The sequence below is a fragment of the Coffea eugenioides genome, chromosome 7 (assembly GCF_003713205.1).
Source record: "Coffea eugenioides isolate CCC68of chromosome 7, Ceug_1.0, whole genome shotgun sequence".
In the NCBI taxonomy this organism is placed as follows: Eukaryota; Viridiplantae; Streptophyta; class Magnoliopsida; order Gentianales; family Rubiaceae; genus Coffea; species Coffea eugenioides.
The window spans coordinates 1,522,581-1,591,381 of record NC_040041.1 but is presented as its reverse complement, the minus strand read 5'-3'; the positions used below and the strand labels follow the sequence as shown (position 1 = coordinate 1,591,381).

At 38.4% G+C, this 68,801-nt stretch overlaps 10 protein-coding genes across 17 annotated transcripts in view; 5 read left to right on the top strand and 5 right to left on the bottom strand.

The window, feature by feature from the left end:
• LOC113778318 (LEAF RUST 10 DISEASE-RESISTANCE LOCUS RECEPTOR-LIKE PROTEIN KINASE-like 1.4) overlaps window positions 1-9,516 on the bottom strand; it is a 9,915-nt gene extending 399 nt beyond the window's left edge. The window contains exons 1-4 of one of the 3 annotated variants that reach the window (XM_027323684.1): window positions 8,669-9,516; window positions 1,311-1,340; window positions 874-1,218; window positions 1-778 (exon numbers count right to left, since the gene is read on the bottom strand). The exon at window positions 1-778 is cut by the window's left edge and continues 399 nt beyond it. In XM_027323684.1, the coding sequence (XP_027179485.1) occupies window positions 1-778; window positions 874-1,218; window positions 1,311-1,340; window positions 8,669-9,482 (1,967 nt within the window). In that variant the 5' untranslated portion in view covers window positions 9,483-9,516. Of the gene's footprint in view, window positions 779-873; window positions 1,219-1,310; window positions 1,341-3,813; window positions 4,805-5,828; window positions 6,633-8,668 lie in introns of those variants that run through there. The other 2 variants (XM_027323686.1, XM_027323685.1) reach the window with 2 other exon arrangements.
• A 2,946-nt stretch (window positions 9,517-12,462) lies between these two features.
• Window positions 12,463-14,344, bottom strand: LOC113778320 (putative glutamine amidotransferase GAT1_2.1). The gene is made up of 4 exons (XM_027323688.1): window positions 14,220-14,344; window positions 13,261-13,991; window positions 12,931-13,137; window positions 12,463-12,820 (listed from the first exon to the last, which is right to left on the bottom strand). Exons 1-4 carry the CDS (start codon window positions 14,305-14,307, stop codon window positions 12,569-12,571), a joined length of 1,278 nt encoding a protein of 425 aa, XP_027179489.1. The 5' UTR covers window positions 14,308-14,344; the 3' UTR covers window positions 12,463-12,568.
• An 8,764-nt stretch (window positions 14,345-23,108) lies between these two features.
• On the bottom strand, window positions 23,109-23,639 carry LOC113777842 (non-specific lipid-transfer protein 2-like). Its single transcript, XM_027323057.1, has one exon. It carries the CDS (start codon window positions 23,579-23,581, stop codon window positions 23,294-23,296), a length of 288 nt encoding a protein of 95 aa, XP_027178858.1. The 5' UTR covers window positions 23,582-23,639; the 3' UTR covers window positions 23,109-23,293.
• Window positions 23,640-31,574: 7,935 nt separating this feature from the next.
• On the bottom strand, window positions 31,575-40,066 carry LOC113778349 (RAB11-binding protein RELCH homolog). The gene is made up of 20 exons (XM_027323735.1): window positions 39,715-40,066; window positions 38,750-38,902; window positions 38,110-38,276; window positions 37,396-37,503; window positions 36,635-36,805; window positions 36,001-36,552; window positions 35,843-35,917; window positions 35,590-35,718; window positions 35,440-35,514; window positions 35,138-35,347; window positions 34,797-34,949; window positions 34,509-34,723; window positions 34,263-34,380; window positions 34,040-34,172; window positions 33,748-33,943; window positions 33,560-33,665; window positions 33,337-33,477; window positions 33,132-33,255; window positions 32,875-32,991; window positions 31,575-32,184 (listed from the first exon to the last, which is right to left on the bottom strand). The coding sequence occupies exons 1-20, from the start codon at window positions 39,911-39,913 to the stop codon at window positions 31,808-31,810; spliced, it is 3,519 nt and encodes a 1,172-aa protein (XP_027179536.1). The 5' UTR covers window positions 39,914-40,066; the 3' UTR covers window positions 31,575-31,807.
• Window positions 40,067-43,271: 3,205 nt separating this feature from the next.
• Window positions 43,272-44,713, top strand: LOC113778873. Its single transcript, XM_027324396.1, has 3 exons — window positions 43,272-43,859; window positions 44,050-44,238; window positions 44,464-44,713. Exons 1-3 carry the CDS (start codon window positions 43,602-43,604, stop codon window positions 44,692-44,694), a joined length of 678 nt encoding a protein of 225 aa, XP_027180197.1. The 5' UTR covers window positions 43,272-43,601; the 3' UTR covers window positions 44,695-44,713.
• A 932-nt stretch (window positions 44,714-45,645) lies between these two features.
• Window positions 45,646-48,256, top strand: LOC113778550 (protein PLASTID MOVEMENT IMPAIRED 2-like). Of its 2 annotated transcripts, XM_027323988.1 has the most exons (3): window positions 45,646-45,847; window positions 45,939-46,072; window positions 46,212-48,256. In XM_027323988.1, the coding sequence occupies exons 2-3, from the start codon at window positions 45,950-45,952 to the stop codon at window positions 48,003-48,005; spliced, it is 1,917 nt and encodes a 638-aa protein (XP_027179789.1). In that variant the 5' UTR covers window positions 45,646-45,847; window positions 45,939-45,949; the 3' UTR covers window positions 48,006-48,256. The 2 variants fall into 2 exon arrangements, with proteins under 2 accessions (XP_027179789.1, XP_027179791.1); XM_027323990.1 differs by lacking the exon at window positions 45,646-45,847 and having other exon boundaries at window positions 46,051-46,126.
• A 1,096-nt stretch (window positions 48,257-49,352) lies between these two features.
• On the bottom strand, window positions 49,353-52,138 carry LOC113776689. Of its 2 annotated transcripts, XM_027321742.1 has the most exons (3): window positions 51,295-52,138; window positions 49,897-50,468; window positions 49,685-49,777 (listed from the first exon to the last, which is right to left on the bottom strand). In XM_027321742.1, exons 1-3 carry the CDS (start codon window positions 52,080-52,082, stop codon window positions 49,770-49,772), a joined length of 1,368 nt encoding a protein of 455 aa, XP_027177543.1. In that variant the 5' UTR covers window positions 52,083-52,138; the 3' UTR covers window positions 49,685-49,769. The 2 variants fall into 2 exon arrangements, with proteins under 2 accessions (XP_027177542.1, XP_027177543.1); XM_027321741.1 differs by having other exon boundaries at window positions 49,353-50,468.
• A 3,729-nt stretch (window positions 52,139-55,867) lies between these two features.
• On the top strand, window positions 55,868-60,851 carry LOC113778193 (lipid phosphate phosphatase 2-like). 4 transcript variants are annotated; one of them, XM_027323508.1, is made up of 9 exons: window positions 55,868-55,967; window positions 57,779-57,871; window positions 58,891-59,115; window positions 59,222-59,309; window positions 59,411-59,520; window positions 59,639-59,729; window positions 59,993-60,181; window positions 60,259-60,318; window positions 60,527-60,851. In XM_027323508.1, the coding sequence occupies exons 3-9, from the start codon at window positions 58,900-58,902 to the stop codon at window positions 60,718-60,720; spliced, it is 948 nt and encodes a 315-aa protein (XP_027179309.1). In that variant the 5' UTR covers window positions 55,868-55,967; window positions 57,779-57,871; window positions 58,891-58,899; the 3' UTR covers window positions 60,721-60,851. The 4 variants fall into 4 exon arrangements, with proteins under 4 accessions (XP_027179309.1, XP_027179306.1, XP_027179308.1 ...); XM_027323505.1 differs by lacking the exon at window positions 55,868-55,967 and having other exon boundaries at window positions 57,795-57,871; window positions 58,894-59,115; XM_027323506.1 differs by lacking the exon at window positions 55,868-55,967 and having other exon boundaries at window positions 57,800-57,871; window positions 58,863-59,115.
• A 755-nt stretch (window positions 60,852-61,606) lies between these two features.
• On the top strand, window positions 61,607-62,349 carry LOC113777848 (60S ribosomal protein L26-1-like). Its single transcript, XM_027323064.1, has one exon. It carries the CDS (start codon window positions 61,708-61,710, stop codon window positions 62,161-62,163), a length of 456 nt encoding a protein of 151 aa, XP_027178865.1. The 5' UTR covers window positions 61,607-61,707; the 3' UTR covers window positions 62,164-62,349.
• Window positions 62,350-68,341: 5,992 nt separating this feature from the next.
• Window positions 68,342-68,743, top strand: LOC113777934. The gene has a single exon (XM_027323169.1). It carries the CDS (start codon window positions 68,342-68,344, stop codon window positions 68,741-68,743), a length of 402 nt encoding a protein of 133 aa, XP_027178970.1.
• Window positions 68,744-68,801: the final 58 nt, after the last annotated feature.

The following is a 68,801-nucleotide window of genomic DNA, read 5'->3' as shown; positions in this document are numbered from 1 at the left end:
TGAATTCCTCGAAGAGCATCCACTACTTCTTGCATTGAAGGCCTCATATCTCTCTCCTGCTGCAGACACCGAAAAGCTAGCTCAGCCACTAATGTTGTCATCCTCCTCATAGGGCTATTTGTCCCAAACTCCAGACTTGAATCTACCAATTCATGTAATGTATGGTTTTGGATTTTGTTGACGGCCATATTTGCCAAATTTATATCATGACGGTGCCTGTTAGTATCAACAGCTTGCAGCGATGAAATTAGTTCAATCAATACCACCCCAAAGCTGTAAACATCACTCTTTTCAGTGAGCTGGTAGCATTGATAATACTCAGGATCAACGTATCCGGGTGTCCCCTGGGGAGCTGTAGATACATGCGTAACATCGTTGGGAAACAACCTTGATAACCCAAAATCGGCGACTTTTACATGGAAGTCATTGTCTAGAAGGATGTTGTTGGTTTTGACATCACGATGTATGATATCTGATTTATGAAGATAAGCCAATGCATCAGCTGTCTCAATGGCAATGTTCAGTCGGACAGGCCAAGATAGCAAACCAGAACTGGCACGTTTCCCATGTAGATGATCGGCCACAGTTCCATTTGGTATATATTCATACACGAGCAACAGCTCACGGCTTCTTTTGGATGTGCATCCAAATAGTGTCACAAGGTTTGGATGCCGTAAACGGGTCAAGATCTCAACTTCATTGATAAACTGCTCAACACGCTTAAAATTATTTTCATATAACCGCTTGACTGCAACAACGCGGCCATCAGTAAGAACACCTAATTCAAGTTCAAAAAACAAATTCCCTGGAGTCAATGCTTTGGTTGTTGCTACTAGCTCATTAAAAATGAAGGATGAGGTTTTGCGTTCATACCATAATATACAGCGCCAAAGCCACCATCTCCAAGTTCTCTAGATTGAGAAAAACCATCTGTGGCTTCCTCAAGTTCGCCATAGCTAAAGACCTGGACACCAAAATAGGAGCTATCTTTTCCAAATTCAGTTTTTGAGGAAGGATAAGAAGGGATGCTTTTGGTGAAAACAGTTGAAGGCACAGAAGTAGGGGCTTTGCTAGCAGGAGTAGTTGAATTATCCTTGCTCTGAGTTTGGTAACTCTCTGCAGCTTTAGCAGCAGCAAGCCGTCTCCTCCGTTGCCTACACCAGAAAATCAACCAACCAAGACCCACACCAGCAAGGACTGCACCTACTATAGCAAGAACTGAGAACACAACAAGAATGTTAAGATTTTGCTCTGAGACAATAACCACAGATGCATAAGTTGAGTTTGTTATAGTTAGAATGAGGCAGTACCTACGGGAGTGCCGGGACCACTTTTACTGCCTACAAGAATCAAAACACCAAGAAGCATTAGCACTGAGACATATGATAGACAAAACCACATAATGATGGTGGATGCTAAGTGATAAACCAGTCTTATAGGGGACATATGAACAAAAGAAAGTTCAGGCACAGTAGCAGAGCACTAATATGTGCAGATGCTATAAAATGGATAACCACATGATAAACGTAAAGAGGGAGGGGTGGTTGTAGCGGATGATCATAAAACCATCAACAATCAGGGATTAGTGAAACCATCAGCTTAATTTTCTCATGACACGTACGAACTAATGCAAGCGCTTTCAAGCATCATAAATCATTCAAGATCAACATAAACAAATCAAAATAATGACATCCAAAATTCAAGTGTCAGCCAACGCTAATAAGCTTACCGTTTTTAAATTTCTACACATTCAAAAACCGAGTCTTGGAACCAGGCAGTCAAATAATTTACCAAAACTACTACCTTGTAATGCTGCAGAAGCATTTTGACCATCCTCCGAAAGAGGGGGAGGTGCCAATGCACAGAACCTATCCCCACAAACGCAGACGGGCTGACCCAAATCCGAATCAAACCCGCATTGCCCACCGACCCGGGTACACTCGGAGCAATTATTCTCATACGGGTCGCTATAATTTACGCTAAAACCCTGCATTAAAGCCTCAAAAAGACTTATCTCACTACTCGTGAGCCTCGCCCCAGCATTCCTCAGTATTGGGACCGTAACACTGACGCTGCAATTAATGAATCTCAAAATGGGTCACTGGGAATCGGCCCGACTATGTAATAAGCATCCGTAAAGTTCACTCTGGGAATACTACAACTGAATAAATTCTGGGGCTTAATAGACATAGCCGAGGAATTGCATCCGTAGATTATACTCAAAGCATCGTCGTCCTGGCCGCCGTAGGAGAAGAAGGTCGAATTGAGGCTGGAATTGGTGAAATGGGATGGGCAGGGGTTGTTGTAGAGGTCCGAGCGGGAAAGGGTCAATCTTTTGAGGGTCTGATCGAGTTGGAGGACTCCGTAAGCGACGGAGTTGTGAGTCAACTCGGGACATTGTTGGGCTGCTGGCAGGTGAGTCTGAACTCGGGGAGTCCACAGTGGTCGGGGCGGTCTCCCCCGGTGAAGGGGAAGGTGACGTTGGTGATGGAGCCGCAGTTGAAGGTTTTATCGCAGTTAATGAAAGTGGGGCCAGTGGGGGCGACGCCATCGCAAAACGACAACGTAAACAAGGCGAAGCAGATAATTGGTGCGACGAGGAGAGATTGAATGAGAATGAGAGTGAGAGTGAAAGGCATTTGGGAACTGGGAGAGTGGGAATGCAAGTGAGAAGGGGGGGGACGAGATGGCATTTTGGTAAAAGGGTGCGGCCCGTGCGGGGGGCTGCTTTTGTTTTACCCAAGGGCCAAGAGTTGTTTTTACTTTTTAGACTGGTTGATTGATGGGTTCAAGAAGGAGGAAGGTGGAAGGCGGGGAGGAGCTGTCTTTGTTTGACCGACGTGGTGCATGAGCGGTGCAATGAATGTTTTGTGGGGAAGAGAAAAGGACAACTTTCTCTCTATTTCTTAATGCAAATCATGGATGAGAATTAGTCTCGTGGGGTCAAAAAATTGTTTATTGGAGGAGGGAAGACGACGAAGAAAATTCTACTATTACGAACGATAGCTAACTGAAATCGTTATTGATTTATCGAAAAAAAGAGTCAGCTGTAGTCCAATGATTTTTTTAAAAGATTAATCGCCCACACATTTTGACATTCCTTTTATCTGTACTACTAATATATTTTATCAAAAGTTGCACTCTTTTTATTAGAAAAAATCAGATCAAACGCAGCAAACTACCAAGAACTATTTTTTTCTTTTCTTTTCTTTTTTTTTTGGCTGGAATTTTGATGATGTAAAGAATGCACGAGATTGAAGGATAGCACCAAAGCTTTTCTCCTGATGAAATCTGAATATAGGAAAATATTCAGATCAAACGCAGAAGAAAGGCTATAACGCCTATCTAAGAGCAAATTATCTTTTGAACTTCATCCACCCAACATCTGCTAAAAACCAAGATCGGACCATTTCGTTTACGAGGACTAACCATTTCTATTCCAAGAACCAGAAACAACCAAAAAAAGAATGCATAGTATAGAAATCCTACAACAAATGGTCATATGCATAAAACTTCATATTTCTCGATTTATGTCAAAATAATGGAAAAGTATCTGCAAATGTGATGGATGAGTACGCCATGTCATATAGAATACCACAAACTAACTAACAAGTCTAGAATACCTAACCGAGCTCTCAGGAAATGAGAACAACCCCTGATGCCATATAGAAGGACAGATCTATAACTAACAGCCTAGTCCGATGCCTAGCAGAATGAAGAGAAAGACCGATCAATTAGCAATGAGATTAAAAGAACAAACAGGACCACTACACAAGCTAACTGACACTAAAGATTTGGATGACGAGGGCGTACCATTTTTATTGTTGGGATAGCAGGTAAATGAGTTGGAACGAGTATCATACCCGCACTGGCCACCTGTGTTAGAGCAATTATTGCAGGCTGTATTATTTGCTTCATATAGCAAAGGAAAGCCTTTAGTAAGTGCGGCTCGAAGATCCGTAATATTGAATATGGCCGTAGTAGTGAAGAGACTCGGAAATGCGGCGCGATTAATAGGAACCCTGATGTTATCGGTACAAGCACTCCAAAACGGCAGCTGGCTTGTGTTGCTGTTGGCTGCACTACTTGTCTGGAAAAAATTGGTAGTTGGTGCGGTAGTATTGACGGTGCAATTAAACTGATTTGGCTGTTGAAAGATGTTGAAAGGAAGCTGGGTGCAATTATAGAACAGAGTGATGTTATCGACGGTGTTGGGGTAACTGAAGATGTTGAAATTCAAGGTGGTGTTATAGAGATATTGAGGACAATTATCATCCCACAGATCGTCTCTGGCAACAGTAAGAGTATGAGATGAGGTATCTACAGAGGAGAGGATCCGGTATGCAACGAGGCCAACTGTAAACCGAGGGACGTTCCCTTGGCAGCTTAGATTGAAACCTGGATAGCCACAACTCTCCGGGCGATCCCCACCCCAGAATGGATAAGTAAAGTCAATATTTCCACACCGAAACGGCTCACTGCAGGTTTCAAATTGTTGTTGATCCTGGCTGAAAGATTTCGGGATGTGAAGTAAAGTGAAGCTGGTGATCATCAGAAGGAAAGAAAGGGTTGGAAGGCGATCCTCGGAATGCATCGTTGGACAGAGAGAAGAGAAGGGTAGGAACTAGGAAGAGTTTGCAGGTTGGAAATGTTCCTCCCAGTTCGTTTGGTGGGAATAGATCACGAAAGATATTTCATAGAAGTCGTTTTAGCTTGAAGAACTTGACCATTGGGGCTTTTGACTAAGATGAGCCAGTCTTTTTTTGGTTAAGTTTTTGAAATGAATGGAAGCTTCCGTTGGAATGAAAAAGTGGCTGACTCGGTCTAAACTAATCCAAGAACCTGTAGCTACACAGGGTGGTGTTAACTCCGCGGAATATTAATTGATAGCCTAAACAACTAGACAAAAGATGTGGCATCTTTGAAGAAACATACAAATGTGGAATTTTTTGCACTTGGGTTACGGTCAACAAGTTTTGGTAAGTCAAGACTTTTACCGGTCCTTGGACGATATCAATGAGAACAGCAGCTTCAGCAATTAGAATAGTGATAGCTGCAACAGACGCGCAGAAACCGTGTCCTTTTTTCTTTCTTTCTTTCTTTTTTGGCTTTTTTCTCGGAAGATCAAAGTCAATGGGAAATATGAAATCCCAGAAAAAGGGCCTTGGGAGAGTTCCACGACGTTATTTTCCTAACTTTAGTCTATTAAAGAATAGACAATTGTCGAGACATTGCAAATCCAGGAAGGATTGGAGAAAAATAAAACTCCTTTCCTTCGGAAAAAGTTGAATCGTAGAAGGAAACAAGGTGGGAATGGAAGATGTTTTCTGAGGAATTGGGAGTCGAAACGGCTGGGAGGGGTAAACCTGTTAAGATTGCTCATTATTTGAAAAAAGACGACAAAAATGTTGCCTACTAGAAGAAGCTTTTTTGTGTCTTTTGCTCTATAGTTCTATTTTGCTGCATTATTAGTCAATAACGTGGCCAAAGGTAGCCCAGTCTTCGCTTCCTATTAGGTCAAATAAAGCTAATAAGCAAATGGTCACCGCGCAAGCCAGACACTAACCATCTGAAAAAATGCCTAACGTTATTTGGTAAAACTCAAAAGGGCAAAGTATCGGCAAGCCTAACAATATTGGTAAACCATGACAAGAGCGCAGACGAGACGATCACCTAAAAAAAGAACCTATTCCACTAGAAAACTCATCCATGCAAATTAGGAGAAGATGGGTTTTCTCTCGTGATCACGGCAAATCAAGATATGATCAGGACTAAACAGTTAAAAAGCAAATACCACTACTTCTATTACTACTTGCTTGCTTGCGTACCTCTAGAAGGTGAAGGTGGTGGTGATGAATTTGATGAGCAAGCAACAGATTGGACATAGGACTGATTTGGGCAGAAACAAGTAGTTTGATTTTGATTTGTGCCACCACCGTACCCACACCTTCCACCGGACCTGGTGCACTCATTGCATATACCAGTATCCACTATCCATCTGATGTCGAACCCTTGCCGGAGGACTTGATCCAAGCCCGTAAAATTAAAGGAGCCTCTATCACCCGTTTGAAGTGCAGGATATACCACACTGGCCTTACACAGTCCAGCACCAAGGTTTCCAGGCAAGACCGACAGACTATTGTTCCCGCATGAGAAAAGAACATTGGGTACATTGAATAGGCAGTCATAGATAAACGTGACGTTTATGTAACTCGCGGAGTAATCAAACAGGGTGTAATCCAAAGTCATGTTTACTAAATCAGTAGGACAGTTGTTCTCCATCACGTCTTCTCTAGCAACCCTCAAAGTCTGGGCGGTTGGATGGACATCCAAGACCCAAAATGTCATGTTCTTGATATTGAGTCTTGTAACATTACTGCTCTGATCGCATCTTAGCTCTAGCCCGGGATAGCCACAGTGTGCGGGATCTTTGGATCCCCGGAAAGGATATCCTATTCCGGTGATGCTGCCGCAGCTGTATTCATTCCCACAGGTCTCATAAAATTCCGCCGGATTACTTGAAACGGGATGAAGTTGAAGAAATATACAGGCGAGAAAACAGAGAAGAGTGGGGAACGACTGTAAAGGGCTGTGGGATTTCATTTATTTTCGAGGAGAAGATGTCATGAAGAGAACAAATTTATTTTGCAAATGAAATCGCTAGCCACTGATGTAGTTGTTGGAGGGGAGGCAATTTAAGAAAAGATAATGGAATTCTTTGGGGGTGATCAAGTGATGCTATTATTAGTCGACAGAACAGTGTAGCTAATTTTCAATATTGAAGAAATGAGTGCAAAGAAAGAAAGTGATGTTGAACATTCTGACATTTTGGTAGTGCGTCACAACCATCTGAATTCAACCCTGTAGTGGACGGGAGAATAAGGTGCTATAGCTCTAAATAAAAAATTAAGTATACAGAAACCTCCCCTGAGACTTTTGATCGTTCATTATAAACCTCCCTCCAAGTTTACAGAAAAGCTTATTGGTAATCATCGTTTTTAAACTATTGTTAGTATTGGTTAGTGAGTGTGAGGAGAAAAAACTTTTGGGTACGTGAGATTACTAATGGATTGATTTTTTGCGAGAAAAAAAAAAGTTAATAAGAGGAGGCAGAGTGGTAGTAGTTTCATTGATTATTGATTTACGCTACTCTTATCAGATCCCAGAACTGCTTCTTTCACTTGTTACTACAATGCAATTCTGGAATCTATATGAGGTAGTTTCCCCAAGCTAGTCGATATGAAAATGACTCCCTTAGTTTTTTGCCAGCATTTAATCGAGAAAGAGGTCCCAGCTTCCAACCTTGGCGAGTTTGCTATGACACGTGTATCCCCAACTCCAGCAAATGCACATATGGCGTCTTCCCAAATGCCACACGCCCCAACTTATTTATGAGATGCATAATTTTCTAGAGTACTTTTTAGGTTATATTGGGCCAAGGCCCAATCAGTTGTTGAAGTTTTATACAGAGTGCATATTTGTGCGGTATTAGTGTTTTGGACATTTATTTTTTACACACACATTTTCGATAGTGTTTGTTATTGGGCTTCTACTTATGGTTCTTCTTTTTTTTTTCTTTTAAAATTTATTTTGGACGTGTGCCATCCAATAGTTTAATTGCATTCATTTAGCATCCAAAGCAGCGTTAGGCCCTATTTTCGGTTGATTATTTTTTAACTAATTTATGTTTTTGATTTTTGAATAATTAGTTTTGATGATAATTTTTAGTTATTTTTATATTTTTCATAATAAATTTTTTTAATGACAAAAAAGTTAAATTTATAATTACCTAGGGAGTAACATTTGCTAATTCTGATCGTAATAAGTTTTTGTAACCGGATTTTATAAAATCCAGACCAACTAAAAGCAAGACCATTAGCTGCTTGAATACTTCTTTTTTTTTTAGTCCTAAGCCAAGGGGGAAAAAATAATTCTGTTGAATATAGAGTTCCATTTTGATTCATAAATTTTTTTGATTCATAAATTTACACTTAAAAAAAAAAATCCATTTTGGCTAAAAGTTGAACTTTTAAAAATACTAAGTCAGGATCGAGATGGTTTCAGCCCAACCTAGCAACTTGTGGTATTCCGTTCCTGTGAGTGTCATCAATCATTTCTTGGGGTCCTATCGGGAACCACTCGTAGCATAGGAAGGCAATGCTAGTTTTTTGGTTATGAATGGACTGCTCCTCTTACGCCATGAAAGCGATGACCTTAAAACTCGAATTTATTTCGCCACGGCTCAAACAGCCCTTCTCCTACCTACCAACTAAACCCCAACTCTTCAGAAAAAGAAAAAGAAAAATAAATACCATCGTCTGTTTTAGTACACAAACAGACAAATCAAAACACATACTACTGTATAAATTTTTCAAAATCTAGTGACATGTATAGGGAACCAACACGAAGCATCAAGAAACGGGGAGAGATACGATAGAATTAAATTCAGCAATGATTCTGGGTCCTCTGTAGAAATATGATCAAAATCTAGAAAAACAGAACCCGACGTCCTTGCGCATATGAGTCCAGTTGAGACTTTCTTTGTTTGGCAACCGTACCCTTTTAAATCCGAAACTTTTAAAACTATCATCTAGTAAAATGGACTGATCATGGCATTTAATTTACTTTTTGATTCATAGTCATAATTAACATGTAAACCAATGCGTACCTGAAACAACCATGGACTCGTGCGGGCTACCATTTTCATCACTTGATGTGCTTGTGCATCCATAGTGACCAGAGGCCTGATTTCCGGGACATAGGCAAGTAAATTGATTGGATTTGAGGTCATAGCCGCACCTGCCATTCGAATTCCTGCACTCATTGCATTGCATACTATCCACTTTCCATCGCACTTCAAATCCGCTGACCATTACTTGCCCCAGAATTGACAACTCTTCAGTAATTCCTCCAAAAGCTGTGCTATGAATTGGAAAAAATATGCTCGCCCGACAAGTTCCAGGCCCTTGTGCCCCCGGAACGACGTAAACGTTCCGGTAAGTGATTCCGTTGATATTACAGGCTATTGGAGCCGGGACGGGAATATTCAGAGAGGGGCAGCCGTATTGGATCGTAAGATTGACGTATCCCGAAGCATACTCGAAAAGATTGGCATCGAGGGTGGTGTTCACCAATTTCTCTGGACAGATATCTTTGATTGCAAATTCATTTCTGGTGATTCTGAGGATTTGAGAACTGGGATTGACTTGAAGAACCCGATATTTCACGTTCATAATCTCCATGGTTGGAGTGCTATCCTCGCACATGAGCTCTAGTCCAGGATGACCGCATTCTTGAGGCCTGTTGCCACCCCAGAAAGGGTAATCAACGCCGCTGATTCCCCCGCAACTGAACAAATTGGTGCAGCTGGTGTACCATTCGGTGTTGTTGCCTAAAATGGAAGGGAATTGAATGAAGAGAGTCAGTAGTAAGATGGTGTACACGGATGGAAAGGGTGTCTCCGGGAGGAACTGGCTCTTCATAGTAGAGCAAGAGTAGAGCGCAAGAGTGAGGAAGGGAATGTAAAGAGGAGTTGATAATTGGACAATAAATATCGAACGAACTTTGGCGGCCAAAATTTAAGAATTACCCCACTGAACAGGAATCAGACCAGGACAAGTTGTTGACTTGTGATTTGTGAGGCCTCCTTCCACCATTAATATAGACTAAAGAGTTCTGGATGGATATAGGCATCAAGCGGCAGAGTCCAAGAATTAATAAGGGGAAGAAAATTTTCTAGCATGTGTTTTACAACCTTTGGACTGTCAGCAAATTGAAGGAGTAGGAAAATGATCTTGTTCCGGTTATTATTCTCGCATAGCAGTCTGAATATCGTTGGACATGGGGAAAGTAAAAGTATTACCACCCGGTTTATGACGAAAGAATACCTTTGGCTAATCAGCAGAGTGTATGTTCGTATCCTGTATACACCTCAAAAGCTTAGGAAATTTTCCGACAGGCTAGAATTTCTTGTACAATCTGAGGTGAATAATTTCCATGCCTCATCGAAATTGCTGAGATTAGATTCAAAGGTAGTTTAGCGCCAGTCAAAGGAGTTTCATGCAGTGGCGGAGCCAGAAAAAATTCTCAGTGGGGCAAAAGCAACACTAAAATTTTTTACCTATTATTTTTCTAGTTTTTTAAGTAAAAAAATATTCACCGACAAGTTGAAATGAAAAATTTATTTTAATTTACTTCAAATGGAACTTTGTAACTTGCATACCTTTTTAGAATATTAGTTCATAAACGAATTTAAAGTATCACATAATTCTTTCGCTTCCATCCTAAGAAAACTCCGGGAGCGTATTTGAAATTATATCAAAATTCTGTGGATACTATAGGAATTTAAGGGGGGCAGTGACCTTAAATCCGTCACTGTTATGAACTGACTTAAAGAATCACGTAATTCTTTCACATCATTTCTAAGAAAACTTCGGGAGCACACTTAAAATTATATCAAAATTGTATAGATATTACAGAAATTTTTTAGGGGCCCCCAGTGCCCCATCTTAAATCCGCCACTGGTTTTCATGTTATGGTTCAATAAAACCATGTGTTATTGCTATGTGACTGTATCACTAGTGAGGTACAATTATGATTGGAGAAAGGGATTATAAGCAGTGAATCTTAAATTAAAAACCTCCTTTTTTTTTAAAAAAAAAGTACTATAAGGATGTGATGATTGTAAAATAAATATACAGTCTAAAAATGTATCATAAAAATATTCTAAAAAACTTTCAACAAAAACTCTAAAGTGCGAATGGCCTCTAAGCTTTCTTATCACAAGAATTGAAAGTTATTAACGTTTACAATGAGGGGTCTAAATGAGCCGAACCAAGTCGAGATTCGAACTAATTCAATCGAGTCTCGACATAATTTTATGATATTCGAACTCGACAAATTCAAAATGTCAAACTCGAGCTTGAGTTCGACTCAAATTCTAGTCGAGCTCGAACTTAAAAAAATAATTATTTTATTTTTAAAAAATAAATAAAATAATTATTTTTCTTAATAAATAATAAAATATTAGAAATATATATGCAAATTTACTATTAAAATAAATAAATAAATATATATATATATATATAATTGAGTTCTTAGTATTTTTGAATTGGAGTTCGAACTCGAGTTCGATTTGATCAATTCGAACTCGACTCGAATTCGATGTTGACCGAACTCGAGTGGCCCTCGTATCGGAGCCGCTCGCGATCAATTAGTTTTCAGCCCTATTTACAATAACCAAAGTTAAGGGCAATTTGATATCTGCGTTTGGTCTGTTCCCACCTATGAGTAGCCGTACTCTGATGTTTCCTTTTAAGGGGTGACAAACGACGGATACTTCTAACGGCCAACTACAAGCTGTATTCATCAAAATTTAAGAGATGCTCAAAGATAACCCTCCCGACCTACCTGCGGCCTCACTTACGATGACGTTCGATTTAATTTAACAGGTTGAAGCTGCCCAACCGTAAAAGGCGACACACTAGTCAAACGGTAACAGATCACAATCTCGACGAAGTCCCGGGTGATGATCTTCTTAATTGCAGGACGAACAAATTAAACGGCGGGAGGGCCAGATTAGTATCTCAGACTCCCGAGGGTTAGATTTCACTGGAGACTTTGAGGTTACTACTGATATTTTGAATTTTTTAACAGGTGCTCTGTGAATACTCAGTAACACACTTACATTTTACTTAATTTACCATGAATATATATACATTAATAATTATTACTCTATCTTATATTTATATACTTTTTCTGATTAATTATCTTGAATTTATATGCTTTTCGTAATTCATTTTATGTTTCGAAAAATCTAAAATACTTTTTAACGAATGCCTTACATAAGGTGTCTGTCAGACAGACAGATCGTTCGAATAATTCTGGTCAATAAAAGTTTTGGGGGAAGAGGATTTAAGGTCTTGTAAACAATTTGGGCCAAAACCTGCTGGACTCCTAAATTGGAATCAGGGGGGTGGATCCATGAGAATTGATATGATTTCCATGCCTATGTGGTAAGCAATGTACAAGTAGAGTCGAAGACAAGATCGTGCATCCAAATTGGGCCACTTCAGACTTCAGATCCATCCCGTTACTAATTGTACTAAATTGCCGGAGACTAATTGGGCTGCATTTTCAGCTCTGATAACAAGATCCAGCACGATTACTGCATCTTCTTTAAAATATTATTTGGATTACAGAGTTTTGATTACCGGATTCAGCCCAGTTACTGAATGTATACTTTTATCATACTACTACTATTGTTTAGATTACGGAGCAGTCGCTGATTCACAAAAATATCTTTAGAAACCTCAAACTATAGAGCTTGGAAGTTGGAACCAGGAAGGATCATCCTTTTCTCGGTAGAAGAAGAAAAAGGTCAAGCAAGAAAGTGAAGGGCAAAAAAGGGCTAACAAAAAGCATAGGCACAAACCTGCAAATCTTAATTACACAGCATTAATGCTCACTGAGCAAATTTCTCGTGATTCTTTAACAGAGACAGGTACATGAAAAGGTTGACAATGGAGCAAATTATCACCCAACCAAATGAAAAGGCGTGCAGATAAGTTTAAGAGGCAAGATCATTGACCATGCCATGAAGTTTTTTCTCCAAGACTTCTGAACATATCTGCCCCATCATGTGGTAGAAGGACATTAGATCAGATAACTGTTCTACCGACATGTTTCCCATCACTTTCCTTGCTAATGCCTCTCTTTCTTCGTTTAACCTTAATCTAGCTAAGAAGGAAGATGAGTTCCTCACGGTTGCCCCCATTTGTTTCAATCTACTCTCCTGCTCCAAAGTCAAAGCTGTGTTCGACTGTAAGCGAACAAAACATAGCAGGACAAAAGAGTACAGTAAGTTTCAAACAATAGAGGCACAGAGCTTAGCCATTTAATACTAAACTTAAAAGAGATTAGAAACCACACCTCAAGGAATTCTGCTCCGACTTCAAGTTCAGATTCTTTTGATAGATGCATATCACGTCCCCCTTTATATATTATTCTTGCAATTGAGAAGCTTCTAACGATGGATTTTCTTTTCTTCTCCATTTCTTGATCAAGCTTTACAGGTCTCGGTACATTTGTTGCACTATTGAGCTTCTTCTGATAAGCAACAACTGCCTTCACAAACTCCTATGCAGTTCCAGCAAAAAAGAACAAAACTTTAGCATGAAGTACATAGGCGGAAAAAAGCAGTACAGCGCTGGACTTGTACAATTTGCACATGTAAATACAGAGAGTTCCCAAACATCTCACCTGATAAGCAAAAGGGCATCCAGGATAATTGAATTCATCCGAATCAGGTTGCCTCATTCTCTCGGGATGAAATTGGAGCCCCATTATGAATTTACCCTCCTCAGGATTATAAGCATCAGGATCATAAAACCCTTCAATCAAACCATCAGGAGCAAATGCCATTGGAACAAAACGCTCAGCTAACCTCTTAACTCCCTGGTGATGATAACTATTCACCCAGAGCTCCATTTTCCCTTCCTCCAAAGAGTCCTTAAACCAACGACTCAAAGGAGTATTCTCCACAACCTTCACAGCATGTCTGTGCCCATCATAATTATCATAATCCATGTGCATTACCCTCAGATCTTCAGGAACCTTATTAGTTAATTCTTTCCCCACATCTAAATAAAGGGTACCCCCACATGCAACATTCAGGACTTGTGAACCCCTGCATATTCCCAAGTAAGGAATGTTCCTCTCCAGGCAAAGTTTGGCTAGCCTCATTTCTATGTTGTCTTTTTCTTTGTCTACGGAAGTATCGCTGGCGTGCACCCTCCGGATTTCGTCCAATTCTTCTGGCGTTAAACCTGATGCTTCTTCTTCATACAGTGATGGATCAATATCTTCCCCCTCACAGAGAAGAACTCCATGAATCGGCTCAAAACTCTCTAACAGCATGTGCACCCCCGTCACCCGGGGTAAAATCACCGGTACAGCCCCATAGCTTACTATAAGATCGAGATGGTACTCTCCTGAAATTGATCAGATGCAAATACATACAAATTAGTACCTGAAGATATTTCTCACCCAAATTAGCACTGAATGTAAAGAATCTATAGATGCATAAATGAAGACATAGTCCAGTTTTCCCTGCTGTTGGATCGGATTGAAATTAAGTTCGGCGAAAGGGCCCTAATCCAATGAGATGCATGCATGTTATGTGAGGGATCAAAAACATAAACATACGATTAATATCGTACCTACGAAGTCGACGAACTTGTTCTTGCGAACCGTACGCCTGGATACGATGAGGACACGAGGCAGAATGTTTGAGAGCTCGGTGGCCATCGCAGAATTATCAGTAGACGATTAGAAGATTGAAGAAGATTTCAGGACTGGATGGAAAAGGCGAGCAACTTTTGTTCACTATTTATAGAAGGATTCTAGTGCTAGACTATGCCGGATTAATAATCCACACAGTAGTATTTACGCTAATAGTAATACTACTGTGATCAGGAAATCAAGAAAACGGTGGTGGGGTGGAGGCGTCTAGGCGCTGCATACAACTGCTAAATCTAAATATAAAAATAGGACCCCCGAAAAAAAAGCCACTAAACGTGCAAGTATTACTGTATTAGGAAAATGTGTGTTTAATGCACGTCGCTGAGATTAACACGTGGCTCGAGTCGTACTTATCTAATGGAGTCAAAGCTGAGGAGGAGCTCATGTGGCAAAATGACCAGGACCAATCTTGTTCTAGGACTAACGTTAATGTAGCCAATCTTATTTTGTTTCTTTATTTTCATTTTTTGACAAAAAGATTTTTTTTTAAACACATGATAAAAACAAAACATGCAAATGCAAAATACTAGTAACTAATCACCCAGAAAGCCAAAAAAAAACGAAAATTTACAAACAATCCTGTGCTTTGTGATCATGGGTTTTATTGTAATGAAGGCTTATCCAGTGGCGGTTCTTCTATCAGGTACAACTGGATGGATGCATGCATGCATGTTATTGGACACATAAAAGTGTGCTTGCTTGGTGGCTCTTTTGAAGCATGAAGAGACAATTTGGTAGGTCGGGGGAATGATGATTGTATCTGTATACGCAATGGCGACTAAGCACAAAGAATCCATTAATCACATCTGGTTCAGTTTCATCTGACTAATTAATGCTTTTGGTCTGTTTTATTGATAGCCAGGTGGTGCACCCTTTTTTTTTTTTTTGTTCACTGAATTTGCTTCTCCTTGGTTGTTGGATTGGATCAGGGCTTAATTTACTTCGTCATATGGGAGGAACGTTGCAAAGCGACCTGAGGTTTCCAAGATGATGCAATTGTTCTAGTTCTTGGCCATTCTTTTGAGGATCAATCTTTTTCCAGTTGTTAGTAATTAGTTTAAAACGTTGAATGCTTACTAAATGGGGTTAGAGCACGTTTCTGTTCTAATTCAAAACATTATTATATGTGGATCGCATTGCAGTTAACAGTTTCTTCTAACTTTCCCAGTAGGAGAAAGTAATTTAAGGCTTTCCAAGAGTTTTTGAAGTATTCTCAATAAGGAGTTGTGATGGAATAGAAGAAAAGACATAAAAAGTAAACAAAGTTGTAGCATTCACTTCCACTTCTAAGTTCTAATCTTTGCCAAAATAGGAATGGTTTTAATACCAATAGCGTCCAGGTTTTAAAAACACAGTAACACTAATAGTTGTAGTAATACCAATAGTTGTACTGGGTTTGATTGGATAGAATATTATTTGAAATATTATTTAAAATAATTACTGTAACATTTTTTGTGAACTGATGTATGTAAAACAAAAATGTAATTAAAAAAAAATATATATATATATGTAAGTTAAGAAATGTATTTATCACGCAAGCGAAATATTAGGTAAAAAAATTTGATATCCAAACATAGCCAGTCTGGCTTTTGTCTCTGCTCTCCCCAACTAGCAATGAGAAGGGCATCCTAGCAACCGATTGGCTGGGGCTGACCTCCCCTCGTAGCTAAAGTCAAAATTGATCTCTTCCTTTATTTCTTTTTTAATATTCTGATTTTGTTCAGATCAATATTGGCAACTCATTTATGCTTGCGACTACTTGGCGTGCATTGATCTAAATTGGGCGGTAGCCATAGACATCCCAATTATGCATGTTATCATGTTGAACAAGTGTTTGGAGCAATCAATTTTCTATTAAAAAAAATGATGGTTTAATGTAAGTCGATGTCTGTCGGCTATTTCCTTCAAGTCTAATCAGAAGTAGCTGATTATGACGAGTGCCATGAGGTCACCGCCAATGCAAAAAACTATTTAGTCATACCAAAAATAAAATAAACTAGGTACAAAAGCTATGCACTAAAGCTGAAATGCTGAAATAAACTACCCACAAAATGCTGAAATGCCGTGCATAATTTCTCTAGATTTAATGTTTACAAGAACTATACACATTACAATTAGTAGTAAAGAAGCCAATGTGGGATATTGGTGAGAATTTTTAAATTTATTTTGGCATGTTTGTAATCAATTGAGATCCTCAGCGCCATTGTCTCAGTGGCAATTCGGTACCTCTCTTAAACGTGATATTTAATTTTAACTAAAATTAATTGAACACTTGGCATCGAATGCAAGAGTGATATCAAATTGTCACTGGTTAAATGACACTGGAGATCTGATTTGTGTTTGTAACACCATTCCTTACAAATTCTTTTGCCTTCCTGCTGATTTTTCTGCTGATTTTTCTATTCTTCTTTCTCAATTCGACTTGGATTCATCAAGAATAGAAACTCAAATTCGCGACGACGGTTGGCTCTTATGTTAGTGGAGTTTCATTCTTCTCTTTGCATTTTTTGGTAAGAATGCCGTCAGAGAGAGAAACTTAGTAGCTTGTGGCTACACTCTAAGCTCACCAGCTGATGCAAAGTGCAAATTCTCACCCGATCGACCCCCATAATCATAAACGTTATCACACTTATGTGGATTATCTGGTTCCATCAGAAGACAATTGTGTAGTGTAATAATAGAATTAAATAAAGGGAAAGGAGAGATGCCGAAGCAGAAACGTGTGCTTACTTAATCCCCGCATTATAAGAACCATAACAAGTCTAATAGGCAAGATTTGATATTGGTACAACCTTTCTTACTCTTTTGCTCGTACTGTCCATAGTAGTACTAGTAGTAGGAGCAATAACATTAATGATCCAGAATTGTTGTAATGGAGTAGTATAGTTTAGCATCGGGGGGATGGCACACCACAGGAGCTTGCCTCCCTGCGACCATTAGGGGAGTTGACATATTGCCGGAGGTAGGGATCTCTGAGATAACCACAGAAGCAGGGCCTCTGCTCCCTCAGCTTACTGCAGCAAGCCCCCGACGGTGGCTGCTGCGATATGAATGCCGCAACGCAAGGACTCAGCTCCGTTGGACTACATATTATTGCCCTGCTCACTTGTACTTCACCAACAATCATCACTACCAACAGTAACACACTACACAGACCCATATGAGAAAACTTCGTTTTTTTAATTCTTTTTCTTGGTGGGTTATATGAGTATTCCAGAAGGGATATAGTTATCGAAGGAATGAAGGGTTATGGGGATTTGAGGAAGAGATGCAATCCTGCTAAGCTATTTATAGGATTATAAATATTTTGCAGTGAAGACGTGATTGAGGGAGTAGGTAAAATGTTAGTATCCCTAGCTAGCTAGTCGTGGCTGACCTATGAATCGCAGACAATGTCAAATAGGGGTTTTGAAAGGGATTAGCACGTTAGCCAGGAATAAATTAGTTCCAACTTGTGCTAGGAATTGGCTAATTGCAAGAGAAGAGAGGCATGACTGACGGATTAGTCATTGGAGACTCACGATTCATTCCAAGTCTTCGCCGGTGTCCTTACCTGTCAAACGCCAAGTCGTCCTCGTTGTCCATTTCCGTTTCTTCTTCAGAAAATGACGCCACTGCTCCGTCAGATGTCCATTTTTCTAATACCGGCCTGGCCCGGGAACAAAAAGCTTCCCCTTCGATTCAGCCGTTTCATCCATTGGTTCGAACTGAGACGCAAAAATGGCTAATGCTTTTGGCAGAGGAACTAGAAAGATTGCTAAAGTGGTGGTCGGTGTTGGGTTTTAGGGATACTACGCAGCGGAAAAATAAAAATTTTTTCCCTAAAATCATCCAGGAATCACCCTAGATTTTACGTATGATGTACTAGAAATAGGGTTTTAGGATTACCTTAATCCAAGCGGCGTCTCCCTGCAGCGTTATTTGAGGATGGTCAGCCCTTAAGCAGTCCAGTCGCCCTGCCTCTACTGATATCCACGCTAGAGCAACCCTGGATCGTCTCACGAACTATGTATTGAAGAGAAAAAGGTGCTAGCCTTCTTACTCTCTTCGAACGTATATTTTTTCTCTCTATGTATGTGACGCTCACACTCTGCAATTTTTTTATCCTTCCTATAAACCATTGGAGAAAGAGAGAGATATATGATAAGATAGAATGATGAGTCTTCTTGTCTGATTCAAAATCAAAACCATAAGACTTCTCATCACACCAGACTCTATCTATCATTATCTGATAGATAAGAGATAACCATTTACTCTTATCTGCTCAAAAAGGCCTGGGATTAATTTTCCTTTAAAATTAAACCCCGATAATTTACATAGTTTTAATCCAGGATTAAATCTCTATTGCGTGTGACCCAATAGGTCCCGAATGTATTGGTAATAATTATGGTTTAATAATTAGATAAAATAAACAACTTTATTTTATCATAACTTATAATAAATAATTAATCCATAATTATAAATCACGAGCGGTGTCTAGCAACACATCGCGATTGCCCAATTATTCGGAATTAGTCAAGGGAATTTGACCTAACCTTTCCGTGAAAAATTACCGTGTAATTATTATCCTTTCACCAAAGATATCCAATTAGTCAGGAATAAGGAATAAGTGCCAATTCCCTGATGACTAATTAAATTTTCTAGTTCCCGAAATTTACCCTTAATTAGGTTAAATTGAAGACATTCTTCAATTTACCTAATAGTCGACTTTAGGGTTAATTTCTCACTAGTGGCCATCCGGATATCAACTCCTTCTATCGGAGTGGTAAATCCTATCTCAATCACCCATTTTCTTTACATGCTTCACACTACATCCAACTTCTACACTTTAAGGCACTCACGAAGAGTAACAAGTAATTAGAGTCAAAATGTAGCGATTCACACTCAAGATACTTGGTGATCTCAAGTCGTAGGATCACTTACACAATTTTTCACTAGAGATACACCATTGGCACTAGATAGATATCCTAACGGGATCTCTAAATGGATCAATCCAATGCATTTGTACTTTCCAAATCATCTACACATTAGCCTAGGTATCATCATACCATAGTTGATGAGAACAACCACTAATTACATTAATTAGAGGCTAACTGTGTACTAGTTCTACCGTACTAAAGATGTCCTATTTCATTAGTACTATAACTAGGGAATTTTAAGAATATTACTATAAAAGCGATTGATATCTCATAGTCATCAACTCTTGTGACTACCATCACATTAGTAAACATTCTAAGGACTTTATCAGTTATATCTAATATTTAACAGATAAATAAGAAGTTATTAAAATACAAAACATATAAGGGAATTTCGCCATTTTCGTCCCTAAACTTTTACACTAAAACCAATTTTATCCTTTATGATTTTTTTTAGCCAATTTAGTCCTTCGACTGTTTTGAAGTCTCTAATGTAGGACTTTTGCGGCGGCGACACCATATTTTACATATTCCGTACAACCGGTGATGGGTATATCTGTCTTTTTAAATTAAATTCTTCAATTTAGACGGACTTTGACCATAGTTCTTCTTCTTCGATGAATTTCACTGAAAATTTCATCTGGATTTATTAGAAACTTGCCCAAACTCTCTCTCACACACTCAAATCAAAGAAACAAAATCCACGAGAAAAACATAGAAAACCAAGAACCAAAAGGAAAATTGAAACAAAATTTGAAGGAGAAATCTCTCTCATACACATTTTTAAATATACTCACCGGTAAACTCATTTTGTTTGGTTCTGATTCTTCGATCCTCCATTCATGGTTGCTAGCAAAAACACCACCAATTGTCACTACCGACCCACTTTCATCCGTCAACTCTCTCATGACTAGTCATCATTCATTTTTCACCTTGAGTTTCATATGGACTCATAAGAATCTCTCCAAAATCCTTGCAGAATCTTAGTTGTAGAGTTGTATACTCCATTTTCTTCCCAAGAAAAGAAGAAAAGAACCAAAAACAGAAAACCAACAAAAGCATTAAGGGAATCCGAGGAGCAAGGGGAGCTCGCTGCCGCCATCACCATTGCCGGAGTTGCTATCTTCTTGCTAGAACCACCACTACTTACAGATCATCATGAAGAAAGTACTGTGCAGTTTCCATAATCCTTTTTTTGTTTTAATCTCTAGGTTGAGATGATTTTTTTGGCTGTTGAAATTGCTATCTTCTTCCCGTATGCTTTGTTTTGTAGATGAATGAAATTGAACAATGATACTTGCTGCAATTTTGTTGTTTCTTTTTCACCTTTTCTGTCTGAACGAAGCTTGACAAGATATTTGTCGACTTAGCCATAGTCAAATTTCATACGAAATATTCAATTTTTGTGACGACCTTAATCTGTTTGACAAAATGCCCAAACGAAATGAGTTTGCAAGTAGACTTGAGAGTATGTTTGAGAGCCATTTCTCCTTTAAGACGTGCGGCGTGCCTCAACCCGATTCCCACCGCTATACCAAAATAATCAAGCACCCTTTGTTAAAAGATGAGACCGCCCCTGGTTTCCGGTTCCTCCGATTGTTTTTCATTTTGCCATAGTAACCCCTCTGGGCTCTGAGAACTGAGACCATCCAGCCAACCACGTATATATATATATATATATATATATACACACACACACACACACACACTTGTCCTCCCACATTCATTCACCGGTCACCACCCATTCCAAAAGAAAGGCCAAGACCTGCTCCTCAAGGCAAAAGAAATTCCCTTCCTTATCGAACCCACCAAAAAAAAAAAGAAAGAGCAAAGGTAAATATAATAATAGCTCCACGGATTGGAATTCCATCTTTTCTCCCCAACTTTCTGGAACTTTCTCATTTTTTCCTTCCGCTACTTTTTACTTGCAGCTACAACCGACATCTTAGATGTCGCCGTCCTCGTCTCACCGTCGAAAAAACATGAACTACTAAGATCGGAGCATTGGACACGTGTAAGCCACTCAGCAATGACGTCGGTTGTCTCCCCACCAATGGCGCTGTTACCATCCATCAATCTCCCATTCCTTTCAACTCTGCTGACTCCACTCTCGGACGCCACCTTGCTCGCCGTCTCGTCCAGGTCGGCGTAAATGATGTCTTCTGCTTGAGAGTATGTTTGCTTCACTTTCTTTATGGTTCTTGATTTTTTGTTTTTTTATTGTGAAATTTATTTCATGATTTGAGTGTGTTAGAGAGTTTGTGCGAATTTCTGGTGAATGGGATGAGATTTCTATCGGAGAAGAAGAACTATGGTCAAAGTCCGTCTAAATTGAAGAATTTAATTTAAAAAGACAGATATACCCATCACCGATTGTACGGAATATGTAAAATATGGTGTCGCCGCGCAAAAGTCCTACATTAGAGACTTCAAAATAGTCGAAGGACTAAATTGGCTAAAAAAAATCATAAAGGACGAAATTGGTTTTAGTGTAAAAGTTTAGGGACGAAAATGGCGAAATTCCCAACATATAATTTAGGAATGTATAAAATAAAAACAAATACATTGTTTTAGGGCATACATTCCAACAGTTGGAAGGTAATTAATGTGTTTAAAACGGATAAACATGATGCAAATCATTATGATCGGTCACGCCCCAAGCTGAGAATTAGTTTTTGCATTTTTTGGGTAATGCGTATATCTGGTACTGTGATGCCCCCAGATGTATTTCCAGTTCTCCAGGGAAATAGGATTTCAATTTATCTTTAAATTCTAACTCGAGATACTCCAAGGAAATGACAAATTCTCCAGGAAGTTATTAATTATGGAAGGAAAAAGTGAGAATGAACTGCATCCAAGAATTTTTTACTCCTTTTTTTTTTTGCTTTGTCTGTTTTGATCGTTATTTAATCCAGAATAAAGTCAACATCTATAATATATAAAGGGAGAACTAGAAGGTTTGGGATAAATATTTGCTGTCACTTTGAACTTTGCTTATGTGAAAATCACTTATTACTTCACTATTTCAACATGAATTGTTAAGATAACTAGCTGCAAAAAATTTTTTCCCCCATAACTATTTTAACGCATCTTGATAAAATAACTGCCTCTAAACATTGTAAGTACCAAAATAATCATCATTTGATAGGGAAAGAAGTTTTAAATAAAATTACTTGTAAAAAAGTATTTCTAAAATGCACACATATTGTGTGCGCAAGCCTTTAGAACTAATTTATACTATATATAAAGAAAGAACCATGAATTTGGTATAAACATTTCTCGTCACTTTTTATAGTATCAACATTATCCATATAATTATTTAATTTTACTTTTTACTGTCTAATCACATATTGCTCATTTTGTCAACCAATATAACAACAACTACCTTTGACCCTAACTATTCAAACTATAACCATCCATGGAGTGTTTGTAATCACCAAATTACTTAAAATCCTATTCAAAAAATCTATTAAATAATTATTTCATATGCAAAATAATTGTTTCCAAATTGCACATACAGTATGATAGGTGTGCCCTTAGTTAGCACTGATAATAATAGAGAAAAAGAAGTGGTCAGTTGCACGAGAGAATGCAAAAAAAAAAAAAAAAAAAACTCAAATTCACAACTACGGCAGTTGGCTCTTATGTTCTTAGTATTTCATTCTTCTCCTAGCATATTTTTTTTTTTTGGGGCTAAAAATGCAATCAGAGAGGGCAGTTTGTTGCTTGTGGCTATGCTATGAGTTTACCATTTACCAACGGGGGCAAAACGCAAATTCTCACCTGATCGATCGACCGAATTGGTTATCTTACTTTTATATTAAGGATCTGATTCCATCGGAAGACAATTGTGCAGTGTAATAATAGAATTAAATAAATGGAGAGCAGAGATACCGAAGCAGTAACATATGGTACTTAAGTTAATCCCGGCATTACATACAAGCCTAATAGGCAAGATGTGATATAGGTAAAACATTTATTTATTGCTCTTTCATTCGTATTATCCAAAGTAGGAGTAGAAATATTTAAGTACTACTACTATTAATGATCCAGAATTGTTGCAACGGAGGAGGAGTTTAGCATCTTGGGGTGGGCACACCACAGGAGCTAGCAACCCTGCGAGCATTAGGGGAGTTGACATACTGCCGGAGGCTGGGATCTCTGAGATAACCACAGAGGCAGGGCCTCTGCTCCCTCAGCTTACTGCAGCAAGCCGCCGACGGTGGCTGCTGCCCTATGATTGCCGCAACGCAAGGACTCAGCTCCGTGGGAGTACATGTCACTGCCCTGCTCACTTCCACTTCACCAACAATCACCACTACTAACAGTAACACGCTACACAGACGCATCTGCGAAAGCTTCATTTTTTTTTTTTTTGGAATGAATGAAGGGTTATGAGAATTTGAGGAAGAGGTGCAATCCTGCTAAGCTATTTATAGGAGGATTACAAATTCTTTGTAGTGAAGACGGAGTTGGTAAAATGTTGCTAGTCGCAGACAATAATGTCAAATAGAGGTGTGAAAGGGATTAGCCAGGAATAAATATAGTAATAGGTCCCATTTACTATAAGACGAGAGGTTTCGTGCCAAATTTCACTAGGAAATTGACATTGGCCTAATTGCTTGTAATGAATGAAGTGGAAAATCTTTTAAAAATCTTGGTGGCTTTTCCAATATTTTCCACCTTCAAGTTTCAACATTTGGCCAAAAGTTTCAACGTCAACCACTAATTTCTCCCGCGTGAATTGCAAGAGAAGACTGAAGAGAGGGCATGACTGATTAGTCTCCTGACTCATTCAAGTCTTCGTCGTCGTCCTTACGTGTCAAACGCCTCGCGGCCCATTTCCGTTTTTTCTGCACGCGCATTTCAGAAAATCACAAGAATAACTCCGGCAGAAGTCCATTTTTCTAGCATCGGCCTGACCCGGGAAATGAAATTGATCCTGTTCTTTTATCTATTGGTTCAAAGCACAGAAGCAATAATGGCAACAAAGAAAATAGGGAAGGACTACCTAAACACACCTTGACAAAATAACTACCTCTAATCGTTGTCACTACTACTAAAATAATCATCATTTTATAGGGAAGGAAAAAAGGGTTCAAACAAACCACAATTTGCTTTAGCAACGAAAATTTTAAGTAAAATTAATTTGTCGAAAAAAGTATTTTTAGAATGCACATTTTTAGCATCATCACGGGTGGCTTTAACACTAATCATGATAATAATTTCTGTCGCGAACCTCATCGTCCCCGTCTTGTCTGGATTTGGATGGGAGCGAAGAATCATTTGTATAGCCAGCTGGAAGAAGTCAAGTTTTCATACTACGTTTCACTTGCCCACCTCTCTCTGTCATCCGCCTAACCAGCCGCTCTTTTTGTCCGGAAAGGAAGACTTCCCTCTCGTGAGTCTTGACGACAACCAAGCTCAGTAAAAAGTTATAGAAAGAGTAGTGTATAAGTTTCTGTTTTGTAGTTTTCTTCCGATGAAAACAGACGGACATGTTTTTATTTCAATCGAATACTTGTTTGGATTGCTTGTTTCCGTCGGAAAATATTGTCGTTTTCCGTGATCACATTTTCCTATCACCTTTTTTCCTCACATATATCAAATCGCTACAGTAATTTTTCCATGAAAAATGACGAAAAATCCAATCCAAACACAATAAATTTTTCGTACGAGGCTTGAATTACTCTCTCTTATTATATCCTAATAGGCTAATGCATTTTAATAAGGAGAACAATATAATATCTAGCATTATTATCCTCTTATTAAGGTTCGTCATCTCATAAGAGTGCGCTGGTCTAATTTCCAAGAAGAAAAAAAAAAAAACGTAGACGGGGGCACGTAATGTGCTGAAAAAAGGTCCAAAGAGAGAAGAAGGTTGATGCAGTTTGTGATGACTTGAATGAATTTTCAGTTGTCGTTGTTTATTGGAAGAAAAAGAGTTGCGAAAGTGAAGTTTCTTAGACCCACAATCATCTCAACTAGTAATTATATGGACATCAGCTTCATTTGTACGTTTAATTTTGAAACTCCTTTGTAGCGGCCCTCCCTTGCCTATCATTGCCTGTCTGATATGATAATTCGACATTGGTATTCAATTGTCGGTGGTTAATGCATATTAACTTATAGAAGGCTCCGCTTCTATGATTCTGCTCTGCTGAGTTTTTCCCACAAAAAAAAACTATTATGATACTGAGGGAAGACTCCTATGAGAGATTCTGAGGATTGTTATTGAGAAACCAGCTATCGATCTGGTTTCCCTTCGTCTGACCTTTTCTATTATGTTTAAGCATTGCAAGATGCTGCTGGGGTTCTTCAATCCAAAACAAAAAAACAAAAACTTGTGTTTCAAATACTCTGTTTTTATGCTCCCATTTCATTAATTTGTCGTATCGCCAAAAAAAAAAAAAAAAGGTTAAAGCGTGAGTGACGTATGGTATGGCTGTACACAGAAATGAAAGTTAAAGCGATCGATTGCAAAACTATATATGCAAATTATCCTCTTGAATAATTAATTGGAATGCATATTAAACCATTGAAGAAATAGAGTGTGCATGGCGCTACGAGGACGGGATGATGGAGGAGCAAAGCAGTTTAGTACATACATATATAATCATATATGCCTCCGTTCCCTTTCAGTAGTTTCAGGTAAAGACCACTTTTATTGAGGCGAGAATACATAGTAGTAGTAGTAGTATATATCATGACCAGCCTCCAACTGAGGCGAGAACTTGCCTTTCCCATTAACTCAGCAGTTGGGAATCGAGACTTGACAGGCTTTAGCAATGCCTTTGGCTTTAGGGGAATTGACGTACTGAGCATAGGTGGGATTTTGGATGTACCCACAAAAGCAAGGCCTCTGTTCCTTCAGCTTGGCGCAACAAGCCGCAGACGGTGGGTTGGGCCCATTGATGGCGGAAAGGCACGGACTCAGCTCTGTTATGCTGCAGGTAACTGCCCTGCTCACTTGGACCTCACCGACGGCCACCACCAGCATCACCAACCAGGCTGCAACCGCATGACGAAACTTCATCTTCATTGCTGCTTTGCTGCTCCTACTTGAGAAGTTTTCTTTCTTTTTTTTCCTCTTCTTCTGGGGAAGCAATGCTAGTGCAGAATTGGGGAGAGGAGACGAGAAATATTTGATGTAGATTAGATGGGGCAAGTGAAAATGTGTGCAGGAAGGCCTCAGTTGCTGGGCAATTTATAGAGGGGAAATAGAAATACTGACTAGGTTTGGGGCAGTGGACATCCCACTGACTGCCCATGTGTGCCTGCCAAGTGCCAAACTTGCACTGTTTGTCGCGAGGCTGGGTTGGTTGGTAGGCTAAGGTCATGTCAAAACCTACTCGTAGCATTTTGATAATGGAGTGTATTTTACAGGAAGCCTTTTCTTTTTACAGTCTTCAGTGCCCTCCTCATTATCATTTTACTCATTTTAACTGATTTTAATATCGGAGTGCACTCAACAAATTATCATTTTACGCATTTAGCTCCCGCAATGCCCTCCACCTCACAGACATGTGTCGCTAATTTCGAAGCTTCTAACGTTATTTTCTTGAACGAAAGAAATTTTGACTAAGGGAGAAACTCGAAACTTTTTCCTTTCCTGTTCTTTTTATTCGTCTCCTCTTGTTCAACTTTCTTTCTTTCTAGCCATCGCCATTTTTTTTTCAAAGTAACACTTTCCAGCCCGATCTCATTATTCATTTTGTTTCCAAATTCCAATTAATCCCTCCAAAAGGAGGACGCAACCAATGGTGATTTTGTCAATTAAGGGTCATTAATTTCCTACTCAAATTCTTTTCACAGCCATATAAAGTGCCTCTTCTGCTTTAAATTTTTGGAATTAAGATGTGCTAAGAACATCAATGGTCCAAGGCAATATACCATAACATTATGCAGCACTAGCAACAAAAACGACAATCTTGATGTTTTTGCGCCGGGACTTGCAGTCTTTGGGACCATGGTTACTTTGACTAGAAAAAACAACGAAACATTTTTTGTTATCATTACTTTTTTCTGAGATGATTCCTTTGGGAAGAAAGCAATCAGTTATTTGATCGATGTTGATTGGATTAAGAAGCCCAGATAATTTAATACTAGTATTTTGATTTTCAGTTGCAGCATTGGCAGAGATGCAAACTTCAGCTGCAACTGCAGAAAGTGTGCGAAAATGGAGAAGCTCCATTCCTCCACTGGATTTGGAGGGGCTAAATCCCCGTTCCAAGTTGTCCCTGGCATCTGTTACTGACTTGCATATCATTAACATCGACATCTTTACGATGCATGAAATATCTGTTGATTTTGAAGCTTTTCGGGCTCCTTTACTTCAGAAATACACAATTCATCCCATTGTAGTTTATGCGTATGTAATATTCCCACATATATGCTTCTTAAAATTGAATTTGCACTAAAAGAGCAAAATATTTCTGTGTCCGCAATTGGAATGTGTCAATTTGACAGGTAGCGATGCAAGTAATGGAATTTTCATGTTTTTGCCGTTAAGTAGGGGTTATTATTTTTCTTGTTCTCATTCACGGAGGAAGCAAAGTGCCATTACTATTTTACTCGTGTAATTCTCCACAATGAAAAACGAATTGGGCACAAAATTGCAAAACAAAATCGAATTGAGATTTGATTCAAGAAAAACGAAAGCATTTGCTTCTTGAAATCATTAGCTAAGCTTGGGCGGCGCTTGCATGAAGGTAACATTATGAAACAAAGAAAGAATTGTACTCTTACTACTTTTGGAAATAAAAAGAAGTGGTAACTCACAAAATTAATAAAACTTGAAAAATGCACATGACGTAGGATTGCAACTATTACCCAAGAAACCAGAGATCGTGGATGAAGATTTTTCCGCTTGAGAAGTAAAAAACTCCAAATCTTCTTTTGTCAATGGTGACAGCGTAAATATCTCATCTCTTCGATACTTTCTATCCTCAATTTCGGTGAGACAGATGTTGTCAAACACAACTACGTTATCAGTGAGGCTGGGATCCAAATTTCCGTAAAAGAACTCGTCGTCATCTAGATCTGAATAACCCCTCTTGCCATAATCATCACCAAAGTCGAAAACAATGTATTCTCTAATCTTTCGATCACGCTCAACCTCATCGGTAGCCTTAATACATTCAAGAACCCTTTCTGACTTTGTACTAGAGGTCACTATTCTTGTTGTACCTCTGTTGCTCTTCAAGGCAGTGTTGAATCTGCGTAGTCGATCAATTATATAGGAAGAGTCTACAAGGTTAGAAGACTCATGAGCCAAAACAAACTCATGTGAGGCTTTTTTGCATCTCTCTTGCGTCAACGTCATGTTGGCACGAAGAATACGAGCACACAGCGGAAGCAATTTTAGCACATATAAAAATATGTGGAGAAAGAAGAAGAACAAATACTTAACAAATTCTCAATAATTTTATTTAATTCAAACTCAACAATAACAATGAGATTTTCTCCCAAGTCTATTTTTCAAGACTCAACTTAACTCTTTAATTCAACTCTTCTATAACTCGACTCGACTCTTCAACTCTACTTTTCAAATAATAATCTACTAGACTGGTAGTATTTATAGACTACAAAGTTTCCTAAAACAAATACAATTGTAAACCAAAGTTTATTTGGAAACTGACTTGAGATTTTCTAATTTAATATGGAAACTAGACAAATAAGACACCAAAAAGAATTATAAAACTAATACCAAAATAGTTTGGCTTAATTTCCTTCATTACTTCCCTTAAATCAAACTCTTAATATTGTCATCTCCAATACTATCATGAAATTGAATTTTCATGGACAATTCAGTCGTTGTATAAACACATAAAACACCAATTTGCAATGAATTTTTAATTTTATCTTCATGCGCAATAGTGGACGAAACTTGTAGTTCTCAAACAATTTCTTGGTTTGATCACTCTTGTCAAAATATTCAAATATATCCACCAATTTTCATTAAATAATCCACAATTCAATTCAATTCATTCATATCATTAATAAAATTTCCAAAAATCATAATTTTACCAACGAAATTTTCAATATCACCATGTTTTTTCTTTAATTTTTCAACACTAACAGCTGCATCAACTTTAACAGTACTACAACCTTCAATTAATTTGTCCAACTTATAATTGATTTCAACCAAATCCATCACGTGATTTTTCTCTTCGAAAAATTCACCAATCTTGACAAAATTAACAATTTCTATGCGGTCATGATCTTCAAGCACATCTTTAATTTCATCAATGACTTCATTTTTTTTCTCAACCATATGTGAAATTTCTTCTTGAATCACAAACTCTTCATCTTCAATTGTATCCACAATTTCTGCAATTTCTTCGTTCTTTGCCTCATCAAAATTTTCTATTTCTTGTTTCTCGTCATAAATTTCTTCTCCATCATAACTATAAAAATTTATTAAAAATTTTCAAGCATCCTTTGCTGCCTTTATATATATAAATTTTTTCACTACATGTAACTGAACTTGAGTACTGAGATAGTAGAATGTCTTGCAATTCAACTATTTATTTCTCTGTAATTGTTTAGCTGCATCGTTTGATAATTCTGTACCTACTATAGGTTCCGTGAACCTCTTTTGGATAATATTCCAAACTCCAATATCTTTGAAAAAAAATTTTATCATCAACCTCCAAATTTCAAAATTATTTTTACCATGAAAGATAAAAATAGGACAATGTTCTAAATGGTATGGATCCATACTTCAATTTCACGAACAAGATCCAAGTCCCAATTTTGTGAACAAGTTCCAAGATCAAAATCTAGAGTTTTGATACCACTTGTCGGCACAAAAAATACGTGCACACACAGCGAAAATAATTTTAGCACATATAAAAATATGTAAAAAAAAAAAGAGGAGAACAAATACTCAATAAATTTTTAATAATTGTATTTAACTCAAACTCAACAATAAAAATATCAAATCGTAATTTTTCGCTCAAGACAACTCATAAATTTCAATTAAGAGATTTTCTCTCAAACCTACTTTCAAGATTCAACTTAACTCTTCAATTCAACTCTTCTATGACTCGACTCGACTCTTCAATTTAATTTTTCAAATAATAACCTACTAGATTAGTAGTACTCATAGACTGTAAAATTTTCTAAAACAAATACAATTATAAACCAAAACATACTTGAAAACTGACTTGAAATTTCCTAATCTAATTAGAAAACTAGACAAACAAGACATCAAAAAGAATTGGAAAACTAATACTAAAACAGTTTGGTTTAATATTCTTCAATTTAGAGTTCCTGCTCCTGAGGACTTTTTGAAGAGTTGTTGGAGCTTCTTGGCTAGGTGTGGATGCAATTTAATTTTGTTCTCGATGCAGTTGTTTGTTAATGGCCTTTCGTTCGTCATCAAGTCCCTTGCTAATGGCCTTTGTTCTCGAATGTAGAACAAGATGAGGAGGATGTTAATGGTTATGGAAAAAATTTCTATAGCAGTCGTATTTTCATCAAAATGGGACGGATGGAGTATACTTTTGGCTTTCCCCTGGTGCCTTTATGTTGGCCACCCAAAATTTTACATGCTATAGCAGTCGTATTCTTTAGTGCACATGGCACGCGTTGGCGATCTATCATGAAATATGATTTTGGGACAAGGAACAATGGAAGTTCACTCCTTGGTCCTCGGATTAAAATTGTCAAATCAAGATGAAGCTGTCCCCGAGAATTATCCGACTGCACAGCCAGCAGACCCAGCATTATAAAAAGTCGATTTAATCTCAAAAGTATGTTGACGGACTCTCAATTAACTGACAACGTAAATCAACAAAAGCGCAATAGCGCACAGAAGACTTGGCTCCAGCAATTCGTTTGGGTTTGGAATTGAAAAGTTAAGGGCCGAAGGGTGTTCATGTTGTTATTCTTTAGCTGACTTCGATAATTATGGTAATGAGAACTAATAAAAAATCATTAACCAGGCATGGCCAGTTCAAAAATTAGATTTTAGTTGAGGTCGCATTTGCTCTATTAAGTTTTCATGGAAGAGCCTCCTGTTTCCTGCAGCCAAAGGGGAACACACAGAATATCAGAGACTAGCACGCCACATTAAGGCTGGTGCAAATGGCAAGCCACGGTATGATTGCAGACTAACTAAGCCGTATATCTCAGAGCAGTTGCTCTTGTTTCGTGCTGCTTTAAATACCAGAACCGTTGCCTTTTACATACAATATCAAAGCGAATAAACTCTGACCTTCAAGTCATAAATAATGGTTACAAGAAGTCTATTTTCTAACTCAAGCAACACGAATGGCCTCCTGAACTGGTTGGCAAAGGACTGAAGGCACGTTCCACTCAGAAAACACGAAATGTAAAACCTGTAGTGGATTGTGCTGATTCAATGTTGTTTTATTTTATTTTTTTCCATGTATAGTTCCGCAAGAAATGATGAACTTATGTTCAAGAAACTGCAAAATTTCAAACTTTATATGGGTCACAGGAACCAAAGAATGTAAAGAAATCCTTAACTAGTTCGCACACTATTTGTATTCTTCCTTCATTACCACCCACCCAACGTGCCTAAGGCCCTATGGTTTAAAATCTACAAAAGTAAAGCCTCGTCACTGGCTGTGAGGAGTGTCATCACTGCCCTTTGCTTTGCCCCTGAGCATATCCGTGAAACTGCCCCTCATGATCCGCCGTAGTCTTGTATCTTCAACTGCTGGTGGTGATGGAACAGGCTCTGGTGATGGCAAAGCTTGATCTACAGTTTCCCTTTTCCCCAGTAACCCGCTTTCACCAAAGAAACTGCTTACAGAAGATGGTAGACCTAGATGGGCACCCATTACCTTGCTAATAGTGTCCAAGGTTCCGCCAGACCTCTCCTTCATTATGATTTCAAGTGCTTCCTTGTGCGCTGGATCCAAGGCATCAGTGTCCTTCAACAGATTCTGGATTCCAGGCAAAAGAAAGTCCCTAACACTTGAAGCAGGAAGATCTGAAAGAAAAGTTGAGCATGATAAGTGCAAAAAAGCCCTATAAGAATTTGGCGCGCACAGCTTTTTATACTACAATCAACAGTAGAAAGTTGGTTACATGACAATCATCAATTTCTTGAAGCCACATTCATGATATAAATGTTTTATACCAAAATTGTTATTACTGCTGTAATCTCATCCACTCAGGAGCATCTACCAACCTCAAAGAATAACCCATAGCTTTTACTAAATTGTCTCCAAAATAATAATGAGACGTCTTGTGCTGACAGTTGTACTCCATAAAAACTTGCGGAAGTAAAACTATATTAAACATCTCCAGAGATTCTAGCAGCAAATTCTTGAAAAGAACAGAAAGTTCTAGAAGATAAGGGGTTGTATGATTCCATCCACTTTAGAAAAGGTAACAATCTAACAGGCAACAGCCACTTCAGCTACAGCCTCTCAACTATGAATGCTTCAAGCTTAGCAGTCACAGTTGGCTGCAGCCTAACAGTTCAAACTTTTACATCTTGTAGTCTTGAATGGTATTGAACACAAACAGTAACAACATATACTTCCCAAGGAAATGGCCCTATAAAATTGCATGCTTATTTTTGAACAATTTTTTTCACTTTGCTGTTTCCCATGTATGTGGGAGAAGAGAATGACATAAAATAAAAAATTAATTCATAACATTAACAGAAGCAAACCTGTTGCATCAAGAGCACGTATGGCTTCACAAAATGCATTGGCTCTCTCACGCCGACGAATCAAATCATTTGAAGGGAGTGGCACGGCTGTGAATTGGAAAATCTTGGACAAGAGATGTACAATGAGTTAAAGAACAAAGGATTTCACCACATTCACACAACTAGAGGTTAGGAGAGAATACTTAAGATTACAGCAAATGAAGAGAGACACTTAAAGCACGAAAATAAACTGCTCAAAGCAGAATGATAGAGGATATAATCTCTGAGTCGGTCTGTCGTATGTGGAACAGCAACAACCAATGCACGGACAACAGCTATTGTAGCTTCATGCGATCCATCCTCAAGAAAAGCATCCATTTGAACCCGAATTTTGTCAATAATCTGAGAGAATATCTCATCAGCCAACATAAAGATATCAATATCTAATCGGATGTAAAACTGGAACAAAATATAGGTATATACCATGTCATTTTTATAATGCTGTGCTACAGCTCCAAATGCATCAATACTTGCATATTTAACATTCAAATTTTGGTCAGAACCCAGGGTAACAAGAGCAGGCAGAACATGTGTTGAAGCAATTTTTGCATCCAGATATGGCACCTAGGAGAAAGAATGGTGAGATTCAATAAACACATTCTAAACCAAAATGGAACTGAAAATTTTCAAGAATTAAAGGTCCTACAATTGATTTCAGAAGATTGGCTGCACAAATTTTCGTGTCTATATTGGAATTGACCACCATTTCCCAAAGGATGTCAAAAATCATGTTATGATTGTCCTCGTACATGCTGCATTGACATATATAGTAAATAACAGAATACATGTAAATTACAATGGAAGCACATGTGAAAATTTCATCACAAAACCAACCAAAGGAAGCGAACAGAATTAACAAGCTCAGGCTTTGCTGGCCGAATTTCGTCCTCAGAGCTCTGAAACATCTTCTTCCTCAAGTACTCAGTGAGGTAATCATGCTTGCTCCAGGATCCTAAAACACCTGCCAAGAGAAGTGGCAGAACACCCATGGTAGCAAGTCTACCAGATACTGTAGTTTTTGGTCTCAAACCTGTTACAAAAGGAACTACTCATCACTATGACTCTATCCTTCAAAACTCAAATCAAGAGGAATATGCAGTCATGAAGGTTTTAAGCATTCAATCACCTATTATTTTATCATGAGTGTTCTGGGGGAAATATGTCAAATCACCATCATCACCCACTGCTAGCAAGAATACAGGCAGCACAATGTGTGTCAAATAAGCTTCCCCATAAAATTCAGATACCCTTAACAAAAACTGCATCAGGAAACACCATATCAATAACAGTTCAAAGTGAAATCAGAAGAATCATTAAATCAAATGCACCCGATCGGACTGTTCAAATACCTTTGTGATTCGATTTCTCAAATTGTCTTCCTTTTGAGGTAATAGAGAGGCCAGTTGAATTAAATCAGGAAAGCAGTCAATATGTAGCCAATCAAATGAAGGCCACTCCACATTTCCCCTAAACAGAAATTTCAAATTAGAAGCTTATACCAAATCTAGATTTCCTGGACTCCCAAGGTGGATGGAAAACATGAAGAACCATTTCCTATTGGATCTGGAAGGGAGACAACGTAAACATGAGCTCACCTAGAATATAGTTCGAGCAAGGAAACAGAGAAGAAAGTTCCTACACCATTTGAAACTGAGGCAAATGGGCAAGTCTGAACAGCTTTCTGGTGCAAAAATGGGAGCAGTTCTGTCAGCAAGCGCAACAAGACATCAATATTCCAGCGTTCTCTTTCACCTAAAACACGAAGATGCGACTCAACAGAACCTTCAACCCCCGATAGAGGTGGACAATGCTGGAAAATAGAGAAGCATATTAGAGCTACAACTAAAGCAGTTCCATTCAAGTTCGAGAAGCTGGACTAGTACCTGAACAGAACCCAAGATGTGGGAAAGCAAAGTCTGTAAAACATGATCCAATTTGTTACCCCACTTTACTAGAGCAGGAACCAGTTCTTTGATAGTAGTTTCTACAACCACCCCAGACGGATCACACACCAACTGAAACATCATCTCCTCAACCTATCAACAAATAAAAATATTTATTGGAGAAACTCCTTTTTATTGGTCTTACTGTTTCTTGTAAGTCATCATACTATGACCAGGGGAAATGCTCCATTCCCTAGACCACGGAGCTTACATTGTAGGCAATTCTGTGAAGTCAGATTTCTTCTCCATGATAGCCTCGAAGCATATTTAGTGAGGCTGACCTTGAAATATTTATCCATATTGGGGAAGAGTGGCAACAGCAAAGCGAGATTATGAGCAGCAGCCTCACGAACAACTATTGCAGGATCCTCAATCAGCTGTTGCACAATAGATAAGATGAGAGAATCTCGGATCTCTGGACGGACAAATTCTGCAAGCTCTCCACATGATTGAGCAACCAGCAAACGTCGCTCCTCATACATATGATTGATCTACACATCAATCATTCACAAATCAGACTGGAAACAGCCAAAAACACGTTAATAAATTTAAGAACCATCATTCTGGAAGTGGTAAGGCATACCTGCTCCCAACATTGAGGAAGCAACTCCGTTTCTGTTCTCATCTCTCCAACATTCTTGGCAAGTGTAACACAAGCCTGAACATGGTCACAGCATCAGCAACTTGTCTAATATATATGTATAGTACAGATAAGAATAGTTACGAAACTAACATCCATAATAATACGTCTCTGCTGTTCATCTGGACGCTTGATTAAATTGAATAACGTGTGGGTCAAGGAATCTCGAGTCATGCTGTCTGGATGGCGCTCAATTGCACACATCATCAGGGGAAGGAGTTCCTGCAGATACGCAATATCATGTGATCCATGAAAAACCATATTGCTATGGGATATCAGAAGCTGTTCTGAAAGTATCATCAAAAAATTAATCAAAACACAGATGGCAACAACTTCTGAAGCATACCTCTCGATGGTTTATCAATACATAGGGTACAATTTTAGGCAATGCATCTGAAAGGACCTGTATGGTTGCCAATCCCTGGTAAGGAAGAAAATCAATTCAGAAAAGTATATCTCCAGGTCAAAGAAAGCATGATTCAAAAGGAAACTGAAGGAACTTACAGTAGTTTCAGCATCAACAGGAATGTTTTCAGTTCTTAGAATTAGCTCATTAGTTTCTATAGGAGTTTCATGAACCCCTTTGAGAAACTTTTCATTGTTAACAAAGACACCATTGTCATCTGATAATGACAAATGTTTCCCTTCTGACACTTTGTCTAATATGTTTGTGGTGGCATCCACAGTTGGCACAGATTGTGAGTTAGAATCTTCACTTCGTAAATCCTCTCTGGAGATATGACCTGGAGATTCTAATCTACTAGCTTTGACCGAATCTCGAACTTCACCTTCAGCATCTCCTCCTTTACTTTGCTCAATGGCCTCTGTCGGTTCAATATTCATGGCATTTGTTCCTTTCAACCTCTCTATCTCATTTTCCAGCAATTTTATTTCTTCCATATAGCTTTCAGAGGACCGTAACTCCACATGCTTGGAGTCACTTGATACCAAATTCTGCCCAGAACGTGCAATGTGCATCTTCAGTGCAGTAATTTCAGCTCTGCAGTCATTAAGTTCTTTCCTTTGGCTTTCCATAGACTGCTTCATTTCTTGAACCTGCGACAAAATGTTGTCCAGAAAACATGAATAGAGTGCATTTAACATGCTGCAACATTTCCGAAGAGTCTAAGATAATCACCAGAACTTCCTTGTCCTTTATATCCTTCTGGAAAGCTTCAAGGGATTTCATCAATGCCACCACTTGGGTGTCTGCAATATCCTTGCTTTTCAGTAAGGACTGTTTTTCCTTCTTCAGCTTATCATTTTCTTTCTGCAGAGACTCATTTTCACGAAGCATAGTAATTTTCTCCTGCAAAGCACAACAGCTCTTCTCACCAATGAACAGTTCAGCAAATACAACAACATCTTATGAAAAGATATTATCAAGTGCTTGGTCATCACAAGCAGATAATATAAGAATATACGAAATGTTATATCTGTCACAAAGAAAACTCTGTCCCCACAAACAATGCAGCGAATTATAAAAAGCAAAACATATGGGAATATGCAAAAATTTGGCAGTCCAAATTCACAAGGAAGAAAAAGCATAACAGATATTGACCGCAAATAAGTACAAATGTGCAAAGTCCAGATCATTGTATGGAAGAAAGCACGATCTTAGCAGAAAAAACAAAGCTATAAAAAATGTAAGCCTGCAAGATAACTAATCACAAGTTGTTTTCAACAAGCTATCAGGCTCACTTTATTCTCCTGAAGTAGCAATAAGGAACACAATAGAAATTTGGACCTGTACTAAGATGATTAATCACAAAGAAACAAGGTAGTACAAACACCCTTCTGCTGAGGGTAAACAGGTAGATGATTTAATATCTATCTGATGTTATTTTGAGAATAAATGTAAAAAGAACTTTTCATAATGTATAATGAGCTGGGAAGTACCTGAGCAGCTTCTGTACTTGAAGAAAGGTACTGGTAATAGTAATGGCGCAGGGCATCTGGAACACATGCAGAGGAATTTTGCCACACATCTAGATTCTGGTCAGTAACCTGTCAAACATGTAATGGAAGTAAGAAACTTTCATATTACATGTAAAAGTAGATGCATGTATTGCAGCAGTAACGAAATTGGGATAAAAGACAAGGCAAGATACTAAAGAAAATCACAATCTTATCCTATGCAAACAAAATTGCCATAAAATTATGCGGAAACCACACTTGGCAAACCACAAAGTCAATGCATCAAAATCGGATAGTTTACTTTAGAATTTTGATCAAAAGTAAGCTGCAGTAATGCAGGTAATCACCCCAGAAATGTCTCTAGTATGGGATTCAAATCAATAAGTATCCAACTTAAAAACCTTATATGACACATCCCCTAACTGTTGCAAATTTTATCCTTAAATGTTTAAATATTTAACCTTCAGTCACTTGCATCAAGAGTAATGTGGATGGCTAGAGTAGTCAACCACTGCTAAGCAATACCTCTTAAACACTTATTTGTTTCTAGATACTGATAATGCCATAAAACAAAAGCTGGAGAAGATGTCATCTACAGATAATGGAAGTACAATACTCCAGCTCTATGAGAATTGACTTTGTCACGAGGATATGCCCAACATGCATAAAATAATAAGCCACCTCTGCTTAAAATACCTCCTCATAAAATGTCATTGCAGTCAAACGATATCCAGCAAATAGTAGATATTCCTTTACAGCACAGTTGAGATCTTGTCGCTCATTGTCCTTCAAAGATCCCAAGTCCAAGAAAGAAGCATCGTTCCTCTGGCGTTGGACATCTGCAGAAGCATCTAAATTTGTCTCTGCAAAATTCAATTAGGCAGAACAATTGAGAGAGAATATTCTGTTTCCATAATTTACTCAGACTAAGCATAGTTATGGTAATTGGCAGAGTGAGACCGGACACTAGTCTCACTGGAAAATACAGGAAAATTTTCTTTGCTTTTACTTTTTGTTTTTTAAATTATATATATATATATATATATTGTTGTTGGGGCGGGGGGGCCCGGGAGAGGGGGGGAGGAATTGTGTAGGTTTAGAAAACATGGGGAAGAAAGATTAAAAAACTGGAGAGCAAGCATCAACCTACATCTCTAAGATAAGTATACACATTTTCAGACACCAGCTTATGGATCCGGTTATCCACACAAATTCCAAGTAAATCTAGTCATTTAATCAAATAGAACGAAACATTTTCAAGGATATAGCTGCATATCCCAAACGCAAAGCTATATTAAACAAAAGCAAGCAATTGTAATAAGATTCAAAGACTTACCACTTCTCTCACCCAGAGTACCCTTGGATCTATTTTCTAACTCAGTCTTGAGTTTAAGAACATCTTCTTGAGCCAAACGGAGCTCATACTGACTCAATGCTAATTTTTCTTCTAAGGCTTCTTTTTCGTCAAGCAGACTTTGTGGGTCCGCAACTGTTCACACATGAAAAGAGATGGTTGGGGCATCAGTTATACCATAGTGCAACACTTTCATGCATGCATTCACTTGGGCATAAAATTGAAAAAACATAAAAACCTAAGCCTCAGTAACATCTTAGAAAAGGAATTATTTAAAACAAAATCTTTTAAACCATTAAAACCAATAAGCCGCTTAGCCTTGTGGTGAAAATTTTGTTCCACCAAGGATTTCAAGTATGCTAGTCAAATAAGCTAAAACATCTTCGCATACTACAGTACTCACTTCAGACTACTTTACCAGCTCTGTTTCTTTAATCTATCACCAGTACATTATTTTAAGCAGCCTCCATCAGCATCTAGAAATCATAAAATCTTTATGGAAGAAGATTCTGATATATTCTGTTGCAAAAACTTTAAATTATTAAAGATTAACATACAAGCTACATAGCACTAATCAAGTCCAGATCTCGAGAGCCACATCCACTGAATCACCAAGAAAAGAAGTATCTTAGAACTTTTTAAAATGCAAGTAAATGCAACAACGGAAATGCTGCCACGCCGATATCTCGTCCCAGATTACACACATTTAAATGTTAACATTTTAGTGCATTATATTTGAGCATCCTTTCAAGAAGCTAGAAACTACCGCTCGATCTTCAACAATTCCTTCGAGTCTAGAATTCATGCAACTCAATTCAGACCAACGAAAAGAAGAAAGCGAAACTGCATAAACTTTATTTTTAAACAGTTGGGACAAGTTATGCAGACATTCTACAAAAATTCGTGTATCTGAATGGACAAATAAGGAAAAACAAAACTAATGGAACCTCTGAGGGAATTGAGGCGAGAAATCTGATCGGGAGGGAAACGAGAAGGATCGGAGAAGAATTCCTTAAGACGAATAGCGTGATCATCGCGGCCGTCATCAAGTAGCTCGTGGAGAAGTTCGAACGCCGTTAACAAGTAATTCTCCTCCAGTAGGAAATTCACCACGCAATTACACAGCGACGATTTCTCCACATCCATTTCCTATCTCCTATGCGTCTCTATTTCAATTGCAAATCTAAAGTCCAATTTCTGATAATCATCAACGTCAATGACATTTTCTGGGAGAGAATCTCTTCTTAGATCTGAATCTGGAATGAGTTTTTTCCAGCTGAGAAGTGAGATTTGGGTGAATTCTAACCATTCTTGTGTTGCGTATATATACGAAGACTAGTCTTCATTTATGACTTTCTCCCTGGCGGAGAAAGGTTTGTACTACAGTGCTATGCAGCAGCATCAGAATCAGTGTGGGCCTAAAAACTGTCCATCCATCATAATATGATGATCGAGCGTGTTTCCGCGGCAGGGTCACCTGATACTGCTTCTGCACGAGATTTGGTCACCGCCCACCGCATAAAGAAATACTATATCAGGGAAGAGAAATTTCTTTTGGGTTGGGTCAACCCATAAGTCAGCATATGCCTTTTGGGTTGAGTCGTAGGTTTAGTTTATATCCGGTGTGTGTGTGTTTCTTAACTAAGGTATGAGAGGAAACAAAATCAAGGCGAGGTGTGTAGATGTGTGGTGTGGGTTCTTCCTTAAGGCTCTAAGCCATCCCCGTCCCCTTTCCCTCCGTTGTTCTCCCTCCCACATCGATAGAGAGAGGTGTGTGTGTTGGATATAAGCTCCTCGGCTCAACCCATAAGTTAGCATATGCCTTTTGGGTTGGGTCATGGGTTTAGTTTATATCCGGTGTGTGTGTGTTTCTTAACTAAGGTATGAGAGGAAACAAAATCAAGGCGAGGTGTGTAGGTGTGTGGTGTGGGTTCTTCCTTAAGGCTCTAAGCCATCCCCGTCCCCTTTCCCTCCGTTGTTCTCCCTCCCACATCGATAGAGAGAGGTGTGTGTGTGTTGGATATAAGCTCCTCGGCTCAACCCATAGGTCAGCATATGCCTTTTGGGTTGGGTCGTGGGTTTAGTTTATATCCGGTGTGTGTGTGTTTCTTAACTAAGGTATGAGGGGGGGAAGAGAAATTTCTTTTTTTTTTTGTTTGGCTAGTAAAAATAAGCGGTGGTATAATTCTATTGTAGTTTATTTGATTTTACACCTGCAAAATACTACTGTGTAGTTCATCAAAAAGGGAATAAATGAAAATTTGCGAAACAAATAGCTGTTTTATTTCAGGTCCACTAATTATGAAATTGGTCCACTAATTATGAAATTGGTCCATTGTTTGTTTGGACAAGCCAAATTTGGTTTGTTTAATTTGTTTTCACAAATCCCAATCACCTTTTTATCTCACATACATCACATCACAAAAAGTGCTACAGTAAATATCTCAAATAAATCATCCAAATAAACTCTTATCCAGTTCAGAGGCACCCTTTTAATCTTTTATGGAGTATTTACAACGTACAAGATAACCTTTTTAACACACCGTGCAAATAGTAGAAATTTACCGACGGAAGGTACCAGTGTTATCCACAAAATGTACGAGGCCCAAAAGACCCAATTTGCATTCGGACTACGTGATTCAAAAAAGGCCTGTCTGCATCTTGGGGCCCAATCTGCCAAGAAAGCGCAAAAGCCCTTATAGAGAGTTGCAAACGAGTTGAGTCAAATTAAATTTTGGTCCAATTGAGTCAAGCCTTGATTTAATTTTATTAAATTCGAGCTCGAATTTGAATTCGAATTCGACGAGTTGCAAAGCTCGAAGCCCGACTCAAATTCGAGTCAAGATCAAGCTTGAACTTGAGCTCGAAAAAATTAAAAAAAATAATTATTTTATTTTTGAACTTGAGCTCGAAAAATTAAAAAAAATAATTATTTTATTTTTTTAAAAAAAATAAAATAATATTTTTAATAAATAATAAAATATTAGAAATATATAAGTAATTTTACTATTAAAATTTAATATATATATATATATATACTTGTGCTCGTCAGCTGGTTCACGAGTTAACGAGTTTAATATTTTTTATTTCGATTTAGCCAACTCGAGCTCGAATCGAATTTTGACCGAGCGGTTCGATTCGTTTGCAGCCCTGTTAGACCCTTGACAGCTTTGAAATTTAAAATAATTTTTAAAATCATAAAACTCAATAAAAAACATTAATTAGGTGAATATGAATAAATAAATAAATAAATAATCTTTGACACCGTAAGGCAAACACGGTTAATTGATAACACGTTGAAGCTTGAAAACACCTCACAATATATTAAGGCAGACACGGTCATTGCAATAAAATAACTAGTGAGAAACATGTTGGATTAGTATATTTTTTTGTCTCTAACTAAAATTTTTTTTTTTTTTTTGTAGTTTAAGTGACACCTCACCATGTGTAGTCATTGCAATAAATTGACTGAAATGATATTTGCACTCAAAAAAAATTTCAAGTACTCTTCCTTCCTTTTTAATTAATGAAATGACACAAAAAACTATCAAATATTCTAAAAGACAAAATTGTCCCTCTATATATTCACCAATAACCCCTCAGTCTATTCAATCCACTTAGGGTCTGTTTGACAATTCAACTTATCATTGAGATACAAACGAAGTAGATTTTTAGAGTTTAAGACTAATTAAAGTAAGATGTATCTTTCACTAGTTTATATTCACTTATTATTGACGGTAAATGATACTCAGACATTCCTCTATTATATCAATAACTATTCGCTATTGATTTAAAATGCAATAAAGATTAAGATGATGAAGGTTTGTTAATATCATTTTCTATATTAACTCATGAATGCCAAATTATATAATTTTTTAACTTTTTTTGTAAGTTTCTTGACGGAGTTTGCTGCTATTCCTGAAGTTGGAATAACCTGATTTTTCGCTTAATTTAATATTTGATTACTTTAATCACCTGAATCAATTGCAAGGATAAACGTTGGATTTGACTATCGCCTTCTTTTGCCTAACTCCTCAAATTTTTGTGTGTGCGCCCAAAAAGAGGGGGAATAAAAAGAAAAGAAAAGAACACAACTTTTTGTCGCCCTCCAAGTTTGAGCCTCTGACAATTGCAGATTCTTGTCTTCAGTTTGGAGTTACATAACTAGTGACCAAGTACAATTCAAGATATCTTACATATATAAAGCGTCCAACGCCTTGTGAACAGTGCAGATGAGCCGGTTATGCCGTGATTTGTCTGGCTTTGAGGGGCCTTTTCGTCCTTTGATGATGGGTGGCAGTGGTTTCGTTGTACATTCCCACTTATGTCCAGGTGGCTCTCTTTTAATTTACACGCGTGGTTGGTCGTTGCTGTCCGAAGCGGTTTGTGGGTCCGCATGGCTCTTATTCTCTTTTGCTCGTTCTCGGTCACCAATTTGCTCTCATTGTTTTCTTGCTTGTGTTCTCAGCTGTTCAGCAAATATAACTTGAGAAAGTTTCTTTTGGTTTTGAAGTGCTTTACTGTTCAGCAAACTTAGGCCGTGAGCTCAATCTCTTTTTGGCTCTGATTTTTTTTCTTAGTTTTCTTTCGCAGCTTCGGAAATAACTTGAACAATTTATGCGGTCAGCAGGATCTTTTTTTTTAGCTTTCACTCTTCTTTTTGGTTTTTTTTGGTAGCTTCGGAAATAACTTGAGAAAGTTTCTTTTGGTTTTGAAGTACTTCACTGTTTGATTGGCTTCGCTGGAAATTTTTTTTTGTTGCTGTGGTTCTTTGTATAGTTCATTTTAGGCGTTGTTTGGTTTCCGCTTCAGCTGTGTATAATATGCTTTGAGAATGGGTCGAAATAGAGTATATGGAAGTTTGGAAGAGGCTCGTGCTGAGAAAAATCGAAGGAGCCGCGAGCAACGTGCTGCTGCTCGGCGTGGGACAAAGAATGATGCGCCATTAGGAGTGTGTACATTAGCTGTCACAGCTTTTAATATACATGACCGAAATGCTGTGAATCAGCCAAATATGGGTGTCGTTGAATCTTCATTAGGTTCGGGCTCAGTATTGTCATTTGCAGAGAACAATGCAGAGCACTTTCGAGCTGTATGTCTGTGCTTATTTTGAGCATGTCTCATGCAATATAAATTGTTGTTTAAATCTTTTGGAATAAATGTTAAATTATTTATGTTAACAGTGGTTAAGCCTAAGCATGTACTTTGGTAAGACAAACGAGATTGACTTAGTTAAGCATACTAAACTCACAATCTTTAACTATGCTTTGGTTGTTTTAAAGGAAAATCAAGGAGATATATCTAGGTCTGCTGGTAATGGTGCTAGCGAGGTTCCAACGACTAATTCAGATGCTGGTGAATCATCTTTGCATAGGCGACGTCGGCGTACAAGACGCTCTGTGACTAATCCATTGACCACAATAATTACAGAGCCTGCAGTATTGCTCAGTGATGCAGAGCAATTTCCAACCGTATGTTTGTGCTTATTTTGAGCATCTTTCATGCAATAAGATTGTTGTTTAGACCCCTTGCAATAAATGTTAGACTACTTATATTACCGGTGGTTTTATCTAGGCATGTACTATGGCTAGACTAACCAGTGGGTGAGATATTAGTTTTTGTCTATTACAATTCAGATTGACTGATTTAGCCACACTGAATTCATGGTCCTTAAGTATGCTTTGGCTGGTTTGCAGGAAAATGAACAAAATGTATCTGCGTCTATTGCTGATGGTGCTAACGAGATTCCATCAACAAATTTAGATGCTGGTGAACCATCATTGCGTAGGCAACGTCGGTCTAGAAAACGAGCTGCGACTGATCCATTAACTACAATAGCTACAGAACCTGCTGTATTGCCCGATGTTCCAAGTTGTCCATATTGTCATGCAAAACAATTTCCTCTCATTTTGGCCGTTCTTGTTTAGAAATGTTCTACTACATCTATCATTTTATCAGGTGACAGTTTATCTATTTCCTTTATAAATATATCTTTTTATCCTGTGCTCCTACGCCTTACGACAAAAATTGTAAAACTGGAAAATAATTAACACTCGTATTAAAATTCTTGCGATGCCACTTCTCAGGTGACTCCATCATTTTAACATTCTTTTTGTTTGTATTAAAACCTTTAAATCATAATTAAAATTCTCATTAAATCTATTCATCGATATGTCCATTCCCCATGCACATACAAAAACACTATATCTAACAAATCCTATTGAAGTAAATTAATTACTCCACTCACACTCCAATTTTCCAGACTAATACCCATTATAGTAAATTAAGAAATCCCAGCTACCTGACGCACAGCGTCAGGGCAAAAAACTAGTAGAACTATAAAGCCAATTACTGGAGCATTCTCAACTTGTCATATGTATATTAATCTAGGTGCAAATTGAAGTGGAGGCTTCAAAACAATGAAGTCTCAAATTTAAGCTAATCCCGTGTAAATTACTACTATCCAACTACACATGAAATTTCTACTACTGTTTTGCAACAAAAAGTTTGCCCATAGGAAAAGGGCATAGATAGAAGCCTTCAGCAATACGAAAACATGCGTACGCTAAATCCAACTACTTAAAAGTCATTGCAACTTGACAAGCAAGCTTAAGACAATATATATCGGCAACAAAAGAACCAAAAGTAGGCATTTTTAAGACCTCAGAATAGAACAAGAAACGAGGGTTAACTTGAATGATGTACAAAAAAAAAAAATAAGATGTGAAGTTGAAACTTAAGTGACCAGAAAATTGGTATCGTTGGGGTCCAGAGATTGGACAATTTAGATGGCTGGCGATGCTTCCAATGGTAGCCAATCATAGGATTTCTCTCCTCTCTGCTGATTTATCTCATTCACTGAACTGGCTTTGTTACAGCTTTACCACCAAGGCTACGTGCAAGCCAACAACTAACTCTCTCAGCCGTGCCTCGCTGCACTTATCCTCTCCCTCAGAATTTTCATTATTTCATAGCCATTTTTCTTGGTGCTCCTGTCACTTGCACCAGCTGCCGACAACGGACACAGCAAGCAATCCTTTCTAACTTGGATGCCTGGATTCTGATCCTCCAAGGATTCTGGTTATATTCCTACTCTGGTGTCTCCCTTCTGAATCTTTTCATAAGTTAATTATATCCCTTGTTTTATGCAGTCTTTGCTTTGCTTATGCAGGATAAGGAAAGATGAATGCGGGTGATGTTTACCACAGGAGTAGTAGACCAGTTAAAGCAGCTGCAACCGTGTATGGGGAAAGAATGCTTGAAAACCATCATTCTTTGAAGAAACCGCCACAAATCTACTCAGAGGTACCATAGATATGAGATACTTGCCAGCAGTAATACTTGAACATCATTTTTCAGGTTTAAATTGTAATTCTAAGAATTGCAGCTAGATTAATTTGTTTCTGCTTTTTAGCTGTACTGAAACATTTTGAAATGTATTCAGAAACCATCTCCATTAACAAGGGAGCCCAAGTTTGCAATGGGCGAGACTATCAAGTATAATGGGAGCAGAAGCAATCGAAAGCCGGCAGAACCACAAGCAGAATCCGAACTTTTAGTCGCAAACCACACTGTAAAGGATCTAACTTCAAGGATTGAAGGATCAAATTCCAGAGCAAAAGAACAGATTCAATACCTAGAGAAGTTAACGAAGACTAAAAAGGTTGAAGGAGGTTGGGGGAGGAACATGGAAAATCATCGGTACCCACAACTAATGGCAGAATTGAAAGATGTAAAGCAAGAATTGAAAAAGCTCAAGGAGGAGATGGCTTCTCTCTTGGAAGAAAAAAGAAAGGCAGAGAAAGAAACAGAAGCTTCCAATTCGAAATTGGGATCTTATTCAAGCACAGTGGATGCGCTGAAGAGGGAGATTGAGGAAACAAATGAAGAACAAGTGCTTGTGGAGTTGGCTCGGATGGAGGCCCTCAAGGAACATGGAGCTATTGAATCCGAGGGAAAAAAAGAAGCTGAAAGACACTCCGCTGCAATGGAGGAAACAAGGAAGAAAATCGAAGAGATGACTCAAGAAATTGATGCTGCAAAAGAGATTGAGAGGAAACTGGCCATTACTACTTCAGATGTCAAAATGCTAGAGAGTGAACTAAAGCAAGTCAAAAAAATGGGCACAGTAAACCGAGGTAAAGAGACCATGAGAAATTCGGAGTGTAGTTCTCAGGATGGGCATGTATCAAGTACTCCAGAACTGCTGAAATCTATCACAAAAGAATTGGAGGAAACTAAGAAAGAATTAGCTTCTGTCAGGGAAGAAGGTTTTAAATTTATGGCTTCCATGGATATAGTAAGGACCGAACTAAAAAATGTCAAAGAAGAAGCAGCGCGATCGAAGAAAAGGGAAGAGAAGACAGACTTAACAGTACAAAACCTGAATGCAAAGCTCCTGCGAGGAAAAGCCAAATTGGAAGCTGCATCAGCAGCTGAAGAAAAGGCTAAAGAAATTGTGTCAAATTTATCTCGTGCTCTTGAGCAAATGAAGACAGAAGCAGAGGCAGCCAAAAAAGAAAGGTCACTTATAGATGAAGAAACCGGAAACATCAAGGCAGAGATTGAGAAGACTGAATCAGAGATAGACTTGGCAGAGGAAAGGTTACAAGCTGCAATCGAAGAGCTCAAATCTGCCAAGTCATCAGAAGCTGCGGCTCTGGGGAAACTAAAAACGCTTATTGACAACACAGTGAGAAGAAGAGCTTCAGTTTCACAGCGCAGCCCAGTCATAATGATCTCTAGTTTTGAATACGAATACCTAAGAAATCGTGCGGCTGGAGCTGAAGAAATTGCAGATAAAAAGGTTGCAGCTGCCCAGGCCTGGATTGAAGCTCTAAAAGCCAGTGAAAGAGAAATCCTGATCAAACTTGAGAAAACTAAAAAAGAGATTAGAGAGCTAAAGGTGGAGGAAGACCAGGAGGCTGACAACACACAGGAATCACTTCATGAAAAGCTAAAAGTTGAGAGTGAATTCAAAAGTTGGAAGCAAAAATATGAAAAGATCATTGCTCCGGAAACGCCACGGCCTCAGGCTGGATTGCCAGCAAAATTAACAAACAGAAGCGGAAGAACGACGCCGATGAGACGAGCTAAGCTGCGAAAAGCAGCATCTCCGGCTCCTCGGAGTACACCAAGGTCGGCTTCTTTTGCAGTCAGGAGGAGAAAAAAGGTTATGCCAAATCTAGCCAAGTTCTTCAGTGGCAAGAGCACTAATAAAGGCATAGAAGCCCATTGAGAGGTTATCATACAGCCTAAACACTACTAGTAAATCCCCTTCTGGCAAGTAGATACATCAAATAAGATTTTCTGTTGCATAACTGCTAGGGGCTAAGTCTCACCCCAGTCAGACGCATTTCTTCCAGGTTTAGTACTTATTAACCTGCTAAACCAGTAAACTTGCTGTACATGTATCAGGAAATCATGCTAAGAAAAGTTTTTAGTAACTGTGCTTGCGAGTTTATGTGAGATATTTGAGAATGGTCCTAAGAATCTATTAAGCAATTTTATAGAAGATAGTATCTAAATCTTGATGGCATTATTATCTCATTAAGAACCAGAGAACCAAAAGCTATTGAAATTCAGAAAAGAAGCAGCACTTTATCAGGTTGCTTGCTTTGGTTAACCGTGGGAGAAGTATTTAGCCCAATAACACGTTCTTAATCTTGACGTATTAAGGGGAAGTAAGTGTCTGAAAATCATCGAGGAAACCATACTGTGGCATGAGCAATTCGAATTCCCAGCCAGCATTATCTTTTAGAATGCGTACGTATATCCACCAAATTTTTCGAATATGAACTTGAGATCCCATCAAAAACAAGCACCATTATATAATATTACCAAATGATACAAACTTCGAAATTGGTAAAAGATAGCGGCTAAAGAGCCTGTAAACTCGTTTTCTTGTAAAGCTCCACAAAATGCTACTAGTTTGAAGAGGGAACAGGACAGTCCCTCGCTCGACGGGTTGACCTGCTACTATTGCGCTTGAGATTCTTAGTCAGTTGCTTCTTAAAAGTCAGAGGAACCTAGCCCCTGGAATCTGAGAATTCCAACGACCAACAGTATGTTGGCAATTTTTTGCGTTCATTTCCACCGTACCCGAGAAAGTACAAGTCGATTGTGTAAATTCACCATTCCAATTGCAACAAAAATCTTTCTGGTAAAACATATTGGCTGCTTTCACTAAAAAGAGAGTAGTAGAGAACAATATCCTGATCAACCCGCAAGTTGCAGAGACTTCGAACTTTGCCAAGGATAAGCATTTTGATGTCCATAACGTGTTACAGCAATAATCTACTTTTCCTTCAAATGGGACAGTTAGCTAAGACGTTCATTTTTAAATGATTAAAAATAGATGTGAAGACCGAAGTAAATAACAAGAATGAAATAGCTGACGGAGCTCCGACGCCTACTCCTTCAAGGCCGGTATCAAAGATATTTTGGTATTGGTAATAATAGAGTAGCGAGAACAGATTATTCTGAATGTGACTGGGATGAGTCCAACATTGCCATTAGCATCACCAAAAAGAAGCTATGAAAAGCCATAGTAAAGCTAGTGAAAAAGAGACTAATGTATGCATCTAAAATAGATGCAAGAAAAAAACTCTAGTTTCAGATCGCAATTGGCAAGAAAAAAACTCTAGTTTTTACAGATTTTCCCACACTCATAACTTGAAATCCATTAACAGATAATACAGCCACCCAAAAAAAAAAAAAGCAGTCTGCGGAAAATAAATAAATAAACAATCAACAAATGACACAAAATACGGTTTATTCTAACCCCAAAACCAATCACAATGAAAGACTATACCTGATATGAAAATTTACCCCCTATCAAAATTTTCCTGTTCTAAGACGAGAGCCTCATTGAGGATGTGACGGCGTCTGATGCTTGATGCCCATGTTTTCCTGTGTTGATGATGACTCTGACGTCATCAAATTTACTCCCTTCATCAACGTTTGGTATGGCAACGGCAAGGCAGAACCTGATGGCTGCGTTTTATATATCTGAGTGTATGCAACATCATCATCAAATTCGTTAGCATAATTAGAGGTTGCCACTGGAGCGCTGACAACTGTTTGCGAAGGATGCTGCAGCTCAGGAAGCTCCATAAATTGCTGCTTACCTTGTGTAGTAGGTGCACTGACTGCAGGTGTGGCTTGCGGAACAGTCTGATAAAACTTTAAAGCTGATTCAGGCACTGGTTGACCAGTTGTGGCCTCTTTATAAGTCACTGGAGGGATCATGACAGCTTGTGGATGTAATGGTGGCCGACTTGAGGCAACATTTGTATTCTCCACCGACACCCCATAATTCTGATTTGGCCTCAGAGGCACCAGGTAAATTGGATAGGGTTGGTTTACTGCATAAGAACTATGCAGCTGCTGGAGCATAGGCATTTGATATAATGGATAGTAAGACTGAAGTGGTGATGGGCCAGCTTGATACTGAGGCATGTAGCGCATATCTCCTTGAACGTACTGGACTTCATACTGGTGGTGCTTCCCTTCTGATTGCTGAGATAATTGGTAACCAGCCAGCTGAACATTTTTCTGCATTTGGATCACAGATTGAGGGTCAGGAGGATAATTTTCTGTTTCTACTGAGTATGAGGACACTCCCGAAGCAACTTGAACATATGGCTCTTGGTGTATCCCCGCTTTTGGTTGGATACCAGCACTTCCAACACTAGTATCACTGGCAAAATTCAGTAACATTTCCATGATTATAATCCGATATGAGATACGAACAATGCAGTGCACATAAAATATTTGCACTTGGCGACTAGCTTAACTGAGTACACCAGGGAAAGGTTGTTGGCAAAATCAAGTAGAGAAACAATACCTTGGCTTCAAGTTTTTCCCTTCTTGGAACTTTCAACTTGTTAAAGTTCTTGATAACAGAGTACAAATAAATTTAGCAGCAAATCATTTACATTTTCTGAGGACTTATTTGCCTCTTGCTCCAATAAACAGTAGGAAGCCTGATTGCCATTCTGACGCAATAATTAAATGTTTTGGTACAACTGAAACATAAAAATCCACAAGACATTCTAGAGATGCCATGATTCGCTACCAGTGGTCTGGCTGACATTCTCTTAAAAATCAAGATCACTATCTCCTTTTCTCTGAATACAATACCAGGTACCCAAGCAACATTCAGATCTTTTTACCTCTAATGTAGTCCTCGTGGGCAATTTTGGAATCAATCAGTATGCTAAAAAATATCAAAACAGATCAACAATTGCTCTTCAATATTTCAAGGATGCGCATCATTTACTTTGAATAAAACTCGAGCCTTACCCAAATCTCCTCATCAAATTCTAAGTCGTCAAAAAAACTTCAGTATGCACCTATTTTTCCTATCATCAGTTACTCGGAAATTAAAATTGAAGATCACATAGAAAGCAAAAGCTAACTCATTTAACTTTTCCTTATTTTGGATTCTTAAGTATCAGGTCCACAAAAGAATTTTGAAATAAAAAAAGAAAAAAAAAAACACACGAACGGAAACACACTATTACCTTTCAATTGAGGCTGAGGATGGTACTCTGAGCTTCCTCTCGAACAAACTGACGCTCCCGTCCTCACAATGGATCCCAACAGCCGGCGCATTTGACATTGAAATTGAAGAACTAGTTGACCCAAAGGACGAGCTAGTCTCTAATACCAACGATTCCGGCACAGCCCCACTGATTTCCTTAGCCTCAGCACCATTATTACTCATGCTTTCAGCTGGATTCTCCAAGGCCGCATTACAATCCGATCTACCCAAAATATCCAAACCCATTAGTCCCTGACCCAATCCAGCAGCATCAACAGACTGACCCCTCTGAACAATCCCCGTGTTATTCAGAGCATCAGAAAACCACGAGTCAGCTTTCGGATCAAGAAGCGCTGAACCCAGAGACTCTGGCTTTATGGGGAAGATAAATAATCTGACGCGGGATGGTGTAGGGGACGTAACGGCGGAGATGCGGTCGTGCTCTTCCAGCATATTCTGGAGGTCGTCATCAGTGGTGACGGAGATGAGTGAATCGAGGTCCTCGTTTGGGAGCTGGTACTTCAGATGAAACGGGCGGTTGCCGAAGAGGGTCCGGGAGAGGTGGGTGGTGAGGGCGGAAATGGATGAGCAGACCGTGCGGCGGTCCAGAGCGACTATTCGGGTTTCTCCGCCGGCGTAAAAGAGGGACTTGTTTTGTGGACGGGGAACTATGTGGCCACCATAGCTGCACATAAGTCGGATTTTGGGTGGGGTGGTGGGGAGAGAGTCTGTGGCGGTAGATGACGGTGGCGGAGGTGGTGGGTCCATCGGTTGGTTCGGTGGAGACCTTTGGGCTTTGCGTGGGAGCGTTTGGGGCGGTTTGATGGCCGGGGAGTTTCGAGCGGAGTGATGGAGAAGGTTTTATAGGGGGTTTGGGATTTCTTGTAATGACAGTTAATTATGGTAAGACCTTAATCTTATGGTCGCAGGTTAGTGAAATGTCGTAATTTACATATAAATAATCAACACAGTATTATAATCCCGTGATTTTCGCAATTTTTTGTTTCTTTCTTTTCTTTTTTTTTTGCAAATCGTTTTTTTTTAAGAAGTAAAAAAATTAAATCGGGTTTCTAATTTTTTTAAAAAGTAATTTCTAATGTTTTCTCTATGAAAATTAGTCTCTTTCTCATTTAAAGTTATTATCAAAAGAGGTTTTTCCTTATTGTTCAAACACTTGCGGAAGAAGCTGTCATGGTAGATTAGTATTGTTGCATTTATGACGTGGGCTATCTCCGTGAATTAGTGAATCGGTATGATTCTTATATCAAAAAATTCTTCTATCTTACTATGCTTGTATTAAGTGGAATCACAGAGCATAAAAATCCTTGACCTTATTTGTAGCATACTCTTTGTGGAAGTGGTGAAAAAGCAATAATGACTTGTGCAATTTGTTCCCTTTATTGGCCATTCTTTTCAAATTATACGAAATTATGAGGTTCACTTTTTTTTTTAAAAAGGAGGCGTTCTTTCAAACATATTACAATTACATGCTTATCTAAAAAAATGGAGTCTAAAGTTCCCATATGTTCTTTTAACGTATTGTTTCAAAAAATTATTTCAAATAATTTACTATCCAAACATATTCATTGTTCCAAATATTATTTAAGCTAGACGGCTTTCATCTGAATAAGCAAGGGCATCTTGAGTTTTGACTTGACATTTGCACACAGCATGAGAGAAAACCGAGGAAAGTCAGTCAACAAGAAAACATATGAAATAAGAAGATTTGAAGTAACATGCACATGAATAATGAAAACTTTCGTGTCATGTGCCCATCTCTTCTAAGTTGAACGCCAATCACCTACGCGCGATGGCATCTTTAGTCAGATGTAGTTTTCAAATGGAACGACCACTTAAATGATCCGGAAGGGTAACAAGTTATGGGGTTAGAATAGATCAAAATGTCTATCTCGAGAGGGATTGAATAATGGAAGATGCGAGTGTATGATGATGTAATAGGGCATTTTCTTCCCTGAGTAATTAAAAAGAGATTATCCACAGATGACCAGTAATTAAACAAAGATTAACAACCACGGATGATTACATACCAGGAAAGGATACAGCTCGCAGCCTTTAGGCTTTACCAAAGCAAACCCACTCAGTAAGGTCAAAAAATAAAAATAAATAAAGAATGAAAGAAAGAAAGGTACAGCCACAGCTCGTAGAGCAGGTAGTCATCCTCATGGTGACATGGTTTGACGTGTAATCTCGGGAAGATGAATATTCAGGGGAAATCTAGCAAGCTTCCATTGACCACTCTCTCATTGACACCTCACCAGTAACGGTTAGTCGTACGATATTGCAATGAGGAAAACTGGAAAATTCTCTACTCCTGGCCCCATTCTATGACCTTTGTAGCTATTTGCGCCTCAAATTCTTGGACAATTGAATGGCCTGACATTTGTCGACCCAATTTTTGTTAAGTTTTGGACTAAACCAAAAAAAAAAAACGGAAAAAAAAAAAAAAAAAAAAGTACAAGATCTCCAAATGCGGTGCATCCTTGGTAATTTCCACAGTCAAATATTATATTAGCGTGAATAATAATAATGTTTCAATGATATGTGATTTTCCACTAATCCAATGAAAAAGTTATCATATGCGCTAGTTTTTCATTGCAATGACATGGACATTTACAAGCAGTGCAACACAAGATTCCTAAATTCCTGGTAAGTGCACTACAGATAGTGTAGAATTCCATTCATCAGGTTTCTTATACTTTTAAAGGATAATTTCAGAAACCTCTCATAAGGTATTTTTTTTTTTAGGTTTTTTTAAATTACATGTGCATCCTTTGCCGATTTTAAATGATACTACTAACATCGACATTCTAATAAAATTCTCTTGTTTGCCATGCTTATATAAAAGATGGATTTTTATATTTTTTTCCCTTTTTCCTGTTTATTCATTTCTCTTTATATTTCATCATAAAATCTGAAGAACTATTAATATTACACCAAACCTCTATGTTGATCAAACGTCAAACTGGTAAAATTTTTTGATAACCTTTAATGTAATCTAAATTTTTTGTAGCTTTTTTTTTCTAGGTATCAAATTTAAAAAATTTTGACAATAACCTAAAAACAAATAGGCCAAAATCGCAACCGAACTGTGGTAGTTCTACCACATAACTGGTTCACAACCTTTAAAAAAATCAAGATAATGCTTTCTTTTCAATTTTAAAAAGAATCTATATCTCCGATAAAAACGTTATAAAAAGTAGCCTATTATAGCGATAGATTTATTGTTACAATTAATTATCAAATAATAAATATTGACTTAAAAAACTTGGCACTCATTCATATTATATAATGATACTGCATTACTTTATAATTGTTTAGACGAATAAAATAAATTTTATAAGATAAGTGCACTTTAGGGTATTAATTATTTTTTACCATAATTTAAGGTTTGGTTACCAAAATATCTCAAACAAAGTAAGTATAATTTTTGAAACTTGAAGAGAACTAACTGAAATACTTAGAAACTTTAGGAAAGGTTACTAAAATTATCCCAATTTTTAATGGAAATAGAATTTCCCAATGATTATTTCTTAAGTACATCCCCTTTTCGTCCTTTTTTTTTTTTAAAAAAAAAAGGTATGTCCATTTTTTATGACCCTTAGAATATCGCCCTTGTAAAAAGTTGCAGCCCAAATTGAGAGTATTTTGAATAAAACATTGTAGGGCTATGCACCACTCCAAATTGATCCAAGTAATCCCAATGCCATAATCTCATTACTTGGAAGATTTTCATTCCTTTTACAAGATTGCTTCTACAAACACTCATTATTTAAATAGCATATTATTTAAAATAATTATTGTAGTACTTTTTATGATATGATGTATGCGAGATAAAAAGTGATAAAAAGATAGAAAGATGTGTTGAAAAATGTGATCATGTTGTAAGTAAATAATTTTTTGAACAAAATGCCTATCTAAACACACTCAGTACTAGTATTATGGTAGATTGTTTTTTGGTTTCCACATTCATTAAATGAGTGTGTTTAGATTACACATTATTTCTATCTTATTTACACATATTGACTAACTTGTATCATCAACACATTTTTCAATCATTTTTTTATTCCACATATATCACATCAAAAAAGTGCAACAGTATTTTTTCACAAAATTATTTCAAATAATTTACTATCTCAAAAAATTGACTTTTTAGCACACAAACCTGTCTTGAGAGATTTTTTGAAACTATAAGGGCGCTAAGTGATATTAAGGCAAACCTCAGGGGAGATTTGTGAAATTATCCCAAATTGGTGTTGTCAACTTGTCATTCCTTTTACTTTTGTTTTTGGTTTTGCCTTTTCGCGAAAGACCTTTTCCATTCCCCAACTCAAAGACGTGGCAGTTTCCTCTCTTAACAACGCACAGCTCCTGCTTCTTCTCTATGGCGGCCCCTTATTCGCCTTCCCATTATCGCCTATGCATTAAACCTACAAAAGTAAAGATACGCAAATTTCAGAATACAAATAAACACCTTGCCGTTTTAAGGCCGTCCTCAGTGGCCATAGAAACTTCTTTGAAGAAGAAGGTTAGAAGGGTCGGGGCATCATTGGTGACTTTGCCAGATATTTTGGTTTTGCTGTCACCGTCAAATATTGTGGCCGAGACAACATTAAACTTTTTTTTATAGAAAAGGTCAGACGAGTTTGCTACCTTTTAATCAGTCTTTCAGGTTGACATAACTTTGTTCTCTTGCCCATTATTGATAGTGGACTAAATACTTTATTTCAACCGTACCCTGGATAAGGGATCGCTAATCTACTGGACCACTGTATACAGCATTGGCACATTAAAAAATACACGTGGAATCCTATTTAATAAATTGGTATTTTTGCTTAAATGTTTGTTGAATGATATCTGAAATAGGATGCGCTTATTTCTCAGATATTTAGTGATAATTTTAGCTTGATTAGTGTCTTTTTGAGTGTCATACATTTAGAAAGTCACATGGGTTTGTGGGATTTGAGATCCCTTTTGTGTGTCGACAATTTCAGAGCTGTTTTTCATACTCAGGTTGGTGTTTTCAGAACAGCACATGTTTCTTTCAGTTGGATTTGAGCTCATAATTCTACTGTCTTCCCTTGACCCTTTATCTCTTTGCAAGTGGAGGTGTTGCAGATTGTGAAATTGGTTGTCTTATGCATACTTAATTTTCTTTAATTGTTCTTTTTCTTCTTTCTCTGGTCATTAATTACAGGGCATTGTCTTGTGTGCCGTCAGAAAGATATTTACCGAGATTGTTCTCTTTTATAAGTTATGGATATTGCATGACCTTTTTAATAGCTGAATGGTAAAGCTAGGGAAAGATTAGCGTTTTACTGAGTTATCATTACATTCTTATTTCCAACGCTATGATACGAAAAGGTTAACCCATCCATACAAGGCCCAGAAATTCCATAACAAGCACCCCTCCTTAGAGGCCGACGTCCCCGTTGGCCTGGTAATTCGGGGCTCCCCCTTCTTCGAGGCAGAGTCCCGCGAGACTCGAACCTGGGACGTTGGGGTTATTTGTCTGGCTCTGATACCATTGATACGAAAAGGTTAACCCATCCATACAAGGCCCAGAAATTCCATAACACGCTAATTCATCACTAGTTGAAGTCAGATTATATGTATCTCTTTATCTAATGCGTCTCTCATTTGCAAGTTATGCATAAGAGACTGCAGATTGTTGAGGTTTTCAGGTTTTACAAATGTATAAATGTAGAATTATTTTATGATTACCAACCTCGGACTTGTGATTTCTAGAACAGTCCAATCTTTGTTGTTTCCGACATTCATTAGTATCACATAATTACATGAGAATCTCATGGTCGTTATAGGTGGAGGAGACAGGTTATTATTTAGGTACTTATATAAGGCGGTGGGGGGAGAGAGATGTTCTTTAGATGGCGGGGCAGGGATGGAGGGCAATATGGTACAGCAACCCAGCTGGGTAATGGGGAGAGGAAGGATCCCTATGTCAAGACTCAAGAATATTGTTGCCCTGTACTGTAAACATAGTGATGGTATTACATGTCTCAAGGTATCTATGTTGGATGTACAATGTACATGAAATAGCTAGTCAATTGATGCCTAATGATACGAGGTTACCGGCCTCAATGCAACAATATGGAGAGCCAACCTTCAGGAAGTGCAAGATAATGGCCCCCTCTGGCATCGAATGCAGTTTTAGTTTCATAGATGGTAGAATGCTGACTTGTATCTTGAACGATGGTGATAGGCTAGCACCTATTTGCATGTTTCACCAAACAACCACCTCGTATCTTATACTAAAATACCTGGCTAGTATGGATGCTGGGAGACTTGTTTTTGACTTCAGAATCAATTGTCTTAACTTTCAAGGGTTCATGTATTTAGCTGTGTAAGATAGACTCAACAAATTCTTGTAGTACTTTCAGTCCATCATGCTGTGTCTGTGCTTAACTGATTTCCCATTTATCTAGGGCATTCTAAGACTGGAGTGGGGAAATTTTCCATTCAGAGGGGACTGGTTTTCACACCTCTACCAGCCATTGATAAGATACCAGAACCACCAGGTACAATTGCTTTATAAATTGTTCAATCTATTCACAAATTTTACTTTGTTATGCCCTTCTCTAACTTCGTGCTTATTACTTTTTAGGGGTAAAAAAGAGCTATGAGCTTATTGAAGTGAACACAATGATGTGTTTTGTAAGCATATAAAATGTTGGAAAAGTATATCTGGGAGTTGGAGAATGAAAATAAATTGACTTGAGAAAAATTCCCTATATACATGCGATATCCAGTATAAAGGAGTTTATGAATTTGTTGAGTGTTAAATTAAACAAGCAAGAATCTTTGATCTTCAAAAAATGGTTTGATTAGACTGGTTCACCAACTGTTCTCTTGGTTGACTCGTCTTGTTGGCCACTTTTATCAGGTCTAAGAATACTGCTAGTTAAGGAATGGTTTTTCCATCCCCCAAAAGTCTTAAAGTGTGTTCCTGGATGAAAGTTGTTAGAATGAAATCTGATCATAGTCCTTGTTGGAAGATAGGATCCAGAACATTTAACCGTGTGCTAACCAATCATACTATTGCTGCCTGCTAGCCGTACTTGTATAAAAATTGGAATTACTCAGAGCTAACTTCTCTTTTCTGCTCACAAAGTCAATTTAAAAAATCAGTGTTAGTTAGATTATGCATTAGCGAGCTTCTGGGTTAAATGCAAATAGTGGTGCCAAAAGGTTGCTTTCATGCTTGAAGCATTAACCAGATGCAAAGATAATTTCTGATGTCAATGTTTTATTCATTTTGCTGTTTTTCGAGCCCTTAACCATGTTGAATTCTTTAACCATTTTTCCTTGTGCTTGGAAATGATCTTTGTTGGGCCTTTAGGTTCACCTTAGTCAGATCAGATCAATGGATCATATATCTTGTATTTGGTTGCAATAAGTTTTTTTTCTCGTGATTTTATCATTTTTCCTGTGAATTTTCAGCCAGTATCAATCTTAGCTGCTTCGTGCACTTTTGTGGATTCCTTCAGAATAATCTGACAATTCTGTTAGTCTGCTGTGCCCATGTGTTGATATTTAGCAGAGTAGAATGAGAGAGGCCCAGCTTGGAACACATACTGTGAGAACTCATGGGGTTACATTGGCAAGAAAACATATGCATGACTGGCTCATACTGATGCTTCTTGCAGCAATAGTAGTTATTCTCAATGTCATCAATCCGTTTTACCGCTATGTTGGGAAAGATATGATGGCAGATCTCAAGTATCCAATGAAGGAGAACACTGTTCCTGTATGGGCTGTGCCAGTAAGTTCAGTCATCATTATCTAAGTGAATCTGTACTACCGTCTATGAGTATATGAGTTGGTTATGTGTCTTATTATCCTTTCAATTTTCCTTTAAAACCAAGTAGGTGTATGCCATCCTCTTGCCAATGGTCGTTTTTCTACTCTTCTATTTGCGTAGACCAGATGTCTATGATCTTCATCACGCCATTCTGGGTAATGAATGTTTTAAGCATTGTGCTGTACAATGGAAAGTACTCTGATTCCGGTGAAATTACCTCCCAGACTGTTACATCTTATGTTGCTGGCAAGTGCAGGGCTCTTATTCTCTGTCCTGGTAACTGGAGTCATAACAGATGCCATAAAAGATGCCGTTGGCCGCCCTCGACCAGACTTCTTTTGGCGTTGTTTTCCAGATGGAAAAGATGTACACGGCTGTTGGACTTGGTTTTCCATATCTTTAATGAGAAGCAGCCAGTGGTATTCAGTTATTTCTTAAAGACAGTTTTTATTAGTCTAATGTTGATATTTGTGTTGCCTTTTAGGTTTATGATCAGTGGGGAAATGTAGAATGCCACGGGCAGAAAGATATCCTTAAGGATGGACGCAAAAGCTTTCCAAGTGGGCATACTTCTTGTGAGTATAATCCCATCTTTTTTGTTTGTGCAAGTAAATCTACAATAACAAGCAAAACCATGTTCATGTGTATAGCCTGTCTATAACTCATATCTACCTTGCTTGATTTTTCTTATCGTCCTAAGCAATGAGTTCTTTATGTGTTCGTCAAATTATGTGAGATATTATGAAGGGGCAGGAGAGGTTTGAAATCAACACGAGGTCAAGCTGTGTTCTTAAGTTGTTGTCTATGTTGACTCGGTCGTGACTTGGGACATCTGTAGGGTCATTTGCTGGTCTGGGTTTCTTATCACTGTACTTGTCTGGGAAAATTCAAGCATTTGACCGTAGAGGCCACGTTGCAAAGCTTTGCATTGTTTTCCTTCCCCTGCTTGTTGCATCTCTTGTTGCCATTTCAAGGGTAGATGACTATAGGCACCACTGGCAGGATGTGTTTGCTGGAGGTCTCATAGGTTGGTTTGTCGTGATATATTTGTCTTTAATTAGAAAACTTGGACACTGTACTTTCTAAGGCTGTGGTTTTTAACAGGTCTCATAGTGGCCATGTTCTGCTACTTGCAGTTCTTCCCACCCCCATATCATGTGGACGGTAAGCTGCTATTTCCTTTTCAAATGATGGTAACTGATCTCCTTACTGTCATGTTAAGTTAATGGGATTCCAATGTATATAATAATCAGATCGTGTATGAGGCCTTTTTTTTTTGGGTAGTATACTAGGCTGTTTTTGAAGAAGATTGGCGTCGATATGATGACTTTAGTGCAGATTTACCCCAGCGCCTGTTAATCTGTTGCTGTAGGTTGGGGGACGTACGCCTACTTTAGGGTTCTGGAGGAAATACATGCCAGCACGCAACCAACCAATGCTCTGAATGCAGAAGCTCAAGATGAAAACCACCAAAATGAAAGCAACAATGCATCCATGGAAATGTCTTCGACTGCTGATCCTGGCACAGCAGTTGAAGATCTAGAATCTGGTCGGAGAGAGACTTGAGCATTTTCTCTGTAGTTATTAGGTTGAAAATTTTGTTGCTTAGTGGTTTTAAAGCTGGAGGAGTTGATACAGTCGTGTGTGTGGAAAAATTTTCCCACTTTCCACCTTGAATTCACGGTTGGATTTTTTTTAATGATTCCCAATATAAATATGTTTCCAGCCATTGCATGACATGAGGAACATGAAGTGGTGAGCATCTCACGGGATCAGCAGATGCGCTTCAGGAGCCTGGTAGTGGCACTGGCAGAGTATTTCGTTCATCAATCAAAATGCTAATTTGGAGACGCTTTGCAAGTTGTACGTTTTGAGTTGCTACGAGTTGTCCGTCAAAGTTGCTACCTTTGCGGTCTTTTTCTCGGTTGCTTTATATTGTATAAAATGATTATGAACAAAAGTTACTCTTTAAATGATTATGAATTTTAACTTTTTTTAGTAATTAAGAAATTTATAATTAAAATAATACAAAAGCAATCGATCGAAAATATCACAAAAACTGATTATGTAAAATAAGAGTTAAAATAAAATTTCAAAATCAGACTTAAAAATAATTAATGGAGATCAAATTCACAATTATTGAAGTTGAATCAGTTAGCTAAAATAATCAATCAAAAACAAGTTCACAATTTCACAAAGGAGAGTTGAGATTGAATCAGATTCTATAATTGATTAAAATAATCAATAGAAAACAAGTCCACACCGAGTTGAAGGTGAAAGTACCAGCATCAAGCCTTCAAAATTTGAAAAACTCTCCATTTCTTAAAAGTTCGGAAATACCCCTTTGGCAATTAGCAACTTGTAGTACTCGTCCTTGGACCTTCGATCCAGTCTCAAGCCCACTATCGTCAAATCATTCAGAAACCCTAAACCCTCCTTTACCTTCCCAGCTTCCCCGCTTCCGCTTTTCTCATAACTATCCCCACATCCTCGTACGACGCCCTTCTCCCCATCTCCCCAACCCCCCCATCACTTCCGCCATCCCCGCCGGAAATGAAGTACAACCCAAGAGTCTCCAGCTCACGCCGGAAGAGCCGGAAGGCCCACTTCACTGCTCCCTCAAGCGTGCGCCGAGTGATCATGAGCGCGGCTCTCTCAGCCGATCTCCGCAACAAGTACAACGTCCGCTCCATCCCCGTCCGCAAGGACGACGAAGTCCATGTCGTCCGTGGCACCTATAAAGGCCGGGAGGGCAAAGTCGTCCAAGTATACAGAAAGAAATGGGTCATCCACATCGAGCGGATTACCCGGGAGAAAGTCAACGGGTCTACGGTCAACGTCGGAATCCACCCCTCCAATGTTGTGGTGACCAAGCTTAAGCTGGATAAGGACCGTAAGGATTTGCTGGACAGGAAAGCTAAGGGGAGGGCTGCTGATAAGGCTAAGGGGAAATTCACTGTGGATGACGTCGCTGCTGCTGCTGCACCCTCTCTTCAAAACATCGATTAAAAGGGATTGTTTCTCTTTTTTGGTGCCTTAAATTTTTGAATTTTGTATTTTCAGCATTGTTGTCTTTCATCAATGGAAAGAGTGTTTTTATTAAATTGGGATGCGTTTGTTCTCAATTTTGTACTATTTCGTTTCTATAGCAGGATTTAACCAGAAGATACAATGAGTATTTCACGATTAACGTAATTTCCCTTTCCCAAGTATTAGAATTTGCCTTGCGTGCTGCATAGTCTTTACTTCTAGTTGTTTAGGTTGCTTTTGATAGTAATTGCACATTTACTTCTAGTTGTTTAGGTATGTTGCGAAGGTAAGATTATTTGTAGGAATGTTGAATGGTGTTGGGTGGAAATGGAGATCTGTGAGTAGCTTAGACGGAAGAGAATTTTTACTAGTATAATTGTATGGTACCTAGTTGAAATGTTTGGTGAACAAAGAAACTTTGTTGGCCTTTTACTAGATTTCACGGGTTCGATATGTACAGTGAATTAGTTTGGTGTCAACCATTGTATTAATACATGTAATCATACTAGCCAGTATTGCAAGGTTTAAGGTTTCTTTGGAGTGTTATGAATTGAAGCTTTTTCTGCAACTTTTGTAACTTGAGGTTTTCTCATGATTTGCTGCCACTAATTGAGGACATCTCCTACCGTCCTTGTGTTGTTGTTAGCCCTCCCTGTTTGTGGACTTTAGGAACTATATAATCCTCCCAAAATCCTGTGTGTTGGTGTATCTTTTTCTCATATATATATATGTGTGTGTGTAGGAATGTTGATTATGGATCATTGAAGAAAACACTTTGTGAAATTGGCTTTGTTTGTGGTTGATGCTTTGTGATTTTAGAAAACATATTACTTCAAATCTTGATTTGACGGACTGGTATTTGAGTGCTAAGTTTGCTAGATTCAATAGTTTACTCTGTTATAAGGGAAGGATGGTTTGTAGTTGTTTCTGGTTTACATAACATCAGTAGTTTGCAGGGTTTACACATCAGTCTTAATGTGAGTGACAGGATATAGAGGCCAACCTTCATCCATTCTATGTTCTTCTTTTCTATCTTCAAAAGCTTTTATTCCTTGGAATTGATGGTCACACTGTCTGCAGCAGTGTATTAAATGGCTTCTGCAATGAGAATTCTAGCATTGGAACAGTTTTTTGTTGCTTGCTGAAATGTTTATGTATTTTGTGTGCTTGATGGATTGGCTTTCTGATAGAGCCATTCTATGTTCTGTGTTGTGTTTGTTGTGGCAGTTTTTAGCTTCTAGATAGAGCGTTTTATAGGATGTTTTACTTGGATTAGGAGTTGGGGCTGCTTCCGTTGCTGTTAGACCTTAAGAAAGGAAAGGATTTTTGATGTAGAAGAGTTAAATGTACATGCAAATAATTGAACTGATTAAAAATACTGATAGTGCCACATTGGTCTATCTGGCTGAACAAAAGAACTCTTGAGCCGTCCTTGGGAAAGTTAGTTGCTGAAGGCACTTGTTTCAGAGGGACAGCATAACGAGTCTCTAGGGCCTGAATTGGCCGCCGACCGGGCTGTTATGGTGTTTACTTCCACATTTTTCTGCAAGCTGGCCACGAGACCCCTTTTCATAGCAATCATATACTGGTGGTAACATGTTGAAGAAACTAGTGATTGATTCCCCCGCCCCCGGGGGTGGGGTGCAGTTTGATGTTCTATGGAAGTTCGTCAGCTAGAAATTTATTCAGAAGTTGGTTTACTTCTAACTTGGTCACAAATTATTCTGTTAATGTGATGATTTGGCTGATAAATAACACGTCAATATCAGATGGAGTGGAGTGCTCAAGCAATTACTACCTGATTACTGCTGCTCGTTTTGGTAATTTGAGATTAACGTGATTATGGCCAAACTCTTTAGTCGTGCCACCAGTATTTTATCAGTTGGAGCTTGTTGCCAAAGGAATTAGAATGCATTTAATATCGACGAATGCATGTTTGAACTTTTACCTAGAAGGCCTCCTCATCCACATCTGAATTTGCTAAATTCGTTTTTCAAGATCATCAAATAGGATTGTTGTAGTCGTGACCGGACGTCCTGGCCGTAGAACAAGAAAGAAAGGCTGGTGTTCACGTAACTTTATCATGAAAGGGTTGTTGTCTACAATCCAGATTCAGCCGTAAATTCATAGTCATAAAATGATGAGTTAAAGTGCGTCCACCACCACAGTCAAGACTCCGGCAGTAAAACTGCCTACAAATGCCCAAGATTGGAAGGGGAAAAAGAAAATGCTATTAGCCAAAATCACACCATCCGGGTTCGTCGACACTGATGTTTTGTCAAACAAAAGAACAGCAGAAGTTCAAATTCTACTTGTCTTGACAGGAAACAAGAAACAAACAGAATCCAGGCGACAATACAGGAAATCAAATCAGAACAAGGATTGGTCTCTTGGACTTCCTCTTAGGCTGGAAAAGCTGAGATCTTAGCGATTGCAGTGTGCGGCCAAATCCAATCCCTTGCCCATACCCAACACCAAATCCAACGCCGCACCCAATTCCAAACCCGAACACCGTTCTGAGGTAGTTCCACATCGACCCACCATTACCAACGCCCACCCCTCCCACCATTCCCATTCCCACCCCAACACCACAACCGACTCCAAAGCCAGCTACTGGACCCACCTCCCACGCTTCTTCTATCTGACGCCCACTTTCGTGGAGGAAGTCTGTCATCGATAATCGCTTGTCATCGTGCTTTCCGCTTTTGCCACCGATTCCCTTAACTTTCCAGAAGGAACTGCTGTTTGCCTCTTGTAAGCCATTGAAGAAGAGCTTTTCGCCATCCATTCCTGGTGAGGTTCAAGCTGGGTAGAATATGCGAAGAAAGTAAGGTCACTTTGATTTCTTTTTTTCCCTCTTTCGGTCCACAATACAAAGGTCAATGTGAAAATGGGCTCGGAAGTTTGTCTACAATTGCACCGCAATAGATTTTTGGGCTTCAACATTTTGGGTCGGGATAAAGCCTGCATTCGACCCACACTCCTAAGTCCTAAGAAATTAGTCTTCAGTTCTTGGGCGCAAAATTAATGAGCGAGAAATTTTTTTTTTTTTTTTGCCAAATACGATAGATAGACCTACGTACATTCCATATTATAGAGGAGGGGACCTGAAGAGATTCGAAGAGAAATCAGAAAAGATTGAACCACCAATCCGTTCAAGTGAGTGCACGTCCGGTAGTCACTTGAAGTGGCCTGCCACATTTAGTGACAAATTAATGCGTGAGAACGGGGTTGCGTATTCTTTGCAGGTGGGCGGTAGTAAAACTTATTATTATCGGAGTCATTATCGGAGCGGATGAAAAGTCTCTAGCTCAGCCGAAAAATGACGAAAACCATGCCAGGGAGGGACATTGAGTCGTTGTGCTGGTAGCGGCTAATAAATTTCAACAATTTACTCCCAACCGGCAACCAACCTTCTCATTTTCTTCTCTATCTCTACTGCTCTATCCTCAATATTTATTAGCTGCATGTTTCGCATGGTACATAACAAGTAACAACAACGAATCCTCATTACATATGATATAGTATAGTGTTTGACAAAGTAGTAATGAAACGAGACAAACGTGTAATTATGAAATTCCAAACAAGATTTATGTAACACATAATACATGACACCACCACAGTAATGATGAAATGATGAAATTTCAGACAAGATTTATGTGCTAAACATCATACATGACGCCACCACCGTGCCATCAGTAGTAATATTTCTACTTTATTATACAGAAATCTCGATGTCCGGTTGCCGAAGTTGAAACTTTAAGGTTTAGAGGTCACGTGTTCTAATTGCCTATCTCCTTTTCCGACTTTTTTTAAAATTTCACCATTTTACTGTTAAATTTTTTTTTGAAAAAAAAAATGTAGTATGCATTACTGATTTAATTTCAGTAATGTGGAACGACTTCATACCACGAGTCCTCTTCATTTTGCTGCAAGTCACAGGTCAATATCGAGTATCATAGACGATTTACCTAAGGGAGTTGATTCTTTACTATTAAGGACTATAGTTTCATTTGGACAGCTAATCTAAAATTTCAATTCTTTTTTCCGGAAAAAATTTAGTAATTGATTTCAATAATATCACGTTGACTGCGGTCCATTTTGTTCTTCAAATTGGCCTCTATAGTCACCAATGAAATCGCGTATTCTACCGGATCCCAAGTACACAATTTATGATTAAGAATAATCCCAGCTAAAAATAAAAAATAAAGCCACTGGCCATTTGGTCTAGTGGTCATCACTTCTTTGGTGATGCTGGAGGTCAGGGGTTCAACCCCTGCCTCCCACAAACCTGCCACTTTAAGTGGCTGGTCTTCTGCCCCCACGGGATAGCTCGAGCGGTCCGCTCCCCCTCCTTATGGTATGGCGACCTTCCTGGCTTGTCCAGGGTTCGAGTCCCACACAATTTATCTGAGTTGCATACCACATGTTGGTTTTTGCGTGTTCTTGAAGGTTGTTGAAAGTCTTTTCAGACTTCCATTGAAACTATCGTAGGCCTGACTTTAGTAATATTTGGTGCTTAATTTATCAGTTTTTTTAACATTAAAGTAACAAACCAAGTTTCACTGGTCAACAAATTGGATGAACTTTACAAGCCATACGCCATGCGAAGGTCCAAGGCTTGATTTAATTAGGAAAGGCATTAATCAATCAAGTAATTATGAAATCTCTATGTCGACTGCTACTACCGATCGAGTCTTCCTCTATTTCCCTATTTCTCCTTGTAAGTTACTTATAACGCTTGAAATCTACCCTTGAACCAAAACGAAGAGTAATTATGAAATCTTCTTCCTTTGTAAATGTTGTTCTAATACCATGATCTCGATACCTTCATTAGCAAAAACTAACATGTTTTTACCATCAGATATCGTGTAATCTATTAAAGGTGGCGAGAAACCGACCCGAGCATTATCTTATCTCCTTGTTTTTTTTTGGTTAGAAAGTCCCAAGTAAAATTAAACAAGAAGAGCCTGAAACGCGGATGAGACTTGTTCCAGTAGTTATCTCGAGTTAACAGAGCTTTCTTGATTAATTAACAATTGCATCGACTATTTCAAATTACAGAGCAAGAAAAGAAGAGATGCGTCTTAAGTAAGTATACTGCAGGCCCTTGTTTTTTTACAATTACAAGTACACGCCACATTCAGAAACAGGACGAAAATTCTTTTGTCGTTCTCCATGTTCTTCGTTGCTGCTGATTTGTCTATTTCAGTAGTGTTTCGTAGAAAACATACTTCTATTCCCGCTTCAACAATAAAAGAGTAAGCAAGATTTTTCTTAAGCATCCGCCAAATACAGGGATCTCCTTTAATTGGCCATGCATGATAATTGATTGTGTTTTTTAAGTAATAATTTTTCATATTTTGGAAATCAAAGGTAGCATTTGATTGAGAGGAGTAGAATTTTCATTTTTGTATTTGAAACTAGAACATACTTGGGAGCATATGAATAGTACTAGTATCTAATGAAACCGCAAATATAGACCGTGTCTGATTAGTGGAGGCACTACACCTCCTCCTGTTTATACATATACACACATATGTATATATATATATATATATATATGTGTGTAACTGCAGCAGTCTAGTTCTTAGTGCATCTCATCATCATTTTTTAAACTTAATTTTAATGATGAAGGAATCATGAGCTAAGCAATTATGAAAGGTCAAATTCTCATATCGAAACGAATGCTTTTTTCATGAGCTATTGAGGTGAGTCCCAGTCTCCAGTCTTTACGTCCGTTTGAGCAGAGAAGATCCTGATAATCTCCGTCAAAGGTTTACTTTTAATGGGCGTCAAATGAAGAATTCCATGCTCCGCACTTATAAGACAAACACGCAACTCCATAATCTTAAGCGCTTAAAAAACTTCAGAAAACCAATAAATGTTAAAACCGACTTTGTTGACCGGCCGCTTACGCTTACCAACTACTTTCAGCGGGTTGCCGAGCGCAGGACTCAGGAGGACGTCTCGCATAATAAAAGAAAACCATCCCCGCTTGCTACCAAGAAACAGACCTCGCCAACTCAAAAGATTCCTTTTGCTTTCATATAAATACTATCAGCCTTTCATTCCCATCCCTACGATAATTAAAAAAGCCCCCCAGTTACCAATCAAACCTTCCCTTCCCTAGTGTTTCCACATACAACTGAAAAAGATGAAGTTGCTTGCTAATCCATTTAACGGAAGCCTGAAGAGGCAATGGAGAAGAAGGAAGAACTATCACCGAATAAACGGATCGAGAAGGAATGTAAAGATTGTGAAGTTTGGAGGGCAGGGAGAGAAGAGGGCATGGAAGATCAGAGCAATTCCAAAGTTGCGTCTCAAATTTGCTTCCCCGCTGAAGCTCTGGACCAAGTTCAAGAACGCCTATATGAACATGATGCTTAGATTGGCTGGCAACGTCGGGGCAATGAACAGTGGAAATGATTTTGCCGGAAAGAGGATCCCAGAGGCTCGCCCGGTTCCTGTAACTTATAAAAATAGTGAGTTCGAAAATAGGCTTATTTATGAGATATACAAATCTCTAGCGGTTTCCATGGAGATGGATTCCAGGTAGGGCTACTGGCCCAGATTTTCATCTTTAATTTTGTCTTCCTAAACGTGGGTGAAATTTG

Coding starts and splice junctions, on each gene's coding strand:
- LOC113778320 (XM_027323688.1), bottom strand. CDS start 14,307: ATGGCCACCGAGCTCTCAAACATTCTGCCTCGTGTCCTCATCGTATCC. Junction 13,138..13,260: donor GATGCCCTTTTGCTTATCAG/GTGAGATGTTTG, acceptor GGAACTGCATAG/GAGTTTGTGAAGGCAGTTGT. Junction 12,821..12,930: donor TCGGAGCAGAATTCCTTGAG/GTGTGGTTTCTA, acceptor GTTCGCTTACAG/TCGAACACAGCTTTGACTTT.
- LOC113777842 (XM_027323057.1), bottom strand. CDS start 23,581: ATGAAGCTTTCGCAGATGCGTCTGTGTAGCGTGTTACTGTTAGTAGTG.
- LOC113778349 (XM_027323735.1), bottom strand. CDS start 39,913: ATGGATGTGGAGAAATCGTCGCTGTGTAATTGCGTGGTGAATTTCCTA. Junction 34,724..34,796: donor ACATCTTGGGTTCTGTTCAG/GTACTAGTCCAG, acceptor TCTATTTTCCAG/CATTGTCCACCTCTATCGGG. Junction 32,992..33,131: donor GACAGACCGACTCAGAGATT/ATATCCTCTATC, acceptor AACTCATTGTAC/ATCTCTTGTCCAAGATTTTC.
- LOC113778873 (XM_027324396.1), top strand. CDS start 43,602: ATGGGTCGAAATAGAGTATATGGAAGTTTGGAAGAGGCTCGTGCTGAG. Junction 43,860..44,049: donor ATGCAGAGCACTTTCGAGCT/GTATGTCTGTGC, acceptor GTTGTTTTAAAG/GAAAATCAAGGAGATATATC. Junction 44,239..44,463: donor ATGCAGAGCAATTTCCAACC/GTATGTTTGTGC, acceptor GCTGGTTTGCAG/GAAAATGAACAAAATGTATC.
- LOC113778550 (XM_027323988.1), top strand. CDS start 45,950: ATGAATGCGGGTGATGTTTACCACAGGAGTAGTAGACCAGTTAAAGCA. Junction 46,073..46,211: donor CGCCACAAATCTACTCAGAG/GTACCATAGATA, acceptor AAATGTATTCAG/AAACCATCTCCATTAACAAG.
- LOC113776689 (XM_027321741.1), bottom strand. CDS start 52,082: ATGGACCCACCACCTCCGCCACCGTCATCTACCGCCACAGACTCTCTC. Junction 50,469..51,294: donor TCCTCAGCCTCAATTGAAAG/GTAATAGTGTGT, acceptor GAATTTTGCCAG/TGATACTAGTGTTGGAAGTG.
- LOC113778193 (XM_027323508.1), top strand. CDS start 58,900: ATGAGAGAGGCCCAGCTTGGAACACATACTGTGAGAACTCATGGGGTT. Junction 59,310..59,410: donor TCTTCATCACGCCATTCTGG/GTAATGAATGTT, acceptor TGGCAAGTGCAG/GGCTCTTATTCTCTGTCCTG. Junction 59,521..59,638: donor GTTTTCCAGATGGAAAAGAT/GTACACGGCTGT, acceptor GTTGCCTTTTAG/GTTTATGATCAGTGGGGAAA.
- LOC113777848 (XM_027323064.1), top strand. CDS start 61,708: ATGAAGTACAACCCAAGAGTCTCCAGCTCACGCCGGAAGAGCCGGAAG.
- LOC113777934 (XM_027323169.1), top strand. CDS start 68,342: ATGAAGTTGCTTGCTAATCCATTTAACGGAAGCCTGAAGAGGCAATGG.